Source organism: Platichthys flesus, chromosome 19 (assembly GCF_949316205.1).
Source record: "Platichthys flesus chromosome 19, fPlaFle2.1, whole genome shotgun sequence".
NCBI lineage: Eukaryota > Metazoa > Chordata > Actinopteri > Pleuronectiformes > Pleuronectidae > Platichthys > Platichthys flesus.
Window position 1 is genome coordinate 6,082,887 of NC_084963.1, and position 72,089 is coordinate 6,154,975.

At 40.9% G+C, this 72,089-nt stretch overlaps 1 protein-coding gene across 5 annotated transcripts; it reads right to left on the bottom strand.

Annotated features, from left to right (window-relative positions):
- Positions 1 to 1,558: 1,558 nt before the first annotated feature.
- On the bottom strand, positions 1,559 to 43,008 carry sfswap (splicing factor SWAP). 5 transcript variants are annotated; one of them, XM_062412481.1, is made up of 20 exons: positions 42,643 to 42,774; positions 41,170 to 41,241; positions 40,624 to 40,787; positions 38,614 to 38,745; positions 36,682 to 36,752; positions 35,287 to 35,512; positions 35,068 to 35,168; positions 34,091 to 34,262; positions 30,841 to 31,087; positions 30,577 to 30,729; positions 30,315 to 30,408; positions 24,398 to 24,473; positions 23,440 to 23,543; positions 22,946 to 23,075; positions 19,459 to 19,652; positions 12,769 to 13,193; positions 11,130 to 11,264; positions 10,557 to 10,697; positions 7,618 to 7,690; positions 1,559 to 2,288 (listed from the first exon to the last, which is right to left on the bottom strand). In XM_062412481.1, exons 2-20 carry the CDS (start codon positions 41,196 to 41,198, stop codon positions 2,223 to 2,225), a joined length of 2,733 nt encoding a protein of 910 aa, XP_062268465.1. In that variant the 5' UTR covers positions 41,199 to 41,241; positions 42,643 to 42,774; the 3' UTR covers positions 1,559 to 2,222. The 5 variants fall into 5 exon arrangements, with proteins under 5 accessions (XP_062268465.1, XP_062268462.1, XP_062268461.1 ...); XM_062412478.1 differs by lacking the exon at positions 41,170 to 41,241 and having other exon boundaries at positions 36,682 to 36,749; positions 42,643 to 43,008; XM_062412477.1 differs by lacking the exon at positions 41,170 to 41,241 and having other exon boundaries at positions 42,643 to 43,008.
- Between the last annotated feature and the right edge of the window lie 29,081 nt (positions 43,009 to 72,089).

The window sequence follows — 72,089 nt, forward strand, 5'->3', positions numbered from 1 at the left end:
GAGAAACCTGCTGCAGGCGAAATGGAGATAATGTTATTAGCTGAAGTTATTTTGTTGACCTGGCTCCATTGGTGCTGACAAACAGCTCGTGGGGGGGGGGGGGGGGTTTGACTGCAGGTGTTTCATGTTTTTCTTTTTTTCCCAAAACTCACTTAATGTTGGACAAAACATATATAATCATATAAACGTTTTATTCGAACATTTCTGCTCTAATGTGATCGCTACACAGCTTTTAGTTCTTTCTTAAATTATACATTTTTAACATATAAAGCAAATTATAAATCAGTTTGTTGGTACAATATAGATAAAGTTGATTATTATTTGTATTAATTCATTGATTGTGTTTAGAGGGATTTGATACAGAAAGCCCAGGTTTTGTTTGCTGCTGTATAAATGCGTATTAGAATAATAATTACAAAACCTCAATATATTCAAGAAATATATTGTATAAATAAAAAATAACATCAGTTGCAAACAGCGCGAGTGTGTCAGCTGCTGACGTTAGTGAGGAGGGAAGAGATATTCAGCGATCCCATGGCCCGAGGCTCAGAGCACTTCTTTATTTTGTCGGTATCTAATCTGGTCGAGTTTCCCAGACGGTGGAGGGAGGCAGGATTTACTACAGCTGCAGAGGAGGAGGTGCCAACGAGGTCTCCAGGTCGGCGGAGCAGCAGGAGACGCTCTAATGGTTCCGTTAAAGGCGGAGGGCAAAGAGCTACGGTGGAATATCTCACAGTGAAGAGGGGAGAGGAGACGGTTGAGCTCGGTGTGAACCTCTCGCTGCAGGAGGCTGACGGGTGGAGTCAGGTTAACATGGAGATTAGTGTCTGATGTCTGGCTGCAGCGTGGGTCGTGAACCCCGTCTCCTCCATGTTAGTGGAAGGGACACGGACCAAACTAAAACACATACATTTACCTCAAGGATTGTCTCTTAGGTGATGCTTATTCCACAGATGTTTGTTCAAGTGCAAGTTTTCACAGTATGTTTAGTTTGAATTATTTGATGCTTTAAAGACAAGGTGAATTATCATGATTGACAGGTGACACTGACTTGTGATTGGTCGAGAGCACAGACAGGACTGTGTTACCGAGGCTCTATCCACCGAAAAACATATTTCACCTCCTTTAGTGTCTTTCATCGGTTGCCTGTTTATTTCTAATTGATTTGGGCATTTTATTGATTCCTTCAAGGCCCTGTACGGCTTAAAAAGTGTTATCTTTCAGAACATGTCATCTTTTATGAGCTCGTTGTCTGCCTGAGGTCAATCGAGCAGGAAACTGTTCCCCCGGTTTGCCTGTGCCGAGTTGCAGGCACCGGCTCAGGCAGCGTCGGTGGACACCTTCAGGATATCGGGCAGATCAAATGTTAGATTTGTCAGGTTTATCGGCTGGGACACTCAACTTGGCGCCGTCCATGGAGGTGAAGGTTTGGGGCCAGTAAACATAATTTCTTATCAGTGAAGGAGAGTGAGGAGAAGGAGTGCGGAGGGGGGGGGGATTTGAGCATTACGACGCAGAGGAGTCCATCAAGGTGAAGAAGGAAACAAGGAGACGGAGCCACGGGGTAAATCACGTTTGAAACTTTATTTACCGTTTGCATTAGAAAGTAGCTCTGCAATAAATTCATTACGGTACAAACCAGGAACAAAAATAGAAGGCCACGTACTAGACAGTTTGAGGGGCAGAATAAAAATTTAAAACAGCTTCTCGGAGTTAGACGGGTGAGGTGCTGGAGAGAGATGACAGCTGGGGGAGGAGAATAAGAGGGAAGACGGCAGCGAGGAGAATAGCAGATGAGGGCGGATGGAAATGAAGTGATCAAAACAACGCAGCCCTTCATAGAAGGAGAGAGTACAGACCTCCAGCAGCTTTAGCTAATGCTGCAAAGAATGTCTGTCAGCACGTGGGAGGAAGGAGAAGCGTCTTCAAACGGGATGCAAAATAACATTAGTAATATTGAAGCCTCCCCTCAAAGTTCTGTTGACGTGATCTCCCGGCAGATGAACCAGATGTTTCACCTGGACGAGCTCCTTCGCTCGAGCGACGCCGCAGAAGAAGACACAGCCCAGCCCGAATCTGTCGGTGCTCAAATCAAGATTAAATTATGAATCCAGGAACACAGTGGGGACGGATCCAGATCACGTTAATCTCCCAAGAAGCCGGAGAACGCCGCTCGCTGATTGGCCGAGGGTGGCCTTGTCGAATAGGAAGCCGTGTCCTCTTTAGGAATTGGGGGCTTGGAAGGTCTTGGAGGTGGCCAGCATGGCTCTCACTTTGGCCATGAGATCCTGAAAACAGAGGAGAAAACAAGTTGTAGGAATGTGTGACTTCAAATGAACTCAGAGTAGAATACAAGCGCTCTGGATTTGGAGGACCACGGGTGTGAGGAACGTGGGTGTTAAGAACCGATAACACCGGCACGTTGTCGAGCGCCTGAGGGTAAAACACCACCACCGGCTGGGGAAGGAGAGCGGCTGCCAACCTGATGAGGCCCTGAGGGCTGTTTACATCAGTATGTGCTGTTGGCTCTAAATCCTGCAGAAGCTGAAGATGGTTCTCTGAGTCCTGGTTCAACTCAAAATCATCTATTTATACTTCGTTTAAAAAAGCAATAAAAGCACAGCCAGGAAAAAGTCGGGTGGAAATTATCGAGGGAAAAACCTTCGATCTTATTGTTATTTATTGGAATAACAAATGATAGTGATGTGGTTCACTCTCTGCTGTTATTATTCCGAGTGTATTGCTGCGCCGCAACTAATAAACATTTCTGTTATGATTAAGTCTAATTACTCTCTGTCGTGTCAGAGAACCTTTGGTAATGCTGCTTCCGATTGGAATCAACTCCCCAATGTGCACTTCACTATTCAGCTGCCGGCTCTTTGTTTGAGCTGCTGATGTGTTGACTCCTGAAGGATCTTTACGCAAAAACTACTGAACAGAGACAAAGTGTTTGGAAGAAACTAACACGGCGAGATGGAGCATTAGCCTTGGCCGGGGTCTGCGCTCCCCAAAAAACAATCTCATCCTGAATTGGTTGGAGGGATGGGGGACTGGGATTAAACCATTAAATGTATGTCGGTGCAGATGCAGGTTAGGATATTTGTTCCACCAGTGTTGCCGTTCCAGTTGACACATTTCAGACCACTTCCTTTCCACTTACAGAACCAACGAGTAGGACTGTATGATATTAGTGTAAGTTTGTCTTCTGTCATTCAAATGAAAGCTGTTTTGAAATGTATTAAGTGCAGATTAAGGTTTTCACTTTCCTCTCCCTCTCTCTTGAGGTAGAAATGTAGATTTCTTGCTGAGCAGGGGGCGAACGCTTACACTGCTGAATGGGAAGAATTCATTTGCCTCCCAAGAGTGACCCAAACACGCATGGACAAATATTCACCCTTGAGCTTCACTGACAGATGAGACAAATTAACAGCTGTAATCAGAGACTGAAGGGGGCTGTCACATCAAATCACTCAGAGGCGGTTTCCCTCTCAAACCATTGTTATTACTGAAAACACAGACACATACTGTGACAGACCATCCTCCAAATTATCATCAACTCAGTGGACAAAAGCTCAAAGAACAGCTGAATTCTTGTTAGGACCGAGTGGCGAATGAAAGAGCAGCAAAGAATTACATCCAGAATTACGTTACAGCTGTCTCACACAGAGGGAAGCCAGCGGGGGTGACACCATGAATCTGAAAGAGGGTGAAGCTCATTTACAGAGTTCAAAAACACCAAGGATGTAAAACTAAATATTCTTTATATCATTCAACCCTCTGTAAAACATTAAATTAAGTTTAGATTTAAAAAGAAACTACTTACTCTGCAACAATCAGAGACAGAGTAAATACTTTAATCAGATGCGTGTCCATTGGTTTGTTTGTTAGCAGGAGCGGAAATGGATCCAGGATTTGTTTTTCACTCTATTCTCACATTGAAAGCAATTTTTTGGACGTTACTTACATGTATCCCAGAAAATAATGCATGGAACTTGATAAGAGAAGAATCATGCATATTTATGGGGCTGCCGTCTATACATTTGTGCAATTTGGTGCCAATCCAAATATAAATCTGTCTCCAGCAGATTTAAATAAGGTTTCATTGGGGAGTAGGGTTTTCCAGCCATTATATTGTGAAAACAAGGCTTCGAAGCTTAAGCCACCAACAATGCTTCGCTGAGATAATGTGATTTAATTTGGTTTGTCTTTTCATCAACGTACCATTCTCCCACAATGGAGATTAAGATTTCATTATCTGCATTGTTGTGTTAGCCATCAGGTTTGATTACATTTAATTGGAGTGCTGGGCCCTAGCGGAGGAGGAGCGCTCTCCACCGAGAGCTGTTCTACTTATTTGAAATGACCAACTCTGTCACAGACATGAACAAACTGAGCGCTGGATATGAAAAGCCCACAATGCAACAGGAAGTCCACCTGCTTCTCCTCGGCAGCTTCACTCACTGGCAGCTTTTGGGTTTTCAAATTGAGCAGCGGTGTCACTTAGAAGATGACACGCTGGTAGTCGTGCAATTTAAAAACTTGTGTAGCAGCGTAGGAAACTTTAGATAAAAACTAGGAAGGGCTTATCATGGAGACCCAGGCACCAGTGATGGCCCGAGAAGGAAACGCAATTAACCTCATGAGTAATTTGTGCAGTTTCCACCCCCACTTCCTCCAACACTTACACTGTCTCATCCCAGGCTAAAATTACAGGAGTTCCTAACCAGTTCAAAAGCAAACTGCATCGCACACTTGGGAGGACATTTCACACACTCGCTGCTAGTTGCAAACATCCCCACACTCGACTTCACAGGATTACACTTCACTACACTGTTAGGAGTGAGCTACACAACACCTGGAGCCTTCTCTCCGTCTGCAACTCGCACATTCACTCACTCTCGCGTCGGATAAGTTCTCCTCGAATGTTCTCTTTTTAGCCCGGTAACAGGTCTAAGAGCTCCTCTCAAAGAGCACTAGGTAGAGCACGCCACATCAAACACACGGCGGAGAAGGAGAGGAGACAGAAGACGGAAAAACAAAGACAAACATTAGGAAAATAAGAGACGGGAAGAGGCAAGAAGCGACCGAGCACCCTCAGGAAAGAGGAGACCATTAGGCAGATGAGGATGTGCTGAATTATTCAAGATGTGTTTGTAAAACATCACAGATGGGGCATAAGAAGTTAGTGGTAGTGAAGCTGTGGGAGTGTTGCGTCGGAGGGCGAACACTGTGTTTTTTTTGGGGGGGGGGCTGCTTTTGTTTGGTCGAGACGAGGGTGGGAGAGGAAGAGAGCTTGTTTGTTTGTTTGTTTGTTTGTGAACGATAATGAGAAAGAGAAAGAACTATGATCCAGATCCTGCGTTCACACTCTGTTCACCTCCATTAGCTTCTTGGATTCACTGCAGCCTCTCTACATTCGGCGTCTTGGTGTTTTTTTGTTGTAATTCTAAACGCTCTTTTACACTACATGTTTATAAAGTATTTAATTGAAGAATATTACTGAAGTCACATTTGCTGTGTACACCGACACACTGGGATCTACACCCGCATGTAGTTGCAGACTGGTTGCATTAGAATCGATAGCAGCGAAAATATTGCATCACTGGAAATGAAGAGCTCAGATATTTCGGAATATTTGATCAAATACTCTAATGGAGAATTTTAAGTCGGGAAATGTCTTTCTACTTCCAACTGATTAAAAGGTAATTCCGTCAATTGAGTTTGAACATTTGACGGAAATGTTTTCTCCGTGTTTCCACAGCAGTTAAAAAAATAGAATTAAGAAAAAGGAGTTTGTGATTTTCATCTGCTGGAGCATTGACTTGCAGCTCGGATCAGTATTGACAGCCTTCGGCACAAACACCAACAACGACAAATAAAAGACAAGCAGGTTTTTAAGACTCTAATGATCCAGTGTTTTCTCTCTCCCTTAAATCCATTCGGTGTTTTAGCCTTTTTCTAGTCGTTCTGCAGCTTCTCCTCACAGAACGTGTGTGCGTGTGCATGCATGTGATCGTGGTGCATTTGTGAAAGCAGTGATAAATTGGACATTGCAGATGCAGACGGGGAGAGCGTGCACCGCGGGTCAGACTTCATTGGTGAGGTGTGTGTGAGGTTACAGTGAGACTAATGAGTGTGTATTATTTATTCAGACACATTATTCCAGGCGTTGTGAGGCAAATGGGGAACATGGTGTTCAACATACCACTTAGCTTCATTTCAACTGTCACATTTGTAGAACCCGGTCATTACATTATAATGCACGATAAAAAGGACATAAGTATGTGGACAGGCTTGAACGCTTTTGTGTACTTTTGATCTGGAGCCGTTTCTCATTGTTTGGTTCTGATATCTATGTTTCTATTAAGGGAGAAACACTTTTTTATGTGGTGTTTCTCAACCTGGGCCCCATGTTTGTGAATGTGGGAGAGTAAAGTAATTACAAAAACTGGAATCGGCTCAATGGATCGTCTCCACCAGCTGCGTCATAGCAGCTGGTGGCTTCAATGTAATCTTAAAGGGCAACTGCGTTTACGGTGTTTATTTAATGAGGATTTTTCCACCGAGAAAGGTTCAAATTGTTATTCTGGGTCTTTGCTGAGAGTCTAGCAATACTACACATGTCTACCCCAGGTTAGAGATACTGGAATAACCTTTTTGAAATTCTTAAAGGCTAAAACATACAGAAATACTGGAATATAAAGGAATAATTCCTCATTTCTAATCGGGTTGGATCAGGTACAACCCCCCTCAACCAAGATCCCTTGGATATTGCCCAGATAACAACCACGGTTATGAGTGAATGAAATCTCCAATCATTCATTTTCACTAAAGAAACATTTGGTGCAATGTTTCTCTCACACGTATCCAGAAAACAGAACTTTCTTCCTTAATTAATTTCTTGCTCCTGCCCACACACATATGAACAATAAGAAGAGAAAACCTTCTCATGGGGTTTGCAGTATTTGCTGCATTAGTGTTTCTGTGTGAAAACAAAGCGGAAACAACTAAAAACCTGTTTAGAAACTCATCAAACAAACTATCGGCGTGAAAACACTTTTCGACTAAAGTGTCCTTCCAACTTTATGACAACAGTCAGTGAAGGGCCCTTTCCGGTTTCATCATGGCCTCAACCCCCTTCAACACCTTTAGAATTAATTTCGGCACAGTGACTGCGAGCGAGACCTCATCGCACACCTTCGTCAGCAGTTGACCTCGCTCACGCTCTCGTGGGTGAATGGGATCAAATCCCCGTGGATGAGCTCCTAAAGAAAAAAGGAACGCAGACGGTCGCTGCTGAATAGTGATGCTCACTGATTTGGAACGAGATGTTGAAGAAACTCATGCGACTTTAATTTTTTGTTGTAAAGTTTGATATCTGAAGAAACTTTCAGGTCTGAGTGTTTTATACAAATCTATATAACATGATGATGAATTTGTTGAGGTGATGAAATGTATTAAATGGTTCTTTAGGAGGATGTATTTGAAAACCGATATTTGTTGCGTGTCCTTTCCATATGCATGGTGGAAACAGAAAAGCACTCTCTGCTTTTACTGGCTCGGCTGTTAAGATTAACAGCAGACGCATCTAGGATTTTAAAAAAACAAAGAAAGTACCTGAGTTATTTTGGACTGAACAGAGGATACTATGGATGAGGACACCGCCTTGTCTTTCTCCTGAGAACCATCCCTGTGAGGAGGAGACATAAAAAGGGAGAGGAGGCAGAAAGCCAATCATGAAAACAGAAGAGGACATACAGTATTCATGATGTCTTCTGAGAAGCTGGTCAGGCTTGGGGAGCGGAGGAGGGAGAGGGGGAAAGGAGTGAGGGGTAAGAGAGAAACCTGACCTGTGAAAACTCCAATACACAAACGAAAAAACCCACAACTATCACGTCAACACTGTCAGACGCAGCAGAGCATGTAATCAGGTAGACAAACAACGGAAGGTGCCAAAATTGCAGGCCGCAAATTCAACTCCATGATTCCGTCTAAAGCTTTTAATCTCACCGGCATCTCACGTTTCATTATTTATCGAAGGACTTTTAAAATAGACAAACGCGTGAGCATCAAGTTGATTGAACACAACAGGTGAAAGGACACTGGAGAACAGACGGATGCTGCAGAGTTTTCAGGCAACACTCCTACACAGGAAATATCTTTGTGCGTCTATGTCAGTCAATTTGATGTAAAAATAAAATATGGGATTATTATATGATGCTTCCGTGGCTCCATTCTTTGCAGAAAGTCGACAGCAAAACCTGAAACTGCCACAAACCAGCTCACATCCATTCACATGGTGTATTTGTGCGCCGCCTACGCAGGTGATGCAGAACTTCTGTTAACACAGTAAAACGCACAAAAATAAATCTCCAGGAATGATTCCGCTTATCTGGCACCTGAGGGAAAAGATAATTCAATACATACAAGCAACAAAAAAGCAAAAATACCCCCCTGGAATTATCGGATTGCTGTTGCATGCAGACGGCAAATGTCAAGTTTCAGGATGTAAAGTCACAGTCTCCCATAATGTTCCTGAGTCATGGCAATGAGTAATGACCATGAAGCTGGCCTTTGACCTTTTGGATATTAAACCCTATTAGACAGTTGTGTGAAATGTGTAGCTTGTGTATATATTATTGAACTAAGGAAAAAAAAAGTGTTTTGCAGGGTCACAGTGACCTTTGACCACAAAACCCTGGAGTCCCAGTGGACGATGAAATTTGCTCCAGGTGTCCCTGCGGTCATTAGCACTGGTTTGTGTGGGATTTGCATGTCGTTAACGTGACTGGGTCGGTTTCCTCTGGGTTTCTCAAAGAGGTGGTGATTTTACCTGGTGGCTCTAACTCTCTTGTGGCTGTGAATGTGAGTGCGAATGGTTGTTTGTCTTTACGTGTCAGCACCTGTGGAATCTGCACCCGCCTCTCGCCCAGAGTCAGTGCCTCCAGACTCTCAGAGGAATAAGAGGAACGGCAAATGGACGTGTGGGAAATAATGGGACAGACGTGAAGTCGGTGACCTTGAACTCTGACCACCAAAATCTATTCAGTTTTACTTTGACTGCAAGTTCAGTTTTTACATTCTGAGACTCACGATAATGTGGGAGGAAGAATCGACAAGGTAAAAACCTAAATTGCTTTGGACATAACGGTGCAGAGGGAAAGTAAAAGTTCCTTTCCTAAGAAAATGCTATTACATTAGAAAAAAAGCAGAAAGTGAAAGAATTAATTACAGCTCATTTCCTTCAGTAAACCAGGGACCGTTTTTCTTGTCATGTTTGTCGACATGACAGTGATTTCTTTTTGAATTCATAAAAATAGAATGGTGTTTTTTTTTTATTCATAATGGTCTGGTGTTACAAATGGTCCGCTCTACTTGAGACTCCATTTGTACAATGGATGTGTGTGTTATCAGGGGACCGAACAGGAGAGGAGGGCGAGGGATGAATAAACCATAACTTCATTCTTTTTGTCCACGTGACTCCGCATTGTGCCCAGCACCATTCAAACACTGATGTATAAATCCTTAGTTTCTTTTTTGGATATATTTTAAGTAGCAAACCAACGACGCACAGACACCAGAGGAGATTATGTTGGTGCTTTAAGACCTTGAAGCTGAAAGACGTTGGCTCCGGGCCAATCTATCACTGGCTCTTCAAAATAAGTATCTTCCATCCTTACTGGATTTAGAATTCCTCCGACGCCACTGAGAGGACCCAAGCTTTGATTTATCCACTTTCATATTCACAAAGATGGAATTACAGTTGTTTTCTGCACATCTTGTGGATGATGCAGCAGTTTATACTGATGGCAGACATTACAAATGGATATAAATTAGACTGCCTCTTTGGCTGGATTAAATTTGATAAAAAGGAGAAACCTTTAAAAGGGTCCTAAAATGATGCTATATACTAAATCCCAAGCTACAGGGCTGTAGATGAGACGGTTTGTTTGTACTTGAGATCTGAATGAGGTTAGATTTAGATCTTACTGTTTCTATTTTCAAACGGTATGTTCTCCTTTAAGGCTTAATGTCTTTGGTGAATGTTACCTTGGGTAACGTGTTTGGCTGAGGTTACTGGAGTGTAAATTTCCCCAAATCCAATAACGAGCAAGACAGAGCTGCTTTGTTTCCTGACACTCTGATGTAGTAGCACCAAGCAGCTCTTGTTAAAGCAGACAAAAAAAAACACAAAACACTCTAAACCAGTCTGAACACGTTTGATCTTAAACAACCTCTTAAACTCTTCAAATGCTTGGACTTATTGCTAATACAGCTGCATGAGCAAGTGGAAAACATGGAGGAATCCAAACCTTTACAGGTCTCCAGTTACTGGTTAGGGTGGCTAAGCTACAATAATTTTTTGGACAAAATAACAGAAGGAACATATTTAGAGCAAGAGTTCTAAACAGAGAGGATAATAATTGGAGTCAGTCTGGTTTCTGTTTTCGAAAAGATCAACTTGGAAATACCAAATCCAAGAGTTTTGGGGATTCAGACAATCACCTTCTATATACTTCACCTATGAACACCAAGTAAATATAAAACGGGGTTACCTTGAGTGGGTCAGGCTGGAGGCGGGGCTAGCTGATGGGGATAAAACTCTGCCAGGTGAGCAATACGGAGAGAGAGAGGAACCCAAAGTTTGCATCTGACCCGAGGACGACAAGAGGCGCTTCTTCTTTTCAGAAGGTGACCTGAGAGGTACCAAGCGAGACAAGAGTAAGCAGGAGTTGAAATTTTTCCTATTCAGACTGCAACACTACCCAATACATAGTGTATCAAGGGGACATGCTCTAAAGGCAGCGCTCCTGTATTCAGCAAAAGCTCTGATTGGATTTAAATTCATCCAAGTGGAAGCTGTCCATCGCAGCTTCCTTCAGGGGTCACTTGGGTTTAAGTATCTTGTCATATGTTGTAAAGCCGAGGCAAATTCACACATAGTAACAGCAGTTTTCCACTAGTTTAGAAAAAAAATTATGAAAGCATCAAACATTAATGACTGTGACAAATGGCAAAGCCCCTCGTTGCCTTGACAGGTGTAAAAAAAAAGAACATTTGGTGCTGTATGCGCCGACCCGTGACTCCCCCTCTGATCACATGCTGGTGACACCTGCTGTTAGCATTACCTGGATTTCGAATGCCCCCTGGGTACGCCGGAGCTGCTGCTGCTGGGATGATGGCGCTCCCGCTCCTTCTCCTCACGTCTCCTCTCTGATGAGCTGCCCTTCTTTTCTCTTCTCCCCGGGGAGTGGGAACGGGACCTGGCCAGACGAGGACAGACAGAGGAGGTGTGAGACGGCGGGAAGCCTTTCAATTACAGGAGGCAAACCTCGGAAGATGCATTTGAAATGAAAAGGAGAGAAGATGAGGGAAACAGAGTAAGAAGAGAACAGACATAGTATGGAAGAGAAACCAAAGCGCCAACATGGATTAAAGGAAAGTGTGAATAAGTTCAATTGGACTATCTAAGCGCCTCAATGTGGCACAGTTCACTTTAAGGCAATTATAAGAGCACATTTAGTTTGTATAATATAAAAGTGACTATACAAGAAAGTCCAAGTACTAAGCAACTAGGCCATAAGTGTGTGAATTACTTTGTATTATAACTTTATCACACAGGCTGTTCATATGTAAACAGTGTTTGTCTAAATGAACCTGAATAGAAAACAGTATTAAATATTAATGGTTATGTAAGAGATTAACGCAGTTCTCAGATTTCCTTCCAGAAAGGGCACAGCTAAATTTATTTCTCCCACTGGCTCATGTGCAGAGCATGCATGTTATTTAAAAAACATGAAAATGTGGGTTAGCGAAGGAAATCCTATTTATTTTATAGAAACAAACCCAGCCAAGACAAACAAGTGAAGGGAAATCAGTCAGTGCCGTGGAGGCAAAACAAAGCTGTCTGGTCGATATTGTTCAATTCAGTCTGACAGGTAAATAGCAAAAATAAAGCACTTCCAGCTTAATAACTGTCTCTCGACCCTTTTAAAACCGTTCTTTAAATGTTCTTTCTCATATATTCTTTTCTTCCTCTTCAGGCTGTGCATTTCTTCTGTGCATTAGTTCGTCTCTCTCCCTTTTTCGAGGGGCAGGAAGAGGGAAAGAAAGCATAGCAGCAGAAATAGAAACAAGTGAAAGGTCAGAAGGAATCATTTATTGCCATTAATATTTTGTTCTTCCTATGATTGAAGTGCGTTATGCACTACATCTTCAGCTGAAGTGGAATTGAAAACAGAGGGTGATTCATAATCATGTTCTCAGCATGTCACATTAAACGTCTCAAACCTTTAACAGCAGCAATCACAGACTGGCTTCTTTAAGTAGGACATTTATATTTCTTTTAGTGTCTGTGGAAATTGAAAGCCTTGGATTCACATACAGAAAGAAACAGAATTTTATCTTTCAGCACAACCATGGACATGTGAAGTGAGTGAGTCTTTAGGAGGAAAATTTGATTCAGTTCGGTTTTCTTGCAACACCAGCTGTTAAATTTACATGTTGCACTAATTGATGGTTACTTTACAAAACTACTACTGTGAGAAAATTATGATATTATTTCTCTAAACTCCTCATTTCTTAAACTAAATCTGAAAAAAAGTTCAGATGTAATTAATATCAACCTTTCGAGATAGAGGTAAATAAATATGGTATTGTGAATGTATGGTCATGTAGGATAAAGAAAACATGTTTTTGCTGAGATTTTCAGCTGTTCCACTGACAGTTGTGAATGAGTGTGAAAGGAGAGTGTACATGATGTCTTACCGGGACCGGCGGCCTTTCTTGTAGGCGGTGGGGAGGCCGTGTCGGTTCTTTGATCTTGATCTTGACCTTGACCTCCGCTTGTGTTTTTTCTTCTTTTTCTCTTTGTCCCTGCCTTTGTTCTTGTCTCTATCTCTATTCCTATCTCGATCCCTTTCCCGCTCTCTGTCCCGATCCCTTTCCCTCTCTCTGTCCCGGTCCCTATCTCGGTGACTGTCCCTGTCTCTGTCCCTGTCTCTGTCCCTATCCCTGTCCCTATCCCTGTCTCGGTCGGATCCTCTGTGGGAGGATGAGGAGGTCGGCGCCTCCCTGCTGCGATGGGATCCATGGCTCTCCTTGGGAGGCTTTTGATCCTGAAGATACGAAGGTGGTGTGGAGGAAGGCTGAGGCAGCGCAAGGTCAGACAGAACAGAAAGGGCTTCTTGCATCTAGAGACAAAGGGAGAATGAAGAGGACACAACAAAGACACATCAGTGTGGGCCTCGTTTTTACAGACAACTATGGATGCTGGATCTTCTCTGTTTTAATTGGTTCAAAGATAAAAAAAGAACATAAATAATGTATTGATTGAATTAAACAGTCAGTGTCGCCCCTTTTTGCCATTAGGGACATTGCACACTTTAACAAATGCTTATTATCTCTGTGCATCTGCGGACAATCAATATGGGGGCCTGGCCACTTAAGGAGACGCAGGTGATGCACAAGGTTGAGGGAATAAAGAGATGTATTCATGCTAAATCCCCTGGGTCCCTTGTTAGAGAATAATCCAACTAACATGTTGAAGAAAAAGTTAAATGACACTTCATTTGCTTGACATGGTTCAAAGAATGTTCACACATGGGATTTCCAGTGAGACATTCACTCCTAAACCTCGCCAAATATAAAACATTGTCACACATATTTCCATACTTTGATTAATAATCTAACGGAACGAAATATAAAAGTTATCTGTACACGATATCTTTTCGATACGGAGTAGAAAAGGGGTAAAAGTGGTGGGAAAAAATGGACATCAGGAGAACTTATTTTTAAGACGATATTAAAAGTGCTAAAAGAGGGATGGGATCATAAGTGGACGGCTTAGGGAGATTCAAAGTCCCCTGGTCTCATGGGAAATTATTACTCATATTCTTTCCTTACTCAGCTGATTAAAAGATGGTGCGGGTTATACAACACAGTGCAGCCATCTGGCTACACACTGAGTTACAACTGTCAGTAGCAAAGTGCCTCTAATTACCCCAGTGTGGGTCTGTCCGCTCGTATTAGATTGTTCTGCTGCTGGATTCACACCGGAAAGATGGGGCCCGCTCCATCAGCAGATTAAACATGATGCTAAATCTCTCAAGGTCACATGTCATCTTCTAGGATTAGGCCGTAGATTGCTCCTGGGGCCCCCCATGCTACAAAGTACATGCAGGCCTTCATGGTGCTGTAAGGGAGACTGATAATGAATGGCCTAATTTAAAAGCCAACTTTGACATGAATGGCACGTCTGACAAAGAGATGAGTAATGCACATGGAAGCCATGAAGGGAGCGTGTGGTTGTGTGTCATCGTCTAACTCAATTAAAATGTAACTCTCCTAGCTTAAGAAGTGAGCGGTTCTCTCTGCCATTCAACTGTCAATTAGGAGGAAAAATGTTTACAAAACGGTTGGAGCATGAAAAGAGAGAGGGAGAGGATGATGAGGATGATGTGAAGAAGATGAAAGGAGGCAAATAAGGTTAAGAGGTAGAGCCTGGAAAGAAAGGAGAGAGAAATGCTCACGACAGAAGACAAAACAACGAGTATCTAGAAACAGGCAGGGAAACAGAGAAAGGGAAGAATATTTATTACACCTTTCTGTTTGCACACACACTTTCTGTCTGCTGTCGGGGCTGAGGCTGAGATAATGAAATGATAGGGAGCAAGGTTTGGTTTAAAATTAGGACTGACACATGGGACGCTTATCCCAACACCAGGCCAAGGAAATGGGCGCCCTGTCACACACCTGCTGTGGCGAGATACGGAAGTTTGGACAGTAACAATGAAAAGTTCCCGGGGTGAGAGAGGAGGGGGAGGAGGCGAAGAGGGGAGGAAGCAGAAACATCAAGAGTCTTAAAGCTGGAAATACAAACATTTGTGTATCGTGGGGGGGGGGGGCAAACTGGGTTGGACCCAATGACTGTATATTAGGATGGACAGCATAAGAGCACCCCTGCTGGCTGGCATTAGTATAGGCCATTTATTCATTCATTTCATTTATAATTTTTTCTTATATGAAATGAACAAATTGTGAAATGTCATGATTGACAGTTTGGTTGAGCAGAACTTCTTTTAAAGTAACATTTATAGTTGAAGTATTTTGCTTTGTCTGTTTTTCAACCTATGTTAAGTGTCTTTGATAATAATTGTTCAAAGCACCATTTGAATGAAATGTGTTATTATTATTGTGATTATTACGACTGCAGCTCCTGCATCTGGAATATCTCGGCTTCCTTTTCAAGTGGGGGGAGGAAATGGAAATGAGTTGTCCTTATTTATATACAGTAACATTTCCATAACACTTTTACAAATCTGAAGTGAATGTCCTCAGATTAACATATAGAGTTCTGGCAGAAGGTTAAAACAGATTTAATTCATAGAGCTTAAACACATATTTTTAGCCTAAGTAAAACACAGCAATAAATCATTATCACTTAATGACCATCTCCTACGCTCATAGAAATAAAACCAGTCTAATGAGACATAACAAATTAACCGTTTTACAGGAACTTTTTCCCGATGTCGGATAAGACTAGCAAAGTAAAACAAGTCCTCTGTTCTACTTTATTTTCTACCAAAGCCAAGGCCATGGAAGACGAATCAGGAAAGAACTTTGCCAACAGAATGTCAGTTAATAGGAATAAATGAGTCCTTATTTCTTTTCATTCTACGTCTACGAAATATATTATACAGAGGTCTAGGCAGCAGGAATCTATAATAAATGAGGAAACTGATGAGTAAATTTATTAGAAAAGTCACAGTGAGAAATAGGCGAGCTTCCCTCATACTCACAGTGGTCATTAATAATGGCTTCAACTGCAATATAATTTTTAGAATCCATCATTGATGGCAGCCTGTGAAAGAACTGAGAACATTCTTTCATGCTCATCCATCCGTCCATTATCTATCTATACAGCTTATCTTTTGAGGGTCGCGAGGGGCTGGAACCAATCCCAGCTGACACTAGGCGAGAGGCTGTGTTTTTTCATGCCCCGTCACATCATTACTTTCCAGTTAGCAGCACTTCTCAGCAGTGACGCTACCACCTCCTCTGTTCTGTCATGTCTGAATGAACAGGTGACAAATATTTATGTTGAAGTTACCGGGTCTGACAGACAAGATCATCACTCTGAGAGATGAATCCAGCGAAGTCTGTGTCAGAGTTTTAAAAGCTAGCTTTCAGTAGGTTGCAAAAAAGAATGCAAACAAAAGAAAACCAGTGACCAAATGTTAGAGCAAGTGTTTCTTTTCTTGGGCCAACGACAATAAGAACCAATTAGGAAGAAAATACGGATTCATGCATTATTGTTTCCAAAAGTCTCAGTCTCTGTCTGTCCACACTGAAAGCAGCCCCGGAGATTAACAAAATAAAATGGATCCAGCAGCAGCACATGATCTGAATAAAGTGGTTTGGATGAAGCCTAGAATTGGTCCAAATGGAGAATCTGAAGCAAACGCAAGCAGTTTACAGCCCCTGCAATGCACAAGTCCGTCAGCACCATCACTATATCATGAGGATTTAAAAAATGAAAGTTACACTTGCTCCTATGTCGTTGTCGCATAAACAGCATGATGAGCTATATGGGATAAATGGAGCTTATACATCAACAGATCCAAGTCAGCTCATTTTGCCAACCCCACAAAGACCTGGCATCAGCATTCAAACGTCTCATCAAACATCTCTTTAGCTGCCCCACTAATTTTCTGGCCTTCCAAAATACGGCAGTAACTTCCAGCGAGTTGCTGCCAGAACTTTCCCTGCAGCTTCAAGTTTTAATCCCTTTGAATCCATTCGGACCTCCCTTCACTCCAAATCCAGGTAACAGTGGTTCTTCAAAGTGTTTCTTCTAATGAATGAATCATTACGCAGGCTTGTACAGTTGTGTTTATTTGATTTCAACATTGATTCTGAATCCCTTCATGCTGTCTGATAGTAGAATGCTCAGACATAAATAAAGCAGACATATCCCCACTGAGTTCCCCTCATCTTAACCTGATCTCTGTTAACCTTTAAAGTAAAACTCAAAAACCAAAATCTAAATATTCGTATGCAGGATTCTTGGCTCGTTTACCCTGCCTTTAAGTACGAAAAGAGATACGTCTGTTTATAACTACCTAACTTCTATGCGTTCTTTGCGATGGCATGGTTTAAAGTAATACATCCACTAGATGGCAGCGCTGAGTCGAGAGTGACGATGTGCCCTTTAGAAAGAGGCAAAGCTGTTGTGGTCAGACCAACTCGCAAAGTGTTTCCTCAAAAAGTTTCACCACTGTTGAAATTTCTTGTGTCTTATGGTTTCTCACTTGAACTATAGGCTACACTGCCCACCACTGGTTTTGGGTGGTACTGCACAGTATGGACTTAAGGCTTTGAATCACTATGCATCTTATGTTGAGGTTGAATACGCCTCAAGTCCCACAAAGGTTCCATTCCTGATGTTAAACAGATCAAAAATAATTTCTCCTCTGAAAGACTTACTGAACACCATTCAGATTCACAATGTCAACTTGGAATACTTTGAACTACAGTGCCTGTTTATTCACCAGTAGACCAATGATCTGAATTTTGGTAGTTCAATCCCCGAACATCTGGGTAAGAGTGACACAACTGGTGCAACAGTGACGGGAGTGGGCCCAGTGCCACCTGGCCTAACGGGCAACAAGCCAGTTCACCAAGCATCCGCTGGGCTCACATGAGGAGCTGACAATCAACATCCATCAAATTGATATGCAATCTGCACATCAAATGACCATCACCGAGGCCTATTTGCACTTTAAAGTATATTTGTTACGTTTAATATGACGGACAAAGGCTTTTAAAATTTGCATTATGGCAGTTTTGCATTATGCATTACGAATTTTAAGATGGAGACACCCTGAATTATTTCAAAGACCGAAACAGAGAACAGAGGAGCTGGTGAATAAGTGGGTGACATGGTGGTTAGTTTCCCATCTCCTCGGTGTGCGCTCTGGGCATTTTACAGAATCATTATATTTGCCGAAGTGGTCTTGGTGCATGGCAATGTTTAATATGATTAAATGCAATAAACAATTTAAAGTCATATTAAAATGCTCCATAGTTAAAACAACAATGAGTTTCTGACCCTCCTACGAGTTTGTCTACATGTGTGTGAAGTTGATGAATAGAATAGATCAGACAGATTCCTTTTTTCAAAACACGTTTTTGAGTTTTCTTTACAGCTTGACATAAGGAAAAAATACCTGAGGTAAGGTGCAAGCATTTGCATGGACAGACTTTATATGAAATAATAAAATAAAAGTTATACCAACAACGAAATTATATTAAGCACGAGCCAGAACTCCATCTCAGGGTCAAACTCTCTTGTTTACAACACTACGGGTCAATGAAAAGATGCAGTGCTTAATAATCACAGCCAGCAGCTAAAGAGCGATCAATTTCTTCATCATAACAATCCCCACCTCTAATGACCAACTTGCATTGCTATCCTTCCACAGGAGTAAAGCTGCCTGTACATGAAAAGCAGTCAGAACTGACCTTTCCAGTGAGATAAGCACAGACTCAGCTCGGCAGCAACAGCTCAATAAAAAATGTGACGTGCTATTCCGGATGGATGAGTAGTGTTTACCAGTATTCACACAGTGGCGTGCAGAGCCAATAAAAACCATCACAGGATTGGAAAACATAGAATGACATCTGGCCTCAACACGTTAAAATCCTACTCATAAGAGATGAAGCGTGTGAAAAAATGTGAAATGGTAAATAGACATCATCTATATCTTGCTTTTGGAGTCTTATCTACCAGTCGCAGCATTTCACATTACAGCTCACATTCACACACACATTCATACAGTGCTTTCTATCACTCGTACATCAAACATCCACAGGGGCAGTTTGGGGTTCAGTGTCTCGACCGAGGACACTTCCAACACGCTGACTGGAGGAGTTGGGAATTGGACCATTGGCCTTCTGATTAGTGGATGCCCCGCTCCACCTCCTGAGCCACGGCCATATGCCACTGACCTCAGGCCTGAGTGTGGACAGGAATATCCACTTTGTATAATTTAGAGGATTTTTATTGCAGAAACTGAATAAAATACTTGTTTCTATGTGTATGTTTATGTATAATCATCTGAAATTGAGAATTGCAGTGTTTTCGTTACTTTAAATTAAATCTTTCACGTCTACATAAGGAGTGGGTCCTCTTCCATGGAGCCCGCCAAGTTGTAATACCACATATCTACACTAGCTCAGAAGTAACAAAGAAAGTAAACTACGAAATAAGCCACTGGTTTAATAAATGCAAACACAAGAGATTTGTGATGCTGGAGATCCCTGACTTTGTTGTCTCATACTCAAGAGCACATTCACTACAACTTGAACTCTTTACTAGTACAAAAGGAAGTGTTACAGTGTTAAGTCGATATTTTAGATACAACAATTACAAACACCGACCCAGCAGTAACCTACCTCAAGCTGTGTTGATGAGTCGAGCTCGGCTCTCTTGGCCTCGGGCTCTCCAGAATAAGGGCGGAGGGTCTGTAGGAAGAGCGCAGCCTTCCTCTTCCTCTCCGCCTGTAGCTGTTTCTCTTTGGACTCCTTCGACGCCTGGGCCAGCTTCTCTCTGGCTGCAGCTGCTAGACGATCCTCCAGTTTCTGCTTGGCTAAGGACAAAAAAAAAAAGATGTGTAAAAAACCAGGGGAGCGATGGTTGGATGAATACGAAAGAAAAATGGTAAAGTCACTTTTGTTAGCTTTTGCTGCAGCTAGATATACTTTACTTTCTCTAAATGGTGATCAAGGAGGAAAACTTGATGGAAAGAAAGACAAGGACGAGGGAAAGAGAAGTTGTGTTCTGCTTCTGAGTTTATTGGTCTTAAAGAAAAGCACAGATTTCAGAAGAGAGTGCACAGAAAGAGAGTTTAAGGAGACGGAGGCTTAAAGACAGAAAATTGAATGTGGGGGAAAAAAATATAAAATTGAGACAAAGAGTACAAAAAGAGAAAGACACAAGAAGGACATGATCATAAGAGTAATTTTCACTTGTATCATCACATCTAAATAAGAATGACTGGCATTTTGAGTTTCCCCACTGCTGTCAAGTTCCTGCTCTAAATGATGAGGCATGCAGTCTCTGGTGATACATCATTTCATGGAATACAGACAAAGCAAAGTAGGAGGAAACATGGGTAGAGAAGAGGAGACGGACATCTTCGTGACAATTAGGCTGGAAAATATGCACAGTTTTTTTTGAGAGATGAGAAAAGGATATGAAGCGACCGGGATGGGTGGGGGGGGGGTGTAGAGAGGTTAGGGGAGCACAAGAACAGAATGGGGCGCAGAGAACAAGAGGACGAGAGGGAAATAGGAGACAGGACAGTGATGTACAAAGCAAGTGCTCATGGAAAACAAGTTGTTTTTAAGTTACACAACCGCTGGGGCTACTCTTAACTCGTCAGGGTTAAAAATAGGCTGGATGCCAGAGCAAATCATATTTGAGTGTAGAGTGAACAACAGTCTAGTGGACCAGAATCGCCCTGTACCCTAGACAGTGACATAATACACAGTCCTGGCCAGTCTGAGTCACACCGCTGTATCTACAGGCTCATTTGGCATAACTCATGATGCAGCAAAAACATGATGTACTTTTTTGTCCAGTGGGATTATACAGGAAGCATTGTAATCTATATACATTTACATTTTATGTGAGAAGAGCTGAACGGTTCCTGTTTGTTCTCATATGTGAGAATTTGCAGCTTTTTCCCTTTTAAAAAAAATGTATGTGTTAGCTTAAGACTTAACGATTAAGCCACTGTAGAAAAGCAACAGACCGATAAAGAAAATAATTATAAGTTGAAGCCTGATATATGGATTTATACAGCACACACAAAAATATTAAAGTTTTAGTATTCCCGTCAATGAATTTAATACGCTTTAGGTGTTAAATGGTGTATTTAACATCATCTCCACATTTATAAAAAAAAAAAAATGACCACCCTGTCCGCGTTAAGATGACCCATTCATGAATCACGTTGACCTTGACCTTTAACCTCCTTGACCTTTATGACCTAAGTCTAATCAGGTCATATTTGAGTCCAAGGGAACATTTGAACCACATTTGAAAGGAAACCCCAGAGGTGCTTCTGGGATATTGCGTTCACAGGGTCACAGCGAATATGACCTTTGACCACAAAAATCTACCCAGATTATCCTTGAATTAAACTGAACGTTTGTACAAAATGTGAAGACACCCCCTCAAGATATCATGTTCATAAATGTGAAACAGCTGGATGGAGGGACAACAAACGCATAATGCCTCTGGCCCCTGGTCTTCGTTGACGTAGAGCCATAAAAACAAAGTCTTGTACTGCTACTATTCAACATGCACAGCCACTGGGAAATGTTTGCAGCCTAAACTATTCATGTACTTATCACTGGGAGCTGTATTTAGCCTGTGCCGCAGTTTTCCAGCCCATCAGTACAGATTAGCATTCTGCAGTCTGCCACTGATTCTCCTGCTATCTGATCGAGTTTGGCCGGCTGACTGACAACCACTTTACCGCACAGCCAGTTCGCTCGGCTATTTATTAAGCTTTTCCAGCCTCTTTCTTGGGCCATCTTTCAGGTCAGTGAGACACCATTATACTTGAACACGGGTCCACTGAACCTAAACAGGACCTGTCAGACCCCTTGTTGCTGTAAAGTAGCATATTCGTCTTTGACCATCCGTCTGTCTGTCCTTCCTTTCAGGACCTATTTTAGAGCGGTGGATAAGGGAGGATAAAACACCATTGTTCTGTCCTTCAAGATCTAATAAAGTCCTAAAATCAGTGTCCAAAAAGCAGGCAATGTCTTTAGGGGTTTTGTGAATGAAGGACTGGTGCCTCAATCATGTGTCTGACAAGCAACCTCTTTCTATTCCATCAGAGTACAGTCTGGTACGTAATGATAGGAATTATCTCAAGCATAAGACGACAGAAGGACATTTAGTAGCAAGAGCTCTTGCAGGGTTTTGTACTTTGGATATGTTCCCCTTTCAAATCCATTGCACAAAAAAAACCTACTTGTTAATTGCTATAAAAAAATATCACAGACATCTGAAAATGTGACTCACTTTTATCTTTGGTTATAAGAATGGTATCAAAATTGTTCTTGTGTTTCTTCCAAAACAGTCAAAGACATAAATGGTTTCATGGAAAAATCTGTACATTTTAATTAACCATCCTGCCAAACAGCTACTCTTGCTTACACGCATCCTACATAATGATTGCTAATAGGGAAAAGCAAACAACTTAGTTTTTAAATGGTATTTAATAACAGAGGATGGTGACTGTCAAGCAGCAGCATATTTTTGGTTATTGATTTTCAAATTGATTGTCGATGAAATACGAATGTATGAAAACTTTTGAATGCTACCATCCATAGAAGTATAGTACAAGTAGTTAATAAACCTATATCAGCACATTGTTTTTGACAAAAATTACTTCAGCACAGACTGAATTCACCCAGCATGCAGTATTCTTTATCAACGGCTGAACAAAGGAGAGAGCCACCTAAGGAGAGAATACATCTCCATTAGGTCTTTGGAGAGATATATGACGGTAGTTTGCTGTACTACACTGCATGTATCTTACCGCGGGGAAGCCTGGTGAAAGGAAATGCATAATTCAGACTGAGTGGATTTATTAATCTCCTCTCCTCCTCTTTGTTTTTTTCCTCCAGTTTTCCAACCATCCCAGAAAGTTGCAGCAGACAGTGGGTGTAACTTATGTGTTGAAGCTGTGACACTGCAATTAGATTATGCCCACCCACATTTAAGCCGCGTAGCCGATGGGAAAGTGTGTATGTGGGGGGGGGGGGGGGGGGGGGGGGGGGGGGGGGGGGGGGGGGGGGGGAGAATTCAGACAGAGGGACAGAAAAAGGTCAAAACTGGAGTTAATATTTCTGAACTTGTTACCTTGTTTTGCCTCCAACTCTTCTAAACTGAGCGAGGGCTTCTTCTCCTCTGGCGCACTGATTGGAGGAAGCTCTTTGAGGATCATCTCCGCTCCACCTATCATGGCCTCCAGTCCTGCATCGTCCATCAACTTCAATCAAATGTGAATCAAAATTGTTAGATATTTTCAAAATGGTAAATGGACAATGTAAAGCACTTTTCTATTCTTAAAAACCACTTATAGGATGCAAACCCATTGATACACGTCTATACTGAGCTCCTTAATGCAATGCTTTTCCATCAGACATTATTCAAACAGTGAAGGCACTATTGTCTAGTGTCTGGTCCAAGGACCCTTCTGCATGTGGACTTAAAGATCGATCCAAGACCTTCTGGTTTAGTGAACGACTCCTTCGATGTTCTGATCCACAGCATCAAGGATCAGGTTTCATACCCACACCAAATTACCCTTAGCTCTACTGCATGTGCATTGAACAGACAAATCTGAACCTGACCTTGTCGTCGTCCGAGTCGTCGTCCAGTCGAACTCTGTTCTTCTCCAGCGGCAGCAAATCATTTTCCTTCGCCTTGATAGCGAAACAGATGGGGGCAAAGGAGGCTGTACAGAGAGACAGACAGAAAGTTCAACTGTGGTTTATAAAGAACAAAACAGACTCAGAAGACTGTATGTGCATGCACACTACTGCATTCTGGGGTATTCTTTGAATTGACAAATTTATAGTAGACTAAAAATGAATGAGAACTACAGAAAAAAGAGCAGGACAAGGAATAAAGGAAGGGCTGGAGGGCAGAGATGGAGAATGAGATAACACAACAAAGTAGTAATATGAAGGAGAAACAATAAAAAGGAGCAAGTAAGTAATACACTGATGCACAGACAGGAAAACTAACAGGCTGGACAAGATGCCGAACAAAATAGAATCAGTGTGACGGAGAGGCAAACAGAGATTTAACCACAAAACTGATATGAAGCATCAATGGTGTGTCACATTGATTTATTTTCTGTAATAACGTGTATTACCATTGAGATGAAAGAGCCGACTGTGAGTCTCGTTCTCTGAAGAAATAACCTTAATATAGGACCTTGATTCTTATTGTGGAAGGTTATATATTTTACTTGAGCGATACTCCAGCTAGTTATCAGTTTTCCCAGCCCTGCTCCGTGACCTGTCGCTTCCAAATAGCCCGTGTGAATGCATGCCTTCATTTGCATATATGTGGATGTTTATGGGTCCCTCCAGTGTTGTGGTGAGCAGACGCTTTCATCTCATGCATAGACATTTCCAGCCTGTTATCGCAGAATGAAATTGCTAGCATAAATACCATCAGACTCACAGGCAGCTGTGCATAAGAATACGACACACACAAACAAACACACTAGAGTAAATATGTGCCTGCTAACTCCTATACACATCTTTTCCATCTGAATGAATGTGGGAGAATAATAATTACCTTTATTCAGCATCGAGTCCTTGAGTGACTTGTCTGCCTGAAGCTTATCATCATCTTCATCATCTACTGTCACAGTCTGGATAAAAGAAAATATAGAGAGAGAAAAAGAAAAGAAGATATAAAGTTGAACTTAGTCTGAATCTCTATACAGCAAACCAGTGAAATTACTGTAAAAGCCACCAAATTGTATTATCCTCAAATGACTCCACATTGTGGGTAAACCAGTACGACTTTGACAACAGACAGATGGTGGTGTAAATGAGATTTCATCGAATCCTGCTCAGCTTATTTTTTACATTAGGTTATTTTATGGAAGGAAGGAAGACAGCAGAGTAGCAATGTGTGCGAAAAGTTGGTGTTTAAAAGTTTTAAAGCAAGCATTGAGGAATACCAGTCGTCTTTCCGTCAGTTAAAACATATTTGGGATGAGTCAGCTGTTTCCTCCTCTGCATCGCTTACCGATGAAACTTTAACTGTTGCATTTAATTATTGTAATCAGTCATCTGCAGGGTGCAAACCACGGTCAGGGTTCACTCTTCTTTAAGATGTCTCCCTGCAGTGCTACAGGAAATGTATGTTACAAAACAAATAAAAGTGACTGTGTGGAACTGCCCAGCCCAATGTATATTCTTCAGTACTTTTATATTCCCCCCCCCCGTGGCAGCATGTTGTGGTGAAGAGTGGAATAGGAAAGGTTGTGAGGGGATTAACAACAGCAGTAAACTCTTTAGGGTCGAGCAAATCTAGTGAGATGAAAACTAGCAATTCTGAAACACTGTTACTGCACAGCAGGTCAAATAAAGAGAAGCTAAAAAAAAAATTCATTAAAGTGTTACTAGAAGCGTCTCAAGGAAAGCTCACATTTTTGCCTCTATTACTTTGCATATCAGGTCGGCTGTGCAACAGCTGACTGACAGTTCTCTCCTTCACTCACACATAAACATGAACTCCTCTTACACATGGATGGACAAACACACCGCTCACCGGACTGTCAATGCTCTTTGAATCCAATATGATAAGAATAAAAAACAGGTCGATTTAAGCAAGAAACTGGCCGAGGATACGAATCACGCTTTATGGTTTGAACTGGAATACATATACATATACACACACACATTTCCTCCACCAACCAGTCAGATTGCAAGAAATGTTCATGTACACTTTTATACCAGAGTAATGCAGTTTAATTATTGCCAGCAAAGTTTAACATACAATATAACATTTCATCTAGTACTGTGAGGTCCAAGCGACCTTGACCCTCAACCACCGAAATATAATAATTTTACCTTTGAGTCAAAAAGGAGAAATTCCCCCAAGGTTGTTTGATCAAATACTAATTATATAATTAGCAGCTATTTTAAGTCGTTACTTTTATTTTCCAAGCTGTACCGATCACAAGGTAAGGGGCCCCGGCCAATTTAATAACAGAATGATATGAGCATTCATACAAACATCAGGTAGTTTTAACAGTTTCTGAAGGAGGCACGTCACTGCATCGTGTGAATACAGTATATCCTTGGAAGAATTAATTCATATCAGTATTAGTTGTTTGGTCGCATCTGTCATTCTCCTTTCCTTTTTCTGACAAGTATAATTAGTTGTGTAAGTCTATTTAGTTTGCTTAAATTGCTGTAAGTATCTTAATTGGCTTTCTAATATTCAACTAAATGGTCTGTTAGTCCTCACATCAACAAAGTGCCTTCACAGAGCTGTTGAAGCTGGCTCGTGTGCACAGGCCAGATAACCAGAAAGCCTCTGTACCAATACCTGTGGTCCACGTGCTTTCAGCCGCTATCCCAAATATAAACGACTGATAGAATATGAGGGGAAAAGCAGGGATGAAGCCAATTCCACAGGAGGAGGAAGAAAAAACAACATGAACCTCACGGGGTTCATTTTATCATGCTTGAAGAAGGCTTCAAAGGCAGATTCCCACTATTCTGGTGTAGCTGAACAGAGCTTTCAACAGTCAAAGCACTTTACAGAGGCCCCAGAGAACATGACTCAAAAAAAAAACTCTTAAATCAAAGCTCACAGGAGACGTAGCAGAAAGAAACTCACTCATCATCCTGAGAGGAACTCAGCGGCAATCTGCAGAAACTTGATAGCACTCATATAGACTCCTTAAGCTTAGCATTTAGAATACTTCGACATTTTAATTCCCACAGGTTTCGTTAACACAGCATAGGACAGGTCAGAAGGTAACAATCCTCCATGCTGAATGGGAACATGCAGCATTTCATAGCAGGCCTGCAAAGTCTCTTCGCAAACCTTGATTGCTGAACACAAGTGGTCGGATATCATAGGAAGTCAAAGTGACACGTGCTTTATGCAAATGAAAAATGTTTGACTGGCTCCAGATTTTGGATTCTTAGCCTGACGTCTTGAGGTCTCCCCAAATGAATTATATTGTCGAGCAAAGGAAGTCTGCTTTGGTTCATTTCAATAGATATTTAATTCTCAAAGTAAATACAACCAAAAGAGTAATTGTTCAATTTCGTCAATGAACGCTAAATACATTTTACGCAAAAGGAAAACTGTCAGATAACAGCAATAAGTATCTCCAGCGAAAAAGTATAACAAAGTACTGAGTATAATTGTCTCTATGACAGCTGCAGTGCTTTACAGTGCATCCTACATAGACTCATTGTGTTTTGCCCAAAATTCAATTGTCTTATTGAGACAATCCATAGCGATTTGTAAAGGTGCCAACTCCTCTCCCAGTCTTAATTCGGACATTACGGAAGTTACTTGTTTATTTTTTGTCCGCTTTTTTAAAGCTTCTGCTTGCATCAATTTAGTTAATATGATGCCGAAGCACATGAATGAGTTCTAGTTTAGATTCCAGATTAGACAAAAAACATAATTCTAACTGTTCAATGCAAGTGTTTAAAACTAAGAAGGTGTGCTGTATTACGGGACTAGTGTGTAGGGTTATAATACATTTTCTCATATTCATAATTTGTTGTCATTCATGCATCCCGTGATATTAAGGATTAAGTTTTTCTTAACCTCTCTACGCAGGAAGCAAGTCATCTTTAACTATCTGCCAACTCACAGCGAGATGGCACTAAATCACACATATGGGTCTTTTAAACCTGCATATCAACATAAAACAATCATCCAGTGATGATTTGAACTATTAAGAAAGTTTTTCTTTGTGTATAATCATTTTATTTAGGCACCCCCAAAGTGCATCATTCCCAAAACGTACAAGATTTGAGCGTTACGTAAACAGCAGCCACACAACCTGCTGCCGTCTGCCTTGACTGATTCCAGCCCCCTTTGTCACTTTTTCATTAACTTTGAAAGCATAAATAATAGCACTGACAGAGAGCAGTGATATCTGCATCCCATTCCGAACATCACAAATCACAAACACGAGGCAGGCGTTTTGATAGAAAAGCACAGCAGCTGTTTGCTGGAGCAGCCTGAGCTGTGTCGTAATGGGCCACACTCCTCTGCACTCTGACAAGCTAATGGATTTGATTCACCAGGAGACAAATTGCCCCTCTCAAAACTTTTTCTTAAGACACACCAGACTTAACAACACTGGACTGTATGTAAGTGCATAGACATCCAGTGCCTTCAGACACAGAAGTATTCAGAGACTTCACTTTGTTCTTAGGTGACTCTGTGGGCCGCTGTCCTCTGCGTCATGGCTTTTTGCTCCGATATGCATCTCCAGCTTTGATAAACCATAAAAAGGGGTATGTTCCCTTCCAAATCAAGTCCTGAAATTACCACAGATGGAATCAAGTCAATGTGTAGAAACATCTCAAAGGACATCCAAGAGAACGAGAGGAACCTGAGCTAAGTTTCTAGTGTCACAGAAAAAATAGTCTGAACACTTGTGTCCCTGTGGTATTTTCAGTGTTTTCCTATATGCAATTCTCCATCATGTAGGGAAACAGTGAAATCAAATAATTGAATCTATGGCAAAAAGTGAAGGTATTTTAAAACTTTCTGAAAGCACTGTATTGACATTTGGACAGGGAATCTATATGCCCATCTATTCACTCAATATTGTACTGTTCAAATCCCATAATTCCCTTGTCTGGGAGGGAAAACGTTTTAATGTGGGCTCCAATGGTTTATTGAGACAAAATATAATGGATGAAGAAACACCAGAGCGCAACTATGAAACATGAAATACTCAAATTAATTAATTAATTCAGGCATATTTGTGAAAATTCCCCTTAAAATAAGTAGTTGCCTGCCAACTGCAAAGTTGACATTAACTTATTCAAATACGGATCATCAACCTAATATTAAAACTATGACCTTGGATGTTTTAGATTAATAACTCCAAGAAAACTAGCTGTAATTATAAAACCATAAAACAACTCAAATACCTGGTGAAAACCTGTAATGCACAGTCCATTCATCTTCAGGGTGTCATGAGATCGTATTCTAAAAGGGACCTTGGCATGAAAATAGGGAGTTGAGCTCATAATTGCTTTTATTTTGTGCAGCATGTACGATATATTACAAGTGCAGAGAGGATATATGATGTATCTCCTGTCGTCTGGATTATTAACCATAAAGTATAAATTCATACTTTCTGAGTCTGTTTCAAAAGATACTTACATGTGAATATGTAAATTGCTGTGAATGTCTCTTCTCTCTGTGAAACTGTCAACGGATCCTTTCAAGTGTGTCTTTAATGTAAGAAACCTACTGTTCTTGTTCTGCAAATGTGAGGCTTCAGAAGACCGGTCCCGTCTGTTTTAATGTATATGCTGGTGTTTGATCTGGATACCTCTCATTTTAAGCACAGCAGGTATAAAGGCATTTCAGCAACAAGTGGCTAATTTCAAGGTTGACTGTAAGAGAGGTGGATCCTTAGAAAACCTTTTCCAAGATTAAGATTTGGCTGCAGATGCAGAATTACACAGAGAGCAGTGAGTTTCGTGACAGGAGACAGAGAGAACAGTGTTAATACTGGTAATAACATTTGGGACCAGCCCTGCACTTACTTGTGCAACAACAAATTCCTGCTGATTTTGCAGAGGACTATTGGTTCTCTGACAACTCTGCCACCGCTTTGCGAGAACTCCACTCGCTATCATTTAATTTCATCAGCTCTGTGTGCAATTGTCCATCTGCCAGTTGTAATGGGAGCGTTGAATATGTTTTTGCTTGACAGATATGAGCCTTGTTGCTCTGACCTTTCTGAAAATTGACTTAACCGGTTTTGTAAAAAATCCTTCACCAGCATCCACGATGGCAAGGTTATTACTCGTGTGCCACTTGACACGTCTTATTAAAAGGCACTAAGAGCTTTATGTGGGAGTTTGGTCATTTATGATTGTGTAGCAGTTTAAAAAAAAACTGTTGTAACAATAACCATTAGGTTTCTAACAACCATGAGTACCCATATCAAGTTAATAGCAATGCAGTAGTTGTATCATCAACTGAATCTAACAAATCCAAGGCAATCCAATGTCAACATGGTCACAACCATGTTAAGTTGCTAAGAATGACAGAAAGCTCCAGCACTGAAATTCCTTTTCACAGAATCCAAGGATGTGAGCAAATAGTGAAGTAAATGATTCACCGCTGGTCATTACTAGAGATACCAGTCAGTTAAACTAATTATTAATATTGTATTAACGTACAACGATTATTAAGTGTTGCGTCTAAGATGTAACGCATCTGCCAGCCAGCAAACAGCAGCCAGCCAGCAAACAGCAGCAAATCACATACAGCACATAGGATATTAATCTGCAAGGAAAGAAAGCTGTAGGTGCTATCTTTGCTAACTTTAGCAACACAATGACATGATTTGCCTGCGGTTGTTGTGATCATGATTAAATTGTGCTCAATTTTGACTGTTAGACGAGTTGAGTAGTCTTGATTTAAATTTAATCGGCAGGGAAATTTGTCGTTAGGAGCCCACACACATAAATCTTACCTCTGCTGTGCTTCTTCCTTCCCGCTGCATGAAGTAATTCTTCTTAAACTCATAATAGCTGTTGTACTGATTCCAAGACTGCAGAAAGTCAAACCTATAGTAGATAGAAAGAAGATCGAATATTTAATATGATCAGTGGTAAGCACTCGGAAAAAAACAAGTTGATGAAAGAGATCCTGCAGCACATGAAGGAAAAGTTACTGAGCTATTAAACCTGAGCCTGGATATGACTCACATATTTATTTGTGGTGGGGCGACTCACCGTGGGTCATTCTTGGCTCGGACACCTGCCTCAAACTTTACTCCGTTTCTAGCAACATACTCAGCCAGCTTGTCTATGACTGGCTGGGTGTCAGGTGGTGGGGGGATGATGGCTTGTGGTGCTGGTGCTGACACTGGAGCTTCTTCTTTAGAACTGTTTTCAGGGAAAATCGAAGTTGTTAAACTTAAAGAGAGGTTATGTATTTTTAAATCTGTATATTACTTGTGTCACTTTACTCTTTTTGAAGTCCATTAAATGTCCTACCTGGTTTCTGGTGCACTTGTTGGAGCAGCAGAGCTGGTGACCAGAGGGGAGGCTGTAGCTGGGGGTGCCACGGGGGCAGTTTCAGGAGGGCTGTGTGTTGTTGCCAACTGAGCCCCAGAAGCAGCGGGGGGAGCAGTCCCTCCAGCTGTCGGCATACTGTTATAGTAGGCGGTGGCATCAATCCCCGGGGGGGGCGGGGCCAGGCAGAATGTTCCATCAGGCAGCATGTAGTACCCGTAGTACATCGCTGTTGGATTTCATGCAAACAAATGAGGAGCAATTGAATTAAATGGAGCCCCTTTCATATCTGCTTCAGCTGTGCCAGATGAAGGACAAACAGTGACGTTACTTCATGTGGGAAATATGGATGAATACATAGCTGAGCATCGATACTTGGGAAGTATGGGTGGAACTGTTCCCTTTAATTCACGGATGAACAGCTTTTGAATGTGATCACATACTGCACAATATAATTCCATCCATTTTCATATCCATTAGTCTATGGTGCCCTCACATGCAAATATATCGTATGGTGGATGCCTCTGTGCAGGAAAGTGGAAAGTAAAAACAAACATTTTTATTTGCCACTTGGACCCTTTAAGGTAATTAGAATAGAATTAGTAATTTGAGACCACAATACAATTTATCTGAGGTTTGAAGATGCACCAAAACTTTCCTCTCTTTATTGTAAATTTGAATATGTGCTCTAAGTGGGTGCTTTATATAAACCGGGTTATAATCTACAAATTCATCAAAAAAAGTGTGTTAAATTGAGTTAATAAGGTGTTAGTGCTTTAAACTGTGTCATTAGTAAAATGTAGGCAATGTGCAAGCAGCATGGGGTCATAATAATGTTGTGATGTAACTCCAGTTTCTCAAGTTTGCTGATGTTATGTACTTTCCTGTTTGCCGTCAGGCTATGCTTAATGTTGAACATGTCTGCCGCAGTAATTCATTTACATCAGAAGCAAGTAAACAGAAATCAACAGGTGACCGATCTACAGAAAGGTCATCTCATCTATCAGTGTATTACAAAAACAACATTTCCCAAGAAGAGGAGGGGGGTGTGGGGGGTAGTACGGGGACAAGGACAAAATAAATGGTCAGCGTCAAAGTGGAAACTGTGATATTAACACATTAGTCACTGAGCTGTTTGACTTTGATCACACAGCCAATTTTCTCTTGTCAGGAAAATGGGAAACCGTGCAGAATCATTTACAAACCTGACATGTGCCAGCACTGAGATAAAAACGTAAGATGTGTTGGTGGAAGGCCGGAAAGGAAATTCAAAATCCACTGTTTAGATAGATGATTAGATCTCTTCATATATTTCATAGACTGACATTGATGTTGAGGTTAGCTGGTATTTGGGGAGTAGCTCATACGTTCAGCTTACAGCATCCATTATGATGAGAGGGAGTGATTGCAGATATTACACTAAGGGAGGCAATCTAGTATAAAAGAGGTAATGGAGCAACTTCTAATTGACGCCCTATAATAACAGCTAAATGTTTAAAACACAGGAGACGGCTTCCTTGTTGTACCCAAGCCAAGAACAGATACATGGATGGGCGTATTAACAGCCCGTTTCTGAGCCACAGAGCTTATCAACAGCATTAAGCAGCCAGGTCATCCACAACCAATTTACTAACATTAACAGCTTTATATCTGCAGCGGGGATCAGATCAGAGGACGCCCTCCACAGCTGTCTCCGAGAGGAATAAATTGCAGTAATGGCCAAGTAAACTCTCACGGGTCAAGAGTGGCCAGCGACCATGAGTTTATTTAAACAAACTGTTTCAGGGGAGGGTGGACACATGCATGGTTCGATTACTTGAGCAGCGGTGCGGAGAATAAAGACGAGAAGGGGTGGGTGGGACTTATAGTGAAGGGATAAGACAACAGCCATTTTTTTGAAAATTAAAATGTTATTTATTTCATATCAGTTCATTTATTCCTAAAAGCGGCATCTTGAATAATGACCCAAAATATGATCCAATTGGAAGGATTTTCGTTTTAAATATTATATAATTCATATATGGGAAAGATCAAGTTACTACATTAGCTTCAGTAGTGTTAGTTATATTCACAGTGATTTATTCAAAGTAGCTCTTTGTAATGCTGTTCATCTGTGAGAGGGTCACAATGGCAGCAAACAAGTGTCTGTGGATTAAGAGCTTATCTGGTTTTAATATTTCAAGCCCGTAGTTATTTGAATATTTACCTCAGTGTTGACTGTGACTCAGTATCAATGACGAAAGATTGCAAGAGAACGAAGATATGAAAAAAGATAATAAATAAGAAGATGCACAGAATAAAATAAAAAGTGGCTTTTGAGTTTTCAAATTTTGTTTTTCTCACGTCTCCTTTAGCATTTTATCGTTTTATCTGTATTTATCCTTTTCCAATCCTTCTCAAGATTTGATTATTTTCTCTTTATCTTTTCCTGATCACTATATAGTGTTTTATTATCATTTCTATATAATTCTATCGTTGTTTACCCGCCTTTGGTGTTTCCTGATGAGATTTACAATTGAATTTCCTCAAATCTTGTTAATATTGTTTTGCTCCGTGCATGGATGAGGGTTTGGGTATTGTTTTTATTGCCTTTGTTCTGTAAAGCATTTTGTGCTCCATTGTTTGTATGAACAGTGCTGTACAAATAAAGCCTGACTGATGTGCACTGGCACCGGAATAAGTTACGACAGCTCTTTCAAAAACGACAAGCATCCTCAGTAACTTCTAAATTTATGAAGATGACCCCCAAAAGTCAAGCGACGGACATGATAAAGGAAACTAGCAGATAATAAATCCACAACAAGTTTGGCAAATCACATCAAAACTGTAGGAAACAGCTTAGCCGACTTGGCTGGCTTATAACTGCACGCTATCAGAATATAACAGTGAAGCCCAATCAAAATAAAAACATCTTCAAAAGTCTGATCGAGCCAAGAACAGTTAGCTGGCATTCTGGTTTTCTACTCTGTCCCAGAACACCACTGAGCTTAATATTACTCTGCAGACTGTGGTCTGCATTAAGACGTGAAGAGTGGAAGTGAACAACCAGCAGTGGCAGAACATTTACGTGCTCAGTGGTGGACGAACAAGAAGATCTCTCCTTGGCCGAGGAAATGAAAACGTCAAGATGGCACAAAATAAAAGTGACCGGCCCAAACATATGAGGAAAACAATAAAGGTCTCATTTAATTTCACTTGTGTGGTCGTTTGACCTTAGAGGCACAATACTCACGGTCAGCTGTGTAGTGCGTTTGTGTGGTGGGAGCAGGCGTTTCTGCTACTTCCTCTGGTGGCGGCACTGGTGTGGCTGCCACCGCTGCTGCTGCTGCAGTGCCGTTTCTTTCTTGCTTGGCTTTTCGTATAAGTTCGGCCAGAGGATGGTCCGGGTCCAGGACTTTAAGAGGCTGCAAAACCACAAGGCTGTTTGTTATAAAACAGAATTTTCACACCATTATGTTATATTTTATAGATTAAAGATCAATGACAACTTCTACAAGCAGGAGGCAGAGCTGTAAATTGTGTATATACATACACCACATGTTAAAAGCTTTATCAAGCGAGAAGCCATGAAATCATTAGAAAGTATTTGAATGCAGTGCGAAAAATGGGCAATACTCTGCAAGTATCCCTATGCAGTTATCTTCCTTGGTAACCCCATAAAATATTATATATGAGCCCTTAGAGGAATATTAGAGCGACTGATTTGAAAAGGAACTCCCTGCTGATGGGAGACAACTGCTCGACAGTTTCTTATTAAAAGCAGCTCGTTATGTGTCTTTAAAAGACGTGCCTCCATTCTCACTACTCAGTCAGAGACTAATGGCTCTCCTGACATGAAAGTGCTCGAGAAAAAACTGTACCACAGTTAGTGCAGACATGGGGGAAAACAAACGGGATGTAAATGTAACTCATGTTAAGGCAGTGGTGTCCTGATAAGAATGAACACATTTGTATGCAACATTATAATGAGCCTGTTTCAATTTGACTGCTTTATAGGATCCGTATATTTTCACTGTCCAATGATAATCGTGTATTAATGAAAGGGATAGATAACAGTCTACATAAGCAGTTTAAAAAACCACTGGTTTGAAAAACATTAAAAAAATAGGCTGTTTTCATAGCATATTGAACATTTCAAGATCTTCTGTTTTCACACGACAGGAACGCAACTTTAAATATTCTATTGACCAGGTAGAATGTTTGCATTACCTTCACCAGCTCCTCCAGACGAGAGCATTTCTTAGGGGCAAACAGGCTAGGATGAAGGTAATTGCCATCCCCATCATCATCTGAATCGTCAGAGTTTGAGTCTACAGTAGGATAAGAAAAAGAAACATGATAAATACAGTACATGAAACTTCTTGATTTTTGCAAATGTAGAGCCTGTGTGAGCATGTTACTAGTCAGTGACTGCTTCCTGTGACTCACCCTGCTGCTGCTCTTGCTTGTTGGCGGATAACATGACGTATCGCCCTTCCTTCATGGCCCGCAAGATGTGTTTGTAGTAAGGGTTCAGGTAATGGTCGAACCGGAGGAAGTCAAACTGGGAGTTGCGGGACTGCTTCGCTTTCAGCACTATCTCAAACTGAGCACCCTGCTTGGACACGTAGTTGGCGGTCCGCTCCACGATGTTATGGGTCTTTATGGTTGCCGGCTACAAAAAAAAAGACGAGACAAGAAAATAAACATCACTTTAACGAAATGCAGCCACTGCAATTTCTTGTTTCTGAAGAAATAAATAGTTCAACAGTGAATAACAAGCATCATTACCATATATACATGCGTGAAGGTGAACTGTGCTGTACACAAGATTAAGATGCAATGCACAGTTCATTAATAGCGCATAGAAGCCATTTTGTCTGGGCAAGTATTTTCATGCCAAGCACTCTTATGTTCATTGTGATGACATAAATTCTGAAAATACACATGGGGTGAAAATCAGTGGAACAAGAAATGGTCCATTATTCATTCATTATTGTTCCCCTTGTGTGCTTTCACTGATTAATCATTGTCATTACTTCGAGAGCGCAGAGAAGTGCAGCAATCTCCAAAAGAACACGCATATCTCATCGGGATGAAAGTCATAATAAATACCGCCTTTCAAGACACTGGCCAAAAAGATGCCAGCGTCCGGACCTCACAGACCATTACGGTTTTCTGAGCTGCCAAGGACTTCCTGACAAACAAGGACTTTTCTCACTCTGATTAAAGAACTTGGCCATTAGGGGGAAAGTGGGTGTGTAATATATTATTTTATGTGGATGTGAAATACACAGAGAAAGCATCCTCCCTCACACCTGTAACTCAGCAACAGGGATGGCTAACCAAAATACAGAAAAATACATAACTAACAGGAAACAATTATAAAGCATCACAGCACTTTGCAAGTGAAACAGGTGCAAATCCTGTTGATCACAGATGAGGTGAAGTATTAAAGTCTTATTCACATTACGCAGCAAATGGCAATTAATACAAACACTGTAAGGAGAAAATGGCTAATTAGCTAGCAGCAGGTTTATGTGGTAAAGCCACAGGGATTTGATGCTACTAAAGGGGGACAAAGTGAGTAATATTATAAAAATGAATGCACTTTCATGATATACACTTTTAACCTAAAGAGGTGATAGTGAACATAGCAAATGCTTGATTGGCGATATAAGATATTTTATATAATACTACAGTCTACAGTTGAGACAGAAGTGAGCATAACGCCAGATGCTGGGATCAAAATCTGTTTCTCTTATCTGAAGTATTATATAACATCTCAAAATAACAGGCTTCAAAAGAAAGTTGGAGGAAGGAATCTAGGAATGAAATACTCACCAGCTCCATATCAGGAGGGATAACCAGCCCCGGGGGAGCCACAAACGGTTCCTCACTCTCTTCCGGCTCTTCTTTACGAGTGATGAGATATTTGGACAAAAAGAGTGAGATCAATTCTTTGTTAGTCATTTGTCAGCAAAAGACTAAATATACTTTGCTTGATACATACCCAGCTGAGCAATGCGGCCAGATAAGATTTGAGTACCGAAAGCATTTTAAATGGAGGCAAACTACAAGCCTACTGCCTTCTCCCAGGTAGATGTATATACCACAACACTGTTCATCCTGTATCATCTGCTGCATACAGATCAGAGGGAAACGGAATTAACATGTTTAATAATGTAACGCAGCAACTTTATGAATTTTGGTTACTTCAGTGAAGGTGAAGTGTGCAGATATAAATTATTTCAGATAATAGATATACTGCATGGTCAAATTCAGTTCCTTATTAACAGGATTATTATGAAATTAATTAGTCACAATTAGTGTGGAGGTTTCGACAGAGAGCTGAAAACAAATCATAGTGAAATTAACCAGCTTGCTTTTCACTCATGAACAAATAATAGTGATGAATAGTTGTTTTATATTGTGATAATTTGTCTCCGTATCCGTCAGACCTAAAAGTCTCCACCATGGCTCTCATTTGCATTTCATGATGGCGGTTTTATACCGTTCAATTAATTTGTATTGTGATCATTTCAGTCTTAAATGAAGTGAAGGGCAAGACAAGACAATTGGCAAAAAAGGGATTAAAGTCAAATTGCTTAAAATGTTAATAGCCACTGTGAGGTGAGACGTTGCTGACTTTTTTCCTCTGGCATTTGGGAGCTTTAGCAAATGTATTCATACCCTTGACTCAATTCTACAACCTCCCCAGAGAGAGGCATCTAGTCTGCTTAACAGTTAGGCCAGTGGCTGGGACCAAGTGCTTCCAGCAAAGTCCACATCAAATATTTAACGTTGCAGGAGTGTGTGTGTGTGTGTGCATGTGCGTGTGCGTGTGCGTGTGTGTGTGTGTAATTGTATTTTTGTTAGGGTCAGTTTGACTTGAACCTTATGGCGCGAGGACAGTTTGTTAAAGCACAGACATTTTGGCCAGTCCTCACCTTTTTATATATTTCTGCACAGAGCCCATCTGGGGTTAAACTTGGGTTGTATGGCTCGGGATATAATTTGGTTAGGGGTCAGGTAAACGTTCGGGTAGGCATTTAGTTGGGATAGTTAAAGTTAGGGTCAGAAGCTTGGGAAAATATAATGTCAATTAGCGTCCTCACAAAGATGGAAATACAAGTAAGATATGGATGAGTGACGACCGACGACCAAAGTTGACACTGATGTTCACAGACGATTACCCATCTAAATGTCATACTTTCTTTCACTCTTAGCTAAAATGAGCAAAACAACTGTAGAGCCTCAAATCGCAGTTTGTTATTACTGCCCTGAAAAAACCTTGATGTACAACTAATGTTGTGTAATTTCACATACAGTTGACATGTTCCCTGTTAGCTCTGCAGGCAAAAAACTCAGCATCAGCAACCCCCTGATGGATATGTATCTGCAGAGGGCTGCTTGGATAAGAATAGTAAAAAAAAAAAAAATGGATTAGACAGACCTGCAGCGTTCTTCACGGCAGTCTGCAGCAACCGAAAAAAAAATTCAAGCAGCAAAAACTTGGACATGACACAGAGCCCACCACAAGCAATGTTTCAAGAGACACAAGGGGTATGTCAATGAATCCAGATTTCAGTTTTCCCATACAAGCATCTAACAGCGGCGTTACACCACTGCTGGAATATGACAACTGCTGACAACTTTAAGGAGAGGAGAGGGGTTGAGAGGTTGTGCTGTGTGGTTTGCCATCCTGTTCGTGCATTCTCATTTCTATCCAATGGAGTGACACACTTAATGTGTGTAAATGAAGTGAATTCTCACCAGCATCCTTGTTAGCTTCCTCCTCCACCGTGGGCTGAGAGGGATCGTAGTAGTCAGCGCTGTATTTGAAAGCCACTGCAGTGTAGGTGCCTTCATCAGCCAGAGCCTCACTCAGACGTTTGTACTCCTCCTCTGTGGAAAACAAAAATACAAGCAACAGACAGGATTTTACTACCGATTGATCATTCTTATCAGACTCCTAAAAATATTCACAGACTTGTAGAGTCCTAGATTGTGTTCAAGTTTTCAATAAAAATGATATAGTAATAGTAGTTACTTGGCCCCAACCCCTAAACTGAAACTCATGTCAAACGACAACGAAAATGTGTCTTTGTTTAAGAAGCAAGGGCAAACATTCCACTATAACTCTCAATATTTCCAGTGCATCCCCACTGATCTCTCACTGGACAGATGGGTAATACCCTCAGTGAATGAGGTCGGCCTTTCAAATTGAAGGACAAACTAGTCTGGGGGATGAATGTGTGTGTGTGTGTATGTGTGTGTGTGTGTGTGTGACACTTCATTAGCTGACGCATTCTGCGCAGTCAGTTTTGGCACAAGACATCATATTTCACTTAAAAATCTGGCTATTAATTCCATTACACTCATTAAGTCTGTCTTTCAGAAGGGTGCTTTGTCATCAAAACAGCCGGTTTCATTACAATGTGAAATGACTGAGATGCAAATACACTCATGAGTCGAAAGTGATTTCCTCTCGAATGCCAGCCCTTGATCCCGGAGTCAAAGCCAGTTCATTTTTTAAAGAGATGGAGATAGAAAAGAGAAAATGCCTCAAAAAAGGAAATATCACTCAGGAAAATCAGATTTTACGATGCCAAGATTAAAGAGATGAAAAGTTGTTGCTTTTCTATTTGCACAGACGGGATTGTCATATTGGCCCAAGTGTTAGAAGAGGACACACGCCTGATAATAAAAAAGTTATATGGACAATAATTCAAACAGTGACAGCCTGAGAACATTGTCACCCTCAAACAGTAAGACATCACTGACACGGACTGAAATTATGACTCGAGGGATTCAAGTAATTAGTGTAATGTGATATCAGTAATAAAAGGTAATAAACTCCATAGAAAACTCAACAAAGTGTCAAAGTTTTGAGAGGATTTCAGTTTGACAGCAGCCATGCCACTGGGTGGTAGCCTTTATGTTTAGTTGTAACTTGCCCTGTAACCTTGGCTCCCACAAAGTGACAGTCGCCTGCAGTGCCAGTAAAACACAAGGTTTAGGACTGCTGCTGATGGGAATCAATATCTGTCAGTGGAACACGAGTGTCGACCCATTCGTAAGTGTCATTATGTCTGTGAGAGAGCAGCGACCGATCCCTGTTTACTAACATGCACCAATAAAACTGTTCTACCTTAAAGTCCTTTTTCTACAGACAGAAAATCTTCAATTAAAAAAAGACAAATTTCACATTCACTTTTTTTTAACCTGCTTTTGAATCCTTTACTGCTTTCGTACAAGTTCCGGCGTCATGTATGTGGGTAACAAAACCATCCCGTGTCCTGTTTGAAATACTTCCCGTTTGGCTGGCTGGCTATTTGCTTTTTTATTAAGTGTGAAAAACCACGTCTCCTTAGAGAAAATACAGGGTTGTAACTAAAATCATTTTTTCCCGCAAAAAAAACAAAACGGCGTGACAGGAACAAATAATCTGTGACAACAACCTTGTCCATCAATTATTTTTTTAACGCTTGAGGCTTTGTTGTTTATTGATAATCAAATCAGGATAAAGAGAGTTCAACATAGTGTTCTCAGTATACTGTGGTGAATATAGTTAAATGCATGATTCCCCCCCCGAGGCAACCAACATATACTGGATGACGAGTAGATATCATTTCAATCAACCGAGATTTACTTTGGTTGACTACAGCCCGGAAAACTTTAAGTGAGTGATTAATTAATTATGGATCCTGCTGCATGTTCAACTATGGGTAGATTCACGTAGAGGTATATCTTAAGTGTGTATGTTTTATGAAGTTAGTCCACCTTGTCTGGCCTCTTCTTCCATCAGGTCCGTGCGCAGAGCCAGGTACCGCTCCTCATCGCAGTGCGCCTCGATCCTGGCCTCCTCCTCCGACAGCTGGTAGGACGTATTCCATGAGCCGCTGTCGTACTCTGAAAGATCATGTAAGTGACCACGCCCATCGTATCTGTTGGATGATAAAAAGGATTAGAGGTGGGGAAATCTACAACCTTTTTCTTTTTTTAAACACAACATGGACCTACTTACCAATGAAAGGAAACCTACAACCCAAAAGTTACAACATCTAAAATGTTCTACCTCTAGTCTGTCACGATGTAAAATACTTGAAGTTATGAAAATGTCTCAACATACTGATTAAGTCAATATCGAACTAAGGATACCTAACAAAAGTTCTGCTGGTCTTACAAACCATGAACCTTAGAAAGAAAAACAAACAAAGCAACTGGCTTCTTACCTTACAGGGTTCAACCCCCTCCCCTGTACCACTCATGATTACTTCTACATCTGCAAAGATAGTTACATACACACAAACCCGAGCACATAAATACCTATCCGTAAGAACCCAAATGGACGACATTTTCCAGGGTTCGTCCCTCTACGCCACTTCCCAGATGCCGTTTCTTCAGGAAGACAAAGAAATGGGGTGCTGTGGTTGGCATTCGGGGTTTGGCAGGACCCCTTAGCCTACCTTGCTGGGGAAAGAACTGGGTTATGTGATAAAGACACACATACACAAGCTGTACAAATAAAACACAAGTTGGGGCCACTGCGGGTGAAGGTGATTCAAAAAGGAGATAGGCATCAATCTGAGGTTTGAAGAATGTGTTAAATATTCTGCAGGGGTGTTACATTACCCCCCCTCCTGGTTGAATCATTACACTTTTGGGGCGCACTCTGGCATTCTGGTTTGGTCCTATGAGAGAGCTATGGAAACTAAATATCATATGTGTCAGATTGCATTTACGGGAGATGGAAGATACACATTTTAATTATTTGTGGAGGGGGACTGTAACTTTAACTGATCAAATCTCCCTTAGAGAAGGTCAAGCTTTATCCCAGCTCCATCAGTCTGAGCAGTATGCTGTCCCAACTATTGCAAAAGTTCTGACACAAAGTTTTGGTTCCAAATGTTTCTCATATTTCCAAATCAGAATGTCCATCTTTGTTAATATCTGTGAGAGTGGGGTTCCCAAAGTCTGATGATTGACAAGAATTACCCAGTTAACTTCTGCATTCTTTGCAGAAAGGGTAAAAGCACATTTACACCTTAAGTTAATAAGTTTATGTTAGCACCGTGATATTTTGAATCACCTTAACCAGCAGTGACTTTAGTCTTGGTTAGAATTTGCTCTGGCCTCGTGGACTTCAGTGCAGCTCGATGAAATCCCAGCTGGTCTGATTTGAACACGGGTTCCTATTTTAGGCTCAACTTGGAATATTGGTCATCTTTGTTGCAACAAATTCTTTATTGTCTAGATTTTTAGTGTAAATTGTGTCTCCAGAGGAAATTCTCCAACATGCCAAGATGCAAAGCCCACCTCAAAGCTGCCAAGGACTGATTTAAGGATTGTGACATTTTAATATCAATTTAAAAACCACAGTGGCCAGTTTGAGAGGCAGCTAACTCAAACTAATCCAACCTTAGAATCAGGATTGGTTAGTTTAAAGCTAGTGTCCCTAATAAACTGGCCCTTAATGGTCCCAGTGACAGCTCAGCATCACGGCTGATGCTAAGGCTTTGCATCATCGCATGTTGTGCCAGAAAACTTCAAAACTCCCACGTGTTGTGATTCCAAGACGTCCAAAGGAGACAAGTCAGCAGAACAAGGGAAATACAACATTCGTCGACAGGTTGACAGTTTTGTATTTGTGTGTGTGTTTGTTTCTCTTTCATCCCAAGCTTCTGCAAGACAAGAAAAACTCCCATGTGGTCCCCTTGTTTTGCATTGTGAGACATGCTAACGGGACAGGAGGAGAGATGGTTAGCATGAATGTTTTCGGTCTACGTTTGTTCAACCGACCTATCAATCGTGATGCTCTTGTCCCCCATCCACGGGATGAGCTGCTTTCCATGCTCGTGGTACAGAGCCCGCTCGTCGTCCCGGAACACTTTGCAGGCGTAGCCGAACACCAAGAGGTCGGCGTATTTCTCACTGTCACTCACGTCCTTCTTCGCAGGCTTGTTGTTGGGGTCCTTCTTGGCGGCTCCGCGACGATACATCTCCCCGGGAGACTCGTGGAAACCACGTATGTTGAGGTGCAGGTCCCTCCGGAGGCGGCGGTGATGCTCCTGGAAACCCAGCGGCTCGCAGGTGCTCCTTAAATTACGATAATCCGTCGGGTTGTCCTGCAAAACAAGCTTCTACGTGCCAGCGGCCGCCATGTTGGAAAGCGTGTGGATGCAGCTGTGTTTCCGGTCAGCACTTACGACAGATTCCTCAGCGTTAAACGCACGTTTCTTTAAACCACAGGACGTAAATTTTAGATTAAAAAATCATGTAATATTTTAATTTAATTATATTTTTATTACAAATGGAGAATTTTTACATGAGTAGTGTTTTTGCCACGTTTTCATATTTGTCGAATGTGCTGGAAGGAATCGAACTTGCAATGTGCTGTTGAAACTGGACTGAAGAGGTGACCCCTGTTTATAAAAGTAAATAAATAAAATAAAATAAATACATATTTTTTTCAGGATTTTGCTGTGTTGAGGGTCGCACACGTTGTATGTTGGTTTAAAGCATCTTCATAACCTCAGGTTGAGATGAAGCTGGTTAAGAAAGAGCTGATGGACAAAGGATAATATTGAATATCATAAATTAAACTTTGGGTTAATTAAAAAAACATCCTCTTCTCGTTTTTTAATCAGCCTTTTCTTCTTTTGCATAGAAGCCATGACCATTTTCTGTTTTTCCACATAATCTGAACCTCTGATCTAAACTTTTTAGCCCCCTTAATTGTCTTATTATTATCATCGACATGACACACACAAACACACAAACACACACACACAAACACACACACACACACACACAAACAAACGTGCATATTGTTTTGCATGTTGACAATAAATCAACATTGCAAATTGTTATAGATTTTTTAACACAGTTTTTGAAGATGTTTGATATTTTTAAAATGTATATTAAAACCCTGAATACTTAGTCGGGCTTTTATGTCGTGCTTTATTTTGTCATTAACTTTTACAGATTGTTTTCCTAACCTTCTTTTATTGTGGCGTGTTCTATTGTTAATCGCTTCGGTATATATTAGTCTCTCTAGATTTATAATTCATTTTTAACATCCTACATTTTAACAGTCACCTCTAAAGCTCTTTAATGAATTTTATTTGTTTGAAAGGTGTTAAGAAAATAAATGATTGATTGATTGCATTAAACATTTCCTAGGACGGACAACAACTTGTATAGAAGGCCAAGTGGACAATGTCAGACCTGCAGGACATGGGACAATCCTGCGTCAGCACAGAAAGACAGAGTCATTATCAGCCACTCCATATATAAAACTCCTAAATCAGTGAGCAGACTGATTTCCTCTGGTGTTCTCGTTTTAAAAACAACTCTCACACATAGATGATGAATGAGAATGTACAGCAAGAACTCCTGGAGAATAAGTCGATTTTTTGTGGTTTATTACAGACTTTCAGGGAACATTAAAACGCAATATATTACTGCCGTATGCGCCATTGAGCAGTTTTAAATGGAGGGAATGGACTCTGAGGTTTTAAAACTTCTATTAAAAAAGAGCTATAAAGTAAAAATCTGTATTTTCTTGAGTTGATGCCCTTCCCTTTGAGGCCTAAATCCATGAATCAGGTCACGGTCAGGTACACAGTACATTACTGTATGCCGGGAAATGGTTTTTAGATAATACAGGAAACCTTTTTTTTTTATAATCCTTAGTTTGGAAGATTATTTCAGCATTTGGGAGGAGAAAAGATACGAGTGGGTGATGGAGCAGTGAGGAAAAGACGAATGGGCTTGGATTGGCACTTTCGCCGACTGTTGAAGAGAAACGAGATTTGAAAATGCAAACTAAATGTTTTTAGAAAAGAGAATCTCTGACTCTGCTGAAAGAAGTGACCTTAAAACAGACACCTTGCAGAAGTGGCTTTTTATTAATTTGATTGCAGAGATGGATGGAGAGAAGTTCTGCATTTGCTGAGTGGTGATGAAGTTGTCTCCCACCGTCTGGTTTAAACAATGATGTTTCATTTCCAGTTTTATTTTTAGACAGTTAAACATAGATAAATGTGTGTGTGTGTGTGTGGGGGGGGGGGGGGTCAGCCTTCCCAGTTCTACCTCTTGTTAAGTTTACCTCTGTAGCAGTAATCTCTTCTACGAATGTGACAGGCACATCTCTCCACTGTCAATTGTTTTCTCTGATGACGGCACTGTGGCCAAAAATGATTGGGAATGAACAGGAAACTGGAGAAAACTTGATGGGACCAGTTCCTTATATGAGATTTAGATGGAATTTATTTTCCTCTGTTCTCTCATTTGCAAAAAGCTCTGGTCCTTCACAGACAGAAGAGAGGAGCGAGTTGTACCAACAGGGAAATGTTTGCATGTTACAATATGTTCTCTATACTGAGAGACTGCAGATGCAAACTACACTACCCGGCGTATTTTTAAATAAAACAACAACATTGCAAAGGAATAAGAAATAAATGACTGGATCCGCCCATTTTTTTAAACACGTATGTGGTCCACAAAATTGAATGTAAATATGTTTGATAGATTTGACATAGTTCAGCAAACGCTGATGAAAACACGGCCTCCATGCGGCAATAATGATGCAAATATTTATGCAAACAATGGCTATGATGAATTATTTATAGGTGTAAATCTGAGTATCTCTTTAAGCCTAATGAAAGTCCCAGCTGACCTGGTGCACCACAGCAGCACACATTAGGAGAGAAGAAGGATTTGTAGCCTTTACCCTCCACACACACACACACACACACACATACACACACACACACACACACCTCACCCCTTCGTTTATTTACAACCCCTGAATGTGTTTTATTAAAATGAGTGCACAGGTTCAGATGAACCCGCTCATGAGAGCAGAGGGTGGAACGAGCTGGGCGTAGAGCAAGAGAGATCGACGAATGAGAGCATGAAGTCAATAGTTTGTCGTCCTGCGAGGGAAACACTAGAGTGTGTAGAAAAACAAATAGTGTATAAATGCTCACAGCTTTAACAACTAGAGCTTCTTACATACAGTATAGGAATATAGGCTAATTGCATGTTGTGGTTCTGTACTGTTACAGACTTAAGAAATTGTATATTGTTTGTTTTTACTTTAGCACCAATTAAAAGGCTGAAAGTTTTGCAGAACTAGACTTTCAAGTTAATCTACCCTACAATGACCAACCATGATATACTATGAATCTTTGAACAAATGTTTTTTGCATTAAGCCACTCTTAATGACCAGATGGTAATTAAATGCACGTCATGCATTAATGTGGATAATTTAATGTTTCCCTTCCTTATGTAATATATTTATAATATTTTCTTATATTTTTTTAGTTAATTATTTTATTTTTTTGCTTCCATTCTCTAAAACATACATCTTTTGGGATTGGCTTGTCTCATTTGTCTAAATAAGGTCTTTAGAAGGCGTCACTCACTCCATTTTTTCTCGTTAGAATCTGTGGTTTCATTAAAAAGTGAAAGTTATTTTAAGAGTTCAGGATCCAGTCAAGTTGCTCTTCTTTATAGTCAGTGAATAAGAGTCTCGATAACAAGGCTTTGCAGTGCGTCAATGGTGAGAAGAGGGAATTTAAAAGAATGTCTCAAGAATTCTCTTTGCAGGTCTCATTTTCTGAAATGATGCAATCAAAAGATGTCTACGTATTCTTTTTTTTATTCTGCCTCATTATTCTTACTGAAGATGGAAACGGGGTCAGACAGAGGTCCATTACGTTGACCATTACATTTATTGGATTTATTATAAAACATCTCCTTCTTTAATTCGCAAATAGGACTTTTGGCTTAGTCCTGCATTTAGACAGAACCTTCAATGCTACGTCAATGTCACTGACGTGTCCGGAACATTAGACAAGATGCCTCAGCAATCAGCTCAGAATCAGGACACGGGGGATTTTTGAATGCTCCGAGTCTATTCTTTGAGCACTGGATAATTTCTATGAGAGGATTAAGCTGTCGTATTAGATAGATTTGCCTCCGTGGAGAATAATAAATCTTCCACTTTCCCACAGTGAGATCAGAAACCTTTAGCATCAAGCGACTGTACACAGCGGCGTGGCTGCAAAAATGCAAATCTCTCCACGCTTGGACACTTTGTTTTTCTCACGAAGGCGACAGGAAAGGGAAAAATCTGCTTTGCTGCATAAAAGGTGTCTTTATGAAATTTGAATTTGTGTATCCAGGGAGGTGTTGAACAAATTCTAAGCATAAATTGTTTTTCCTTACACAGTGATCGTAGGTGACTGCTGAGAGCTCGGCTGGCTTTTCTCTGCCTCAGCAGTCGGATGTTTCTTCTCCAAATGAGTCTTTCAGTTTCCTTACCGGCCTCTTGCATTATCCCACACTCACGTCAAGGTCTGTGGTATAAATCCAGGCGATCCTTCCTGTGACTGACAGTTTGGACAGGACGTGAGCCAACAAGGACAAATGTCTCCGTGTCGCAGCTGTCACTGTTTGTATTCGGGGAGCGTGACAAGTCGAGTTGGATCGTACTTCACAGAGACGAGTGGATTTATTGGGAATAGTCAGCAGCCTAATGGGACCCCTGGGCATTCATTATTATTTCACACAGAGCAAACCCTTCCAGGTTCAGGTTAAACAAAGTGTGAAATTAATAAATTAACATTCATGGCTCTCTCGTCGGAAATGTTATTGTGATGATTGTGTAGGTGAGATATTTTGAGCTTTCCACCTTAATGGGCTCTGAGTGATTGTGATACTGAAAGACAGATGACAGATTTGTATTGGTTTTCAGAGTGTTTATGGTTTGACCTCAAGTGATTCAGGATGCACCCAAACACACAGAAGATGAAGAATAAAACAATGTCAGTAATGATCAAAATCAAGTTTTCATCAATATAATAAAGAGTCACTATGTATAGATTACATTGTTTAGGCTTTGTGCAAAAACAGTTTAATAACACATGTATAACACATTCATTGATTCGTAAAATGTTTGTCATAAAGAAGAAATTAAAATCACAACTTTTCACTTAAATCATGCAATTAAGACAGTTCATCTCAATGGATACAAATAATTTCTTTAAGGCAGCTGCCACTGGCTTATTAAATAATCTATTGTGATTTTAATTCATTGAGACCGAGAAGTGTTTCCTGTTTTTTATGTTTCATAATTATTTCCTGTTTTATTTCAGCTTCTTATGTTCTGGCTACAGGGAGAAAAAAAATATATTCATGATCCTTTATCAGGACAAAAAAAATCTGTCTTTAAACCTCAAAGAAATAATAATGTGACACTTATTTTGATAATGTCAAAGCTTTTTATCTTGGTATAATTCTAGGCTATATCTTCCAACCCTAGTTTGTCAGCTCCTTAAATATGTGTGTCCTTCCACAGTGAGAGACTGTGTGTGTGTAATGTTGATTCAGGCTTTGATACACACATGCCTCAATGTATACACTATCGTAAATATATATATATTCAATAATTCCTTTTCCCTTTCTGAGCAGTGTGACACGCCGTCTGTCTGCAGGCATGAAATTGAAATGAGTTTCCAGTGATGAGTAATGTGCATATTGATGTGAATTAGGTCACCATCAAGCTGAGCGCTGTGCAAATCCACTTTAAAGTGTTCCCCATGTGATCCCTGTTGTGATTAGGTTCACGTGGCTTGAAGGGAAAATGTGACATTTTGAATTGAACTGTCTCGTTTTCAGTCACAAAGCAATTGTCACATTTAACGAAGGGCGCGCGCGTGTGTGCGTTTGATAAAAATGGCTTTGTTAACCTTGCATATTTTAAATTGATGAATGTTTCTGTTTGTGTAGGCGTTGTATTTTTTATCAACCCATCTATATTTCTCCTACACACTGGGCCGCTGCTTCAGTTTTGTGTGTTTGTCTCCTTTCTCCAACTTTCTCACGTTCATCTCTAACTGTGCAACAACTTCAAGCAGCTTTTATCCTTTTTTATTTATGAATAAAAAGTCTGTTTGGTTATAAATTACCATACATTTTCATTTTATGATAATATATTGATTCAATGAGTTGATGGTAATAAACCTTCAGTCCTTCAGTAAAGGACCAGGTCATTGCAGAGTCCTATAGGCTCAGAATCAGGGTACCATTGTCATGCAGTTATTTAAATTTTTACGAAGAGGTATTTGCAATTCAGTTAACTTATGGAAAGCAGTGGCTATTACTTTTTGCAGAAACACTTAAGTAATGCTAATGATTTACAGTCCCACAATGTCACATTTATTTTCTTAATAGATTAACATTATACACTGAAAGAGTTATAGCAGCTTGTTTAAAAAATAGTTATAATTTCCCTTCAGGAGGCCTGGTCTCTGTGTTTCAGAATTATCATATCTCGTCCAGCCTCCGCAGTCAAAGTCAATCAAATAACAACTTAATCCACACAAGTAGTTTGGCCTCCACCTAAATCGCATTGGACAGCGGGTGTAAAGGTTGTGGAGCACAGAATGAGAGGCAGAGAGAGTGGGTTATTAAAACATTAAGAAAAGGGTTGAGCTGAGCGGGCTGGCACACAGAGGTTTATGATAACCTATAGCAGGACAACACAGGGAGACAAACCAGAATTAAATACTGCTTCAGGGTTGATAACTTGATTGGCTGAACCCAGGAGCCACGACCAGCAAGCGACACAACAACGGGACAAAGGGGACAAGGACAAATGACAACCGATCTAAACTTTTTATTGTATCAATCATCTCATTATTATATACCAACCCACTGTCCATCCCTTTGTTGGCTATACTAGCCCCATGCACAGACTTTATCAATACATATTCTTATATATTTATATATATATATTATTTTTTCTGCTGTTTTTATAGATATATATTTTATTGTACTATCCACTCCAGCAGAACAAGAATACTTTCCTACTGGACACTGACACAATCACATCATTGAATTCCATTCCTGTATCTGTAAATGTGTTCTCCGTATGTGATTTATGTATGTCATTGATGTGTTAAGTGTACAAGCTACTGGATGATCTAAATTTCCCACGGGATTAATAACGTATCCATCTATCTATCTATCTATCTATAATCAACTTTCTTCTACTAAATTGACCTTTGCCTGTGGCCTTCTCTGATAACTAATCGAAATGGTGAGTGACAGCATTTCTTGGCCGGATTGAATTAGTCCAGAGCAAAACCTGTTTTATCCCGACCACTCAGAATATAGATGATTCCGTGACTTGGCATTTCACTCCTTGAGCTGGAGGTCCAAGACATTTAATCACATGAAGCATCTGTGGCCCAAATGAGACCCCATAATCTCCACTGTTACTTATCACAGAGTAAATCATTTGCAAAGTAAAAATCAGGAATATTCTTAATTCTTACATTTTTCAGAAAGAGCTAAAGTAAATGTGGAATGACAGATTACACTGAGAAGCAGAGGCTAACATATCATGTTTATCCTTTCATTTATTCTTCTTTATTATTCTAGTGTGAGATGTAATATTAACCCCATGATATATGACCGTGAGGAGTAATTGTTAAGAACTTGATAATTGTTTTTTTTATCACAATGTTTCAAAGACAGACATAAAGGTACAGCACATAGAAAAGAGAGCAAGAGAGGAAAATAATCTTTTTGCCCATACTACATTTGCCAAAATAGGAAAATGGAAATGGAAATTTGTGGCCAAGACAATGGAATAAAAAGAGAGAAACAGAGCTGAGAAGGAAAAAGTCCAAAGGTAATCACCCGATGGGACAAACCAATAAACAGATAGAGGCAAACAAACAGCCAGCAGACAGATACTGCTGAAATTTGCTTCTTTCCAGATGCGCCTGAGTATTTCTGGTGGGAAATCTGCGAAAGCTCCGAGACTAACGCTGCACAAATGATAAACAGGACGTCTCAGTGGCACCAACTGGTCTGTGGTCAGCGCACATCGAGGAGCTCATTATTCATCTCGGCCTGGTTGGAATCTAATGGAACGGCAGCCTCACAGTCTTTGACAGAGGGAGCAGGGGAGGGCAGCGCGTTGGCATTTTTCAAATACTGGACATCAATGAGGGTAATTCGGTCACTTCGTTTGCCTCCTAATCAACATATGCATGTCGTGGCAAAGCTGCACATCACCGACTGCAGACCTGCTCAGCTAGTCTGAGGCAGTGGTGCTCACAGAGTGGAAGCATTACTAACCGAACTAGGGTACATCTCTTGTACATCTCTAGTAACTCTTTTTAATTTAATTTTAAATCCCTCCTTTTTTAATTTGGTTTTATGTTACTTTCAAAAGGTTGCCGTTTACATTTCAAGTAAAGAAATTTGAATTGCTTTATTGAAATGTGCTACATAAATATACTCGCCTTGCTTTTTGATTTAATTCACACAGTTTCATGTTTCCACTTAATTTTAGTATTGCTTCCTGCAGGAGTTTCTGTAAAATCCATGTTCCTTTACAATGATTTTAAGCACACGTAAATATGCAAGATTGATTGATTATTTATTTCAGCCTCGGAAAACACATTGAGGAATAAGAGCCTCATTTACAATGGTGCCGAGGGTACAATAAAATGTAAAACATTAAGAAATAAAAAAGAATAAAATAATAAATATGCATATATACATACAGCAATATATGCATATTTAATACCAGAAATACCAGAAATACAAGGATACCTCTTATTCTAACTAACGTTAACGTTCCCCGTTCTAATCCCGCCAACCAAACATTAACTGATTGGTTTATTTCTCAATAGGAGGAACCAGCCTTCAATGGGCACAGCACCAGAACTTACTCAAAGTTGTGAACTTATCAGAGATAATAGAGTGGAAAGTTACTATCACCATGGATAACAAAACCCCAGTAGATGTTTCCAATTCTGCTTAGCAAGACTTTCTCGCTAATTGACTGAAACAGTGTGGAGGTGGTTGCACCAATCATTCTGAGGTCACACAACTGGTGGGAGAAACAGCCTCCTCCACAAACAACTGAAAACATGGCTACCTGTGGAAAGTGACAAAAATGATTCATCTCCCCCCCACACTCTGCTGCACTGTTTGTATTAAGCAGTGAGCATATGGTGTATTTGCCCAGCTGCTGCTGAGGGGAGTATTTAGCTGAAGAATTCATTTACCACTTTGGTTCAACTGTGGAGCTGGTTTTGTGCCCAGTTGTAAAAGACTCAACAAAGCAACAATTGATTGGATGCAATGTATTTCTTGCACAATGATCAGGTATGAAATGTAATGAGGTCCCAGTTCTGAGCCAATCAATCGGAAGCCGATTGCTCTGTGTCCAGCGAGTCCCTTTCCTCCTGTATCTCCTTTTGTTTTCTTCCCATTGAAGCCGGTTGTTTCGGTATTATGTATTACATCTCTTGCAAACCCCAGTCTGCTCAGCGAACAAACTTTATTATACACGATCATGTCTTCGGTTAGTCATTGATTGGATTATGAATAATTGACGGGGTTCGACTCGCCCTTGTGACATTTTTCTGATTGACTGCAGGGCATTAAAGACATAAAAATATGTCCTCTAACCTTTTGGAGTATTTTATCCCCACTTGCAAAACATGACATGGTAATTACAGGTTTAAATCATGTGTTACATACATGTGGTATGTATGTCTGGGACTGCAGAGGGCATAATGCCTGTCGACAGCTGCTGGGGGCAATGACTGAAGTTTTATTTATTAACCAATAAAAGGAGATGAACTGTCAGCTGATGTAGATGAGGTTCATGCATATGTGTTATATTGCAAATAAAAGAAAACTTACAATCAAAATGGCGTTTTAAAAAACGCCATATTGTGTTCTTCTTGTTGTTGACCAGTTTGTGAGAAGTTACAGCTTGTGTGATTATTGTAGGTGTTCTATAGACAGGTCAGTAATGAAGATATGACTCTATAGTCCACCACCTTGGCTGGAAAGGCTTGGAGGAGAGGAAAGGAAAATAACTGATGGTGTTTGTAGGAAACTAACTCGGTCCCCAGGCTCCATCTTGACCTGAGGTCTGGGCCCAGGCAACAGAAGCAGCATCTGGTCTGGACTGCAAGATTTACAAGGAGCTGCTCCATTTCCCTGCATCATCTATTTTCTACAGTAGGGAATTTGAGATACACACATTCTATTTGCTGTTTGCTTTAAAAAAAAAAACACCTCACCAATTAGCAGTATATTGGCACTGGACACGCCAGCAACTCAGCAAAAATATCTGATTTGTCTTTGTCTTGGTCTGGGTATCATTAATTCTTACCTTTGTTTCAGTTTCACTGTGATAAATAGTTTGAGAACTGGAGCGTGTGCATGTAATAAGTGAGCAAAAGGGGGAAATACTGTAATCACCAGGGGGCCTACAGGGAGTCAATCAGTCAGTAAATCCCTGAGCCTGGAATAAGCAACAATAGTGGAATTAATCACCTGGAAAAGTCAGGGCTGAATTTTTTTTTTGTCTTTCCATTTGTCACAACGACACAAAGAAAACAACACTGGCTGTGATGATAAAGCGCTGCTGCATCTGACACCTGCAGAGACTGAGATCTGATAGATGGTGCACGGAGATAAAATGTTTCCAGCCAGGTGTGTCGAGTCTGATTCTCTCCAGACTGCTCCGAGGATCATGCTAGCATTTCTCTTCCACACATCATGTTACATAACTTTTTGTGTTGACATCTGTGGTACAAGTCCACGACTGCAACAGAAAAATGACAGGGAGGGGGTTCGAAGATAAGAGATAGGCTGGAGACTGGAGTTTCTAAAGTGACCAATAAAAGGAAGGGAGCAACGGTCACTGTCCCCACCCCCAAAGCTTCAGAATTCAACTTGACTGTCGGGTGGTGTTGACCGGTCCTGAAGGCCCTGTGCTCGTGGAAGAGCAGTTGTGCACGCAGAGCAGAAATATGCATGAGTATGGATTTGCGCTTAGAGCTAAAATACTCGAGAGGATCCATTAGTACCCAGAGGAACAAGTATGTAACTTTAAGCTGGACCTGGCAGCTGCTGTCCCCCCCCCCCCCCGCCCCCCCAAAAAACTGAAGCTGATTTATGAGTCAGTTTGTTCCTTCTGTTGTCATTAATGCATTCTGGGAAGGCACTCACACCTCTCAGCGCCGGAGATGGAGAGCAGGATTTCAATTTGTTTTGATCAAGTAATTAAGTCTCATAAGCAGCTCAATCTTGTCATGCCTTCTTGAAACAAAAAATGACACTGCAACGCATTTTCTGTTTGTTCGGACAAAAACTTTAAAAAGATGCAGCAAAGTTTAATGAGGCACAAATGAGAGCCGAAGTAGACTTGGCCGAACCCTCACCATCATTTGCTCTGGTTTAAAATATTAAACCCTCCAAATATGGGAAATGTGTAAAAACTCTATAACCAGATATACTGCGTCTGATTAGAATTATTTTGGGTGCTTATTCAAAATGCTGAATTATTAACTTGGAAAAATGGCCTGCAACCGTACTGACAATCAATAAACAATGATTATGAATTGAACTTTTAAAAGTTTTTGTAAGCCCTAAATACAGACAACCGCACAGCCCTTAAAATATATTTTCATGTATTGAATAATTGAACACGTTGTCTGCCCAGGGGAAATTATAGTATATACTGTATATCTTCCTGCACATATAAATTAGCTACAGATGTTTCCAATCACTTTGCCTCTAACACCACAGATCCATCCAAAATCAGAGAAGAAGGTTGTGTGCTGGGCCGAACTAGGTGTGTGCTTGTGCTCATTTTTGCTCCCTCTTAGGACCATCTCCAGTACAAACACTGACCTTGTCAGGACCAGTGGACCTCATGGGGACCAAAGCCCGGTCCTAATGAGGTACAACTTCATTTCTGAGGTCCTGGTTAGGGTTGGGGTTAGGCCTGAGGCATGGTTTTGGTTAAACTATCCACAAAGAATGGAAGTCGATGCCATATCCTGTAAATAACAGCTGCAAAAACGTGTGTTTATGTTTGTATATCTATTATTTCTAAGTTAGATTTCTGACAAGTTTTCTATACTTTAAGGGAAATATAACGTTAAAGTGCTGCCCTTTAAGCAAGTGGAGTTTTTCCATGACTGCATCTCCTCTACTTCTGTATATGTGCTACTTCTACTTCTGAGTATTATATATATATATATATGAATTATTCTAACCTCTAAACATCATTCCATAGCATCTTTGGTATTTCATATGCATTATATAATTCTCAAGACTTCATGAAAACATATCTCAAGTGTGCTGGAATCCATACAGCATGTGTGTGTGTGTACAGGAGTGGAGCATTGAACAGCAGTAGTTCCATTGTGGGGAACAGAGAGGATTGTCAGTGCACTGTTCATTACACATCCAGCACAAAGCTCCTTGTTCATTTGGCCCATCAGCCTGCCCACACCCACTGCTGCAGTTTCTTCTCCCAGGGTCTCTGGCTCCCACAGTTTGGGCTCCTGGCTTCACAAGGGCCAAGACATTTGGCTCCTGGAGAGGCTGGTAGCTAAATCTTCAGGATGTGTCATCGGGGCACTGGCTGCAGGTAGTGAATCCAGGTCCAGGTTCATTCAAAAGGAAAAAAAATCCTTTTGAATATCTGGAATAAACAAAGTCGTTGTTGGTCTTGCTGCTGAACATCTTGTGTTCTGCAGTTTAAATGTGGCCGACTGATATTTAATCTATAGAAACGCTTTTATAGAATTCATAAAGATTTACTCCCTGAAAAGGAAACGTGATAAACTGATGTGTACAGTATGTAAATACAGTGGAGGGCTTTGCAATGCAGTGAGTCCCTGTGAGCACGGTTCCATGAACTGTGTCACTTAAAATCACAGCATGAGCATCTTCAAAAATGCAAATGTGCATGTGAGCTTTTGTAGCACATCACTACGTTGTGTGTGTGTGTGTTATTCAGTTTCCATGGGAACATCCTCCCTGAGGTTTTCTTCAAATTTCTATCTTGCCACTCCTAATTTAGTGGGAGTCTGCAGACGTGCTCAGCATCACCACACATTTTCTGATCAGTTCTACCGCTTTACACAATATGCAGGTAGTCAGAAAGGAAAAGCAGTCATTTACAACCAAAAGTCGTATTTGCAGATAAAATCCATGTTTTATTTTGTCTCATGTCCCATTGTTACCACTTACTGGTCGTGCCTAAGCCTGATCTATGTTGCATGAAACAACAGGTCACCTTTGTAGTGAAAAAAAACAGACACTCTCCTTTCAGCCTCTTACATCTATGGAGTTTTATAGCATCTTTCCCGATTTGTTTTCCAGCCTGCAGCCTTTCTATTTAGTTTCATTCTCACAGCTCCTCAGTGATTTTGTTAGTCACAGCAAGCAGCTGCAAAAAGCTTTAATAACCGACCCACCCAAGCTAGTAGCTCAGCACCAAATGACCTGTGGAATGAAGATTAATAGAAACTTTTAGCAGCTACAGAACTAGCTGCTTTCTTGAATTGGTGGAGACCAAAACTGAGGCAAAGGATTGCAAATCTAATAAATCATGAGGTTGATACAGACTCCAAATGAACGTTAATGTATTTGCAGGTAGTATATAATAGTTTGCTTGCAACTTCACCATATCAAGATAAAGCCTAGAGCCGCTAGGGATGCACTCTGTCAACAGATATAGATACAGACTCCAGAGGCAGCAAAGCATCACTGGTGTTGACCCTCCTCCAGTCCCCTGCAACTCCCTAGTTCCTTTAAAGGAACAGAGCACTGGCTCGAGGCGGGACGAGAAAGAAAAAGAAAAACAACGGTTATCAACTCGTCTGACTACGAGTCACATTCAACAGTGAGAGTCTCAATGAAGTTTCCACATCCTGAAAAATAGATGACTCCCCGGGAGCCCTGCTGTTAGAGGGGCACTGTGCCAACACTGATGTAACAACGGGGCATCAAATACCAGCCCAGTGAGAATCGTCAAAGCCAGTTGGCTGTCAAAAAGCCCCCTTCACTTTCTCATCTTTAATGAGTTTCTGTAAAAGGCACAGTTGCAACAAGCAGGTTGTGGAGGCCTAGGAGCTTATTTCTGCCATAGCAAAGTTAGTATCATGATATATAATGAAGTTCACCAAGAGGTTATTCACATCTGGTGAATTATAATATTTTTGATATGTCATGCGCTTTTTATGCCCGTCATCCACCTCCAGAAATGTCAATACTATTAGTAAATGCTTTATTTATTCAGAAAACACGTTGGCTCTGGAGATGATGCAGACGTGATGACAATTGGCAGCACGGTCATTGGCCAGAAGAAGCCAGATGTGGTCCAGCATGTTTGGCATGAACCTGATTAGGACAACCACACAGACTGCATGGTGCCCACTGTGAGAGATGGAGATGGCAGTGCGCTGAGATTTGTGAGTGCAAATCATGTAGGGGAGAGGAAAAAAAGCCTCCTCATTAGGCCACGGATGCAGCCGCCCGTTCCTTTTCAAATGGATGCTCACAGACACGTTTCTGAATTCATGTCACTGGCAGCCTCATAAAAAACCAAAACTGTTGACTCTCTGCTGTGCGCCTCTAAACCACTTAACCCCCTCTGCACAACTTCTAAATCCCATAACCCACGCCTACCCACACTCGCTGGTAAAATGTAAACACTCACACCCCACCTTACACTACAACATGTTGTAGGTATCGGGGGGGGGGGGGGGGGGGGGGGGTAAGTGGCATCCGCTGGGCTCACTTCCTCGAGAAGCTAGAAGACAAAATATGCATCTAATTGAAAAGTAAACGACAAGGGACGGGTGGCGTCCCCAAGTGAGACGCCTCAGGGACTCAGACGTTTGCCCCAGAGAGCACCAGCTGCAGTCAGTTTAAGACGTGTAGGAGGTAAAATGTTAATGTGACTGGGATTTCATGTTCAGAAGCAGCTGTGTAACTTAGTAATGAAGTGAACAAAGTAGAATTTTGCAAACACATGTTTAGGACTGCGTTATCGCACATGAATTGTAAATAGTTTGTGTTTATTTAGCACTTTCTTTAGTCTTATCGACCAATGACAGTGAACTTTAACACAAATCTTCTATAGTGCTTTTTCTATAACACACGATTCCTACACTGTGTGCAAGACCATCAGTGATAATTTGGGGAAGGCAGACTGGAAGGGCTGGGGATCAAACCAACATCCCACTGGTTACTGGACAACCCTCTCTACCACCTGAGCCCTCTTGTCAGAAAACCACACAGGATGAGTTAACTTCAGGTGCCACTCAAACAAATCCATTCTGTCTTCTGAAAGGAGCAGTTTGAAAGTTGTTAACTGGTTCCCATAGGACTTCAGTCTGTCTGCAACATCAACTGATTTCTTATGACACTCAACCTCTGCTTGTTGGACGGGTCTTAATTGTTCTCCTCTAACTGAACGCGTGAGTTAGAAATACCCGACTCCACGAGAGCTGTTAATCCGGCAGCATCGATGTCCTCCCCTCCCTCAGTGGGATGGAAGTATCGGTTTGAAAACGGCCTGGACATCAACATTCAGACACGGTTCGCTTGCTTCCTGGAGGATTTAAACAGAAAGGCTCCGATGGCCACTCTGAACTGTGAGAGTCGATATTTGTTTTTAAGGAGCCCAAATAGCTTCAATTTTCGCTTTTCAAAAAGGAGAAGGCATCGGCTCATTAGAAACACAGACACAGACCTTCCCTCTGTGTAGAAATCTTTGGGCGACGGCGAGCGTCTCGTCTGCTCAAAATGCAAACACCAGTTGATAAGGCATCTAAATCTCCTTCTGTTATGTCAGTCATGTTGTTGTGTGTTTGTATATGTGAGCTGTTGTTTTCCTTGTCCCCGCTTCGCAAATGTCCTCAAATAAAGCTGTTTGTCTGGGTTTTCATTTTGTCTGAATTTAACCTTTTACAAATTACATGCACTGATCTGCTTTGGTTTCACTATTATAAACCGTGTCCCTCAACAACAGTTCTAATTTTAAATTGACTAGTTTAATTGGGTCTTCTCCCTCTTTTGTCTTTAGTTCATGTTTGTTATTAACGGAGGCTGTGCTGTTTGATAAAACCTGTAATCTCTATGGAAGTAACTAACCAGTCTATCAATTACAATTTGAATTGTGTACATTGAAGTGATTGTGAAGGATCTGACTGGATAAACACACAAGCAGCCACACATCCCCAAGACGTCTTGATAGAGACAAGTTAAAATGCTTTCAAATGCTTTTTGATTATGCTGTGACTACCTTGTTGCAGCCCTCCCACAGAGGAGCAGTATGATGCCATGTGGTAATAGATGGGACAACATGCAAATGTCCCTTCATGATGCTTTAGTCACATTGATAGACATTGCTGCTGTCAGATTCAGTTAAGGGCGGGAGAGGATGGACGACGAGCTGCAGAAGACGGACGACCTCTGAAACAAACCTGACCATCCAACAAACAATCGTCCGTTCTCCGTGTCAGGCAGCAGAGACACCTGTCGGGGGGGAGAGTTATTTGAAGGGTGTGTGCAGCCTCTCCGATTGATTCTAGCGTTCAGAATGAAACACTTGTTGCAAACACTTTTGGAGCAGATACAGAGTGTGAGGCACTTCTCCTTTTTGATATTTACTGTGTTGAAACAGAAGATAAATGAGAATCTTCTTCATCTCTGGCCAAATCTCCAACCGCCTACACCGCGTGCCAACCTATTACCTTTTTGAAAATGAATCACTCTGTATATAATTATCATGCGAGACCTCACATTCATTAGTGGCTGTTGTTTCCTGTCAGCGCTCAGTCTGTTGCAACTCGTGAAAGCACCTGTTGTTGTTTGAGATGCCACATGTGTCAGTCTGTTTTTATTACATTTCATTTTTCAGCTTGTGATGTTTTATTAAAGTTTCCTTTTACCGTTAATCTGTGATCCATCAGATGTTTCTCAAAAGACGCTGGACGGTTACACATCACAGATTCTGCTCGCCCTTCGCTCCCGGGGCTTATTGATTGTTTGGATGAATTCTTGAAGGAGGACACTGAAGAGGAAGATTGCATGTTTAGAACCGATTTTCATGCCTCGGCTTCAAAGTGCCCATGTTACAAATGTAGAAAAAGGTTTAAGGAAAGAGCAGAGTGGAGCGATTTGCACCTGGGCCTGGTCTGGTACTTGCTGAACTTACCACAGCACTGACAGTCAGTGGGCGTTTAACACGATGGCATGCAGAGAAACAGAAGCCTTGTACCCTGAGCGCTCTCGCTCGGCTTTTACTGTCTCGCTCCCACACAACACTCTGCCCATTACAGGATCCAGTTGGCTCACAGGAGGACCTGGATAACTGTCAGACCATAAAACAAAGCCGAAGCAAAACAATTGTTCAAAAGACATTGGTCTGGACAAAAAAACAGCCAAGGAGATCGCGTGCATACACAAGGAAATAATTAGCTTTGACTAATTTATAAATTACCTTGGCTGGCATGTAACTATCAGGCCCACCATCAAGCAAATAAGTCCCAAATCCCTCCCGTGACTGTAGGGAGGAATCATGGTTATCCACTTCAGAGGACCGATCTTGGAATGTGCAACGCATGGTGGTGTCCAGTGCCAGTAACAGTCTAGCACATCCTGGCTGGTTGTTTTTGAACAGAGGGACAGTTAATGCCAATGTTTTATATTTAAAAAACAATCAACAGCACTTGGCACTGTGTGTCTGCTGCAGAACACACAAATTAAAGTATGGATCATGGAGTATGATAGAACTGTTAATATCAGAAAACTGTAGCAGTCCAGAACATTGATAACTAAAAAAGTAATAGAGAAATTAAAATGAGTCAAAATCCAGGCTTCACTGCGGAATGTGGTGAGTGTGGTTATTTAACGTGTTTGTATGAGACGTTGAAAAGTTCGGAATACTTGAAAAAGTTGAGCCATCGAGCAAAAACAGAATCAATGTGATATTCTTCTCTCAGGCTGCTGCATTGTAGAGTAGTTTCTGACCTTGTTGTAGAGACAGGAGAACAAAGATCAGAAGAAGTTTTATACGTCTCTATGATGTTTCAGAGGCTGACAGCTATTTATTAAGTGATAGAAATATATAAAGAAGTTTCAAAAGAGGTGTTTATGTACTTGGTAAGACTGAGGGGATAAATATCCTTCAGTGTAGTTCTGGATCGTGTGTGGGAGTTGTATCATAATTAGGCTGCATGAAGTTTTGTGTGTATCCAGTTTCATGTTGATCTCACACATCACAAGTGGTAGCGTAACTGAGGAAGGATATGTTTTCATTTGTAAAATAAACTCTACTTGAAAGTAATTAGTAATGGAGCCCAGGATTGGGCCCTGGGGATCCTCCTGGGGACTTAGAAACTATTTTCAAAAGGGTGTGCCTGTTTATGTCTGTGAAGCTTAATCACAAATATATATATTAATGATACAAATATCTACTGAGGGCTTAGCTTCATCACTTGACACAAAGCTTCATAAGGAACTGTAGGCTTTGAGCTAAATGAGGATAATTAGATTTGGTAACCATTGTTTTGATGAAAAAAACTGGTTCCCTTGATAGTCACTGCTTGTATAGAAAGTTGCTAAATCCGTGGACTGGATCCTTTTTGACAACAGAGCTCTTTTTAAATCAGTGAGATTTCAGTACAAGATGCAAACAACTGCAGAGGACCAACGTATAAGTTGAGACTCAGACAGCTGTCTGACAGGGCCTCAGTTTAGGGATTTCTCAATAGAGTCTGTCAGCTTAGAAAAGTACTTTAAAAAGAGCTCTCCGCTGCGATCCCATTTTCTGAAACCACTGATCTTGTTCCTGTGTTATTTCATATTGTGTTGTTTGGATCTGCGATGGAGAATATGTGTCTTGTCTTTTCTGCTTTGTGTAGGGTGTCAGGCAGAATGTGTTTCTTTGAAGCTAAGACTAGTGAGCTAGAGAAGCAGCTGTGGACCAAACAAACTAGAGATGAACCCAACTCTAGTTCGGGATGAAACTCGAATTATTGAACTTGTGGCTGTTGTCTCAATTAGTATTTACATAATATTGTCTCAACTAAAAAACAATCACCCTGAGCTTGGGCAGATGTTTAAGTTGATGTTTAACTATAGATAATAATGCTGGAGTAAATTCAAGTGTAGCATTAATGTTATCCTCTTGAACTGAAGCTACAAAGTCTAGTTTCCGTATATTCTTGAAATCTACTGCACGTCTTATATCTATTGATGTGTCTGTCATTTACCAACGGACTCCTTTGATTTGTCTTTTTAAGTTATTAAAATGTCCCTGCAGGTTGACTTCATAAATCTGAAATGAAGAGGATTTACCTTTCATTCCAGCTGGTCTCCCACATCCGTCTTTTATCAAGGCCCCTATTCTCTAAAGCTTTTCTCTAATAAACACTTCGGAACCCAATAAAGCCTGGACCAGGAAAGGGATAACCAGGCAGGGAGTGAGGGATTGTGGTTAATCTCTGAGGGAGCCGAAGAGGAGGAGATGGACGGGGAAACAGGGAGAAGGGAGATGAGATAAGGTTTGCAACTGTAAGACAATGACCTCGTATTAATGTGCAGAAGCTGAAAAACAAAACAAATCTCTAGCGAGCTACATCAGAAAATGTTGTAATTCATTACAATGATGAACTTTCTCAAATATAATGAGTAAGTATCTCAAAATAATGACTTAGTTTCTTAAAAACAGTTATTTACAATCTTAAAAATCATGATTTACCAAGTCATGATTTTGATTTACTACCTTATAACTCCGCCTGATTCTCATAACTCAGCCTTGCTTTCCCATAATTCCGACTATCTCATATTTTCAAGTACATATCTTACCATTTCAATTTATTATTTCTTAACTCCAGCTTATTTTTGTACAATTGTTTCTTAATATATATTTATTTACCGACTTACTATCTCATTATTGTTCTACTTACACTTATCGATACCTATTATCTCATATTTTCTCTTAATTCTTTCACTAGCAGAAATGAGCTTCCATACATTTCCAGTTTCAGGCGACTGCAGCTCATTGCCCGTGCTTGATAATAATATTGTGTAACTCAAAGAAAATGGCACAAACTCAAAGAATCCTCGACACTTCAAAGTAAGAGTCTGTGAGTTTGATTTTCAAATGTAAACTTATATTTTCTCTCATTTTGCAGGTATAGTTAAATAAGTGTAGCATGTTAACTTTTGCACTAACATACATTGACAGTCCAGTGTCTCCCAAAGCAGTCAGGAGGCAAAGACCACTGCTGTGGGTCATTCATCAATCTGGCTGTTATCCCTTCTTTCTATCGCTCCAATCTCTCTCTCTCACTCTCTCTCTCTCTGTTGTCTCTCTCTTTCAGTCCCCACATGAGAGTTATCTGGGACCTCTTAATCAGGTTACCAGTCAGAGCTGTTTATGCCCCTGGGAGGACGGAGTCTTGTCGACTGTCGGGACACATTGTTCCACCGGTGAAGAAGAGGAGATGAAGAGATTAGAAGGCAACCTCACAGCGTTACCGAGACCCCCGGAAAGACAGAGAGATAAAGGGGGGGGGGGTAAAGGGTGATGGAGAAGGAGAGGAAAGTGTGACTCAGAGAGTGTGAGTGGATGGCGGATCGGTCAGGTGCCACGGTCTGGGATCTCAGCATGTTTGAAAACAGCTCCAGCAGCGATTGTGAGTCTCTCGCTGCAGCTTTTCTTTACATCTGTTGTTTTAAGTGGATGCTCCCGCGATCACCTAATCAATCTCTGTTGTGTTGTTTTAGAGCCAGTTCGTTTCTCAGCAGCATTCTGCAGCAGCGCCAGTGGATCATGAATTTTTTATGCAGTTTTTTTTTTTCTTGATGATGAACAACATTAGCATGATGCCGGTTAGATGCGGCCCACTTTATCATCCCACTCCCCCTTTTGTTACTGTTTCCCTCCGCCCAGCATCCCACCACCTGCTCCTCCATGTGAGTGGGACTGACGGGGCTCATGGGTTTTATGTCCAATATCTGGGCTCTGGTTTTTAATAGAGGTCTCTCAGCACTGTGGGGGAAACTGGGGTCGATTGTAGATAATATTGTTGATAGGTCTTTGTGTCACATCTCCACAACGTCTAAGGCATCTTGTCGTATACAAACCCAAACAACATCAGTCATGGTAAACACACGTTATTAATATGCTGTCAGCCCAGGCTTCTCCAGACTCTGTGCACAATCAGATGGGACCTGTGACAAACTGACTGTCACACACTCAACTGTGAAAGAAATAATCAGAGGAACAATGTAAAAAAGTTGACAAAAACTTTCCAAAACTTATGTTGAAAAGAAAACTTGAGTTAATCTATAGAATACAAACATATTCAGCAATATTATGTGTATTTTTTGTACTTTTACATAGAATGCAATACATTTAAGACCATTAAGCAATTGAATCATTCTTTTAAAATAAATTTATAAACTACAGTTCTATTCACTTACAAGATTAAAGCTTCTATTTCATGGTTTACATTCTAGTGAGAAGTAGTTCACTATATTTTAGATGCATTTACTCAATGCTTTTCAATTTGCAATGTACCCATTCTCATACACACTCAGTAATGGCAGCACTGAGATGCCAGAGATCGAACCACCCACCTGCGATCAGTGGATAACCCACTGCTCCTCCTGAGCCATACATGAACTAGGATGCAGCAGCAATAACCAAGACAGTAAAGCAGTTGTTTTTTCATCTCTTATGGCAATAACACCTGTCATAGCATTTTATTTATGTTTCATAAGTGTGGAAATAAAAATGTTAATACATTATTAAGAGAAAGCTAATTTTAAAACAATAACCGGGGGTCTTGACTCATTAACATTAACTCACACCTAATGAAACCAAGTGACTATTGCATTAAATCTCCCATAAACCCTTTCAAGACAGAAAGATTGATTGAATCATCTGTTCAACTTGCAGTGTAATATGTTTTTTTTTTCATTTGCAGAGTAAACAATCTGTTCCCCCTCTCATGCACAACAACAAGATGAACTTGACAACTGTAATTTCATTCTAACCTAGAGTCTGTCACTTTGACCTTTATGCCCCTTGTGTCATGCTTGATTAGAATCTTACACGAGGAAAGCGGCTCCAGGGGAAAATGTCAAGCAGGTACATTAATAATGAAGAAGTACATTCGACATGCTGGCAGGTTATATGTACTGCGACAGAACGGGATTTGAGTTGATGAACAGGATTTTAAAAGCCCCGGAAAAGCTGTCAAAGATGAATCTGCTGCTGCGCTCTTGTGCCGCACACACAAGACCTGTCGGTAGCAAACTGAGAAATGATTTAGAGCTCTTGACCTGTGACAAACGCAGCACTGATGCACTGCATGGTTTTGTGTAACGGTATAATTTTTGTCGGCGTGATTTTGTTCGCTTCACATAGGGCGGCCTGGAGAGCTTATTACAGTGTATAATCATGCAAAGTTAAAGAAAAGGCAAAAGAAAGTGCAAATGGACGCAAACTGGGAAAATTAGGGTTTATGGTCTGTTCAACGTTCTCTACTCAACTACTCAAAGTGCTTGATGGTGATGGTCACACACACACACACACACACACACACACACACACACACACACACACACACACACACACACACACACACACACACACACACACGACCCCCCTCATGACTCTACTTGTTAAACATACAGAGACGAGAAAAAAGGAGAAACTCTGGAGGTAAGTGGAGTTTGTGGTGAGTTCCGTCCGAGTTTGAACTGTCTCATAAACACACAGAATTTGTTTCTCACTAGCGGCGTCTGAACAGCAACTTATATCAAGTGTTGTGTGTAAATGGACACATTAAAAGTTCTGTCAGACAACTCACGTTTGATCATGTAATATATTTATTACAACAGATTTAGTGTTTGGCGTCTAGGCTCCAACTTAATCACTCCCCTATATGATTACACAGGAATGATGGGAGTGATGAGCAAATACTTGTAACCCCCCGTTTGGAGCCTACAGGTGGATGCTGGGCCTACAGGTGGATGCTGGGGTGGTGGAGGGACTGAAGCAACAGGTAGCAATACTGCAGCAGCAGTGCGAGAAAGAGGGGCTGATGGGAAATGTCTCTCTGGTTAAATAGACCACCTGATAAGGTGGGTGTGTATTATAGCTGGTTGTGGAGATTGAGGTATGTCACATGATGTATGTCACGTGATGTATGTCACGTGATGTATGTCACGTGATTGGCGCCGCGCAGCTCGAGTTGCCTGCCAGAACTAGCTCGCAGGCGTCGCCATATACTTGAGGGAAATATGCCAAAATTTATATTGCTTTGTTTCATATTCCATCTCCAACTCAATTTATTGTTCATGTAGATTTGATGTGTACAAACACACCAGTGCTACTTTTCTGAACCCCTCAGTGGAATCTCTTATTTGTTTCTTTGATATACATATTGATCTTTCGTGCAAATATAGAAGTCTCAAGAGAAATAGTTTCATGGCTGCTGGTTTATAACTCAATTATCTGAGTCATCCGACGGCACAATATTGATTGCATCTATATTGTGAAGTGAGTTGTTCAGTTGAAAATGTGAACAATCCCTGAGAGCTGAAGGTTGGCCTCGTTCAGTTGTTGCATCACAGGATCAACCTCGACTCTCCAGGCTGGTGCGTGTTCAGGAAAAAATAGTTTCAAGGTTTTTAAAAAGTTTATTCAGTCTTCAAAATGTTTTTAGAGCAATCTTTCTGAGCAGGGAATCAGTGAGTGATGAGGCTGCTATGAAGAGGAAAGGGGGAAATGGAGCGGCAGGGTTTGGTGTGGACAAGAGGTTCACTTGGGCGGCTGTGGCTGAGGGGTAGAGTGGTCGTCCTCCAACCTGAAGGTCAACGGTTCAATCCCCAGTCTGACCCATCTGCATGCCGAAGTGTCCTTGGGCAAGATGCTGAACCCCGAATGCCCCCCCCCATAGAATAACAAAGTGCAGTGAATAGATGCACTTAATGAATGAATGTGAATGGGTGAATGTAAAACTGTACTGTAAAGCGCTTTGAGTGGTCATCAAAATAAATACAAAACCATTTACTTTGAGGCATGAAAACACACATTGTGGGAAGACAAAAAATTGCAGTAGGTTTTTGTCGTAGTTCTAAGCACAGATGCAAAAAGGGACTATTGACATATCCAGTTTCAAAGTTGTTATCACCTTTATGCTATACCGGCGTTTGTCTTTTCATCAAATGTGATGCACAGGTTGTGTGATCACAGTGAGCAGGAAAAAATCGCGTATGAAAAATTCTATCTTGAGTAACAGTCGTCCATTCAGTTGTTCTGAGCAGCAACTGTTCATCCTGATTTAACGCTGTTCCATTACAGCAGATTTCAATTTGTGTTGAAAAGGCACCTGAGCAGAGAGTACGGCGAGAAGCTCCATACAGCCCGAGCCGCCCACATAATGGCAGGGTGCTGTGTCTTTAATAACATCATGGGAATAAAGGTTAGAGGGATAAAGGACTGAGGAGGAAATTAAAAGCACTGCTGAGTCGCGTTTTATTCCGTGATGCTGATTGTCTGTGTGATGCTGTTCATTTGAGCTTTGCATTTAATTTCAAACCGGTGATGAAATTTGCTGTTGTGTTGATTTGAGATGCTTTTTTTTTCCCCCCGCCATCGGCAACGTTTATTATCTGATCCTGCTCGGCATGGCGACAGCGGCAATCATCAGCAGTGCACCTCTAAAGAGCTGAGTGACTGTGATGCTGTGGTGGCCCCGGAGGCTCTGCTGAATATATTTATGAGGGGCCCCCGCATGATTTGCTGAAATGTAAACAACATTTTTAATAGCTGCCTTTGTTGTTTTTCGCCCCTTTTATCCCCAAAGAGAAAGAGGAGTCTGCGCCGGAGATGTAATTGAAACCGGAGGGAAGACGTCGCCCATTATAAATATGTGAACTGAGCTGAGCACTGATGATAGTTCAATTACATCTGGAGTGCACGGGGGGGGGGGGGGGGGGGGGCAAAGAGCCCTGGGAGTCAGGAGAGTGACTCTAATAATAAATAAAGCAAATCTGTGCATGCTCTGATTATACTGCCTTCTTATTTCCACAGGGAACAAACAACTGAATAATTAATTTGAATCTAAATGGGAGGGCGCTTTCAATTCAAGCCCTCTACCACTTTTTACATATTCCATTATAAGTGAGCACTCAAGGTGTTGCACCGGTACTACGGCGCTAACCGTCACTCAAGAGTCGTAATTTCATTTGAGCCTATTACAGAATGTGATAAACCTTGATGACTGGAACTCACGCGTCAAAGACTTTCGTGAATGAGCAGTTTTCTCCCGAGTTTGACTCAGAATAATAACTTGTCTCAGCTTCTTGGAGAGGCTGACACAGGATTATTTGATTTAGCTCGCTCACAAGAGAGATCATAAAAATGTAATTCGCAAATCCAGCAGAAGAAGTGGAGTGTGTGTTTCACAGCAAATTGCTTGCAAGAGTGCATCTGCGTGTGTATGTGTGTGTGTTTATGCGTATTTTACTCGTCTGAGGCTCAGAGTGACAGGACGAGCGAGGAATCAGTGACACTGTGTGTGATGAATGACTTGTAATGGGCTGTTTCTGAACAAGAACTCCTCATCCTCAGGCGACGGCTGCTGGGATCTTCAGCTGCACTGGAGGGAATACAAAATACAGGGAGAGCGAGAGGGTGGAGAGACATAGACTGGAAGAAAGAGGTAAAGAAGTCAGCAGGGAATCAAAGGTAGTCAAAAGGCTCAACAGTGATAGAGATATAAATTCACCATGAAGAAACAGACAGGAAATATGTCACAGGTTATCAAATGTCAAGTCTGTGTAATTAGGGTTTAAAAATCTCAAATCTGAATTCCAACAAACCACGAGACTGTACCTGGATGCTGTTTCCATTTTATTCCCCCAGCATTGGTACCAGGTGTGAGGAAAGGGACGATGGGCGGCTCAACAAGCATGTGTTCGCCAGTTTGAAAATGTAAAGCCTCCAGAAGATGATTTCACGATTCCATAAATCCTGTCTCCTCCATGTTAGTGAATGGGACCAAACAAAGAAGTCAAGGTAGATAGAAATTTGATAAATATGGCTTCTGTCATTTTAGGTGGTTCCGATCACTGATGTTTGTTTAAATGCACATTTTTCTAGTTTTAAACTGTAATTGGATATTTTTAAACACGGGTTGAAACATCTTTATTGAAGACGATCACATCTGGAATAGTTTAGCCTCATCTTTGGAATAGAAGGACAATAAGATACATTGTCCGTCTTTATACAAAGTTAGCCTGCATTAGACAGGGTAAGCTTGTCTCGGTCTTCTTCAGGTCAGAATAAGGACACAGTTCTGGTTTATTCTGCACTAATCACACAGTTTTCTGGCATATTTCCTCCAACCTGTGTCTTTCAAGTTTGAAACTCGAACCTAAGAGGAAGAAAAATGTAAAAGCTATCAATGTTGATCTACACGACAGAAGTAAATGCAGTTTTTTTACCCCCAAATGTGCTTTAAATGAACGACTGTTGCCTTCCACTGCAGCCAAACTGGGACAGCAAGTAAAAGAATAAAAAGAAAGCAAAGAAAGCGAGATTTATTGGATGTCTTCCCGCTGCTTTCTACAGCCAGGACATTTTAACGAGGGACATAAACATCACAGACCTCATAGATCTCTGGTCAATGGCGAAGAAAGATGGCTTGCAGGGCCAATAAGACTGCATCAGGATTCTGTTATTGATTATGTTGTTCCAAAGTGAGGATGTAACTTTACTGGGGTTGTGTGTAAATACATTTTCACTTATTTAGTTAGGGAAGAAAGTCTTGTTCCTCAAGCCCGGAAATTTCTCCTCCCCCCCTAATCCCTGTGTAGCTCCTACACCGACTGCCACCATTTCACTCCTCAAGGGAAAACAATGACCAATCCTGATCTCAGTGTCTCTTGGACCGAACCTTTATTGGGAGGAAGTTGCTCTGAGGTCTTTCCTTAAAGTGGTAACTTCTCACTGAATGAAGTTTGCCTTTCAAGTTCAGATATCAAACAAACCCTGCCTTTAGCTTTGAGAAGATTTCAGTTCCGAGCAGGTTCAAGAGTGATAGTGCAGGATAAAGAAAGAGGGCCTCTTTAAAATGGGGACATGGGGGTAAATATCCAGGGAGGGGAAGCAAGTGACCAAATCAAACCACAAAGGACTCAAGACAGCAATGTAATACTCAAATCAATTATGGTGTGAAAGGAAAAGGGTCGGTCCAAATTATATCATCCTGAAGGGGGCATATGTTTGGCAAATTTCATGGCAATTCATAAAAGTATGGTTACAGCTTTCATTATAAAGATACCTTTATGCTTTGTTGGCAGTAGAGGAAAATTCACGGGATAGCCCCAAACTGTAGGATTTATCCAAACATGAGTGTCTGCACATTTCATCACAATCCATCCAACAGTTTCATCAGTCGAGAAGAAGGTGGGGCAGCGTCAGCCTGGAGCCAAGTCTGTGCCACGGTCAATCTGCCGATTTCATTCTATACCTCATACCTTTGACGAGTTATTTGATTTGAGAATATAAGATAATGGAAAATGTAATTTGGAAAATGCCACAATGCCTGCCTACAAAGTCTGCTGAATATGAATGGTGGGCTTGGAAATGAACTGGGAAGAGTTTGCACGCATGAATTTGGGACACACCAGTCTGTGTGTGTCTGTGTGTGTGTCAAATAAAAGAATGATGTGCACGGAAAGCTGGAGATTGACAAACTGATGAGCACTACACACTGGAGCTTGGAAAGACTCGACGAAGTGAACATTTTTCCTGCAAGGTAAATAAACAAAAAAAAAGCCCCAAGTTTCTCTCGCTCAAAGAAGACGGAGCAAAGAATAGTTTCAGTCGGAGAGTAAACACTGAAACATTGATATATGAGGCTGAGTGATACCATTGACATTGCATCAGTAGCAGACTCTGAGTCATAAATCCTTTTCTTTCCCGACCCAGAGTCTTGTGTCATCTAGAATTTGACCGAACGAGTGTCTGTGGACAATTTAAAAGTGCTTGCAGCCCCGAGGAGTTATAACTGATCTTCATTTTAATGAATTATGTGCACAGGGTCTTTGAACAAGCCCAGGATCCTGACTCCTAACCAGCCTTCTAAATTTACTCGCAATTAACTCGGTTCAGGCGGCAAAGACTCCAGGAGTCAAACGAAAGGAGGGGCGGAGGAAATCATCAAGGGCTCCTCCAGAGGAAGAGGGAGGAGGAAGATAGGAGGATGAAGCCGGGAGAGGAAGAGGAAGCAAAAGGAAGGTGTCAATTTTTACAAGTACAAAGAAACAAGGCCTGTAAATAAACATATTTTCTGATGTGCAATAAGACCGTAAGAGAACCCGGCGCTATTCATAGACATAACCAGCAATTGAAGCCTTGTGAAAAATAATAATCCTCAGTATGCACATCCGAAAAGGAGAAAGAACAATTGTAATTTTACAGCTTCTCAAAGAAGAAAATGGACTAAGCTACTTATCGACAGTGTAGGGGGTGCAAGAAAAACATTGAGTCAAATTATATATTGGCTTCAAGCAGCCATCATTGCTCTCAAGTTAATTATCAGGTACGGTAGCACAGCAACAAGGAGGTAAAGGCAGAGGTCTGTATTTTGCAGAGCTTGAATTTCCCGTACAACAGCAATAATCAGTCACATTCATAATGTAAAGATTATGTGAGTATATTTATAACTGCTTTGCATGATCATTTAAGAAGTGATCTGTAATAAAGGGAGCACTGATGATGATTTCAGAATACATTGTTATATTGTCATAAAATAATTAGAAAACTAGAAACAAGTGAATTTAACTTTTCTTTGGTAAGTAGTGCAATGTGTCATTTTGACATTTAGTTTTGCTTTGTTCTCCGACACAAGAACACATCCAAGCAAAAACTTTTGACGTGATCACTAAACAATTGAGAACCAATTAAGAAATGGAACAACTGCAGACATAAAATAAAAGATTACAAATAAAATAATATTTTCTTTGGCTGCCACAGGACGGCTTCATGTGTCTCACTAGATGCACTAACAGCGTGGGTGACCTTTTCCAGAAGGAAGAAAAATGAATACAAATATTTTATTTTAATATTCATCTGCACACAGATATCTCTAACCTTTAGATAGGAGACAATCAACTCGTGCATCACAAAGTTGAGACTCTGCTTCTGTCCCTACCTGCTCTTCCCTGGTCGTTCTGCAGGTTGGTGTAAGATCCAGCATTGAGCGAATGGGAGAACAAGGCAGGAGGAGTTCTGGTGCAAAAGAAAAGAATAGAATATTAAAAAAAATCGGAGAAATTGCAGAACTTGAGGAATAAAAGT

Excerpts from the sequence above, each read along its gene's own strand:
- sfswap (XM_062412477.1), bottom strand. The coding sequence starts at position 42,842 with ATGTATCGTCGCGGAGCCGCCAAGAAGGACCCCAACAACAAGCCTGCG. Across the intron at positions 10,698-11,129 it reads AGGGGGCATTCGAAATCCAG|GTCACCTTCTGAAAAGAAGA; the intron begins GTAATGCTAACA and ends GGTACCTCTCAG. Across the intron at positions 7,691-10,556 it reads TCCAGCCTGACCCACTCAAG|GGATGGTTCTCAGGAGAAAG; the intron begins GTAACCCCGTTT and ends TCCTCCTCACAG.